The sequence below is a fragment of the Hemicordylus capensis genome, chromosome 5, assembly GCF_027244095.1.
Source record: "Hemicordylus capensis ecotype Gifberg chromosome 5, rHemCap1.1.pri, whole genome shotgun sequence".
NCBI lineage: Eukaryota > Metazoa > Chordata > Lepidosauria > Squamata > Cordylidae > Hemicordylus > Hemicordylus capensis.
Window position 1 is genome coordinate 198,911,381 of NC_069661.1, and position 72,089 is coordinate 198,983,469.

Consider the following 72,089-nt stretch of genomic DNA (forward strand, 5'->3'; position numbering starts at 1 on the left):
CACCATGGGCGACCCATGAATGAGCCTGAGGGGGGTGGGGTGGCGGGTGGCATCTTTAAGTGTAAATGGAGCCTCTATTGGGCTCTATGCTGCCCAGCAGCCCCCGCAGCAGGGAATCGTCTCCACCACTCACCTGGCTGCTGGAGGGGGATTGGCTCCGTGGGATCCAGGTGAGCGGCAGAGGTGATTCCCCGCTGTGGGGGCTGCTGGGCGGCATAGAGCACCGGCTCTGTTTACACTTAAAGAAGCCACCCCCCCACCCCCCAAGGCACGTTCATGGGCTGCGCCTGACCAACACCTCTGGTTTTCTCCATGTTCAGCACATGTCTGTATAGGCAAAATGCTGAAGCAGGAAAAGTTTATCAGAACCTCGACTGGTTACGGTTCTAAGACAATGTGAGGAGGGTAGACTCCCTGCATTCAGCTCTTGTCTCTGCAGACTAGTGCTCAGTAAAAGGGAAATGAGGGGTATGACCATGGCCACAGAATGCATCAATATGGGGGACATTGCTAGTTGACAGACTCTCATTCCCTCTTCCATATGTGGGCCTGTAGGCCCACCATGGCTACTCACTTGAAACAACTGTTTTCAGGGAGGGTGGAGAGAGCAGTCATAGTCTTCAGCCTGAGGAGATCCTCTGTCTGCATCTTTTAGTTTTTTACAGGCAGAAATCAGGAAAGTGAGGGTGCTTAGAGTCTTTCTTTCTCATTTATGCGTGTGCAGGACACCAATGGGTTAAGGTCGATTGGCAAGTAGAAATGTGTTTCTATGAATGTTTTGCTATTACTGGATATGTTGTGTTAAAAGAAGGGAAAATTACACCACAAGGTCATCATCCACATCGGCCCAGGAGATTGTCTGAGTGTGAGTTTCTGTGAAGTTGCCACGTTTATCACAAAGAAAAATATCATATCAAGCAGCTGCATAGTAGCTAATTTTAAAGCTTTTGATAGCATGAAGTAATGTTGTTTGGCTACTTTCTGTCTTTCTTACACTGTTTAACTTTCCAACATTGTTCAATAAAACTAGGAATCATAGTTTATTGAATTGGTAGGTGATGAAATAAGTGCATGAGCCAACAGTGTTGGCTTTCGCTTTCAAATTCTTAACTGCAGTTTAAGTGATTCGGCAGATACGGATTTGGTTTTTATCTGGGAAGTCAGGATTCAAATTCTGAGCTTAGCCATGGACCTGATTAATGGGTGGTCTTAGATATAGCTGTGAGCTGCTATGGCAAGCCCAGCCTCACCCACTAGCCTCCTTTCCACTGAGAGAGGGAATAAAAGACCCTCAACTGATTCTTCCGTCTTCCTATAAGCTCTCTTGACCTCCTCCTTGCCAGAGAGTACACAACTGCCAACCAGCTGTCATCTTCAGAACATTCTCCTCTACCATATAAGGTGTGGTAAACTTCACATACAAAGGAAGGCCAGTTGCTCTCTCATGAGACTACTGAGCTTGGAGAAAAACAGGGCAACCATAGCCATCAGCTTGACACTCTATATCACAGCCATCTTGAAAGCAAATGCAGTGGTAGCCCCTCATGGACTTGAGTCAAACACCACCATGGGTGGTGACCTCCAGCGGAAAGGCTTTGTTTCATTCCAATATGGCTTTCCAATATGGCTTTGACCAAGGGGAACATTGGGTGAGTGAGTTGCCCCCCTCCCCCTGACATACACACAGGTTGCAGCAATCCTAGACAAAACATTTATTATTTTTACATTTACATTTCTATCCCGCTCTTCTTCCGAGGAGCTTGGAGAGGTATACATGGTTATTTTTATCTTCACAACAACTGTGTGAGGTAGGTTAGGCCATAAGATACATGACTGGCCCAGAGTCACCCAGTGAGTTTCATGGTTGATTGCGGATTCAAATTTGGGTATTCCTGGTCCTAGTCCAACACTCAAACTATTACGCTATGCTGGCTCAATATTACATCTCTAAACTGAACATTAATAGCTATCTTTTGGTATAGCAAGATCTTTCTAAAGGCATAATGAGAGAAAGATTGTAAAAATTGTGCATTTACCTTGCCTGAATTATTTTCTGCTGGGGAGCTAAGAGAAGCTCAGGGGAAAATGTATGGCAATTCAACAGTGCCGGGGGCATGAGGAAACACTCCATGTCCCCAGTGCCACTGCTCTGATCAAAACTGCAGCCCTTTCCCTCAATGGTTGCTTAATATGAAAAAAAAAAGTGTGGAGATCTGATTGTGAATCTGATTGTGGTAGTGTGAAGATCTGGTGGTGAATCTGATTGTTGTAGTGTGAAGATCTGATGGTGAATTTGATTGTGGTAGTGTGAAGATCTGATGGCGAATCTGATTGTGTTATGGCTTGGTTCCATCTTGGCTGTAGTTCACTGCTAAGCTTATTGATTCTCAAAAGAGGGAGGGGGAAAAGGCTCGGCAAAACTCTGCATCCCAGAGAGGATGAGAAAACATTTGTGCACCATGCTCTGGATTTTCCCTCAGGTCAAGAGCCAATTCTTCATACAATAACACTGGACTCTAAGCAGAGAGCAGCAGAGAGGAAGGCTTGTGCTGGGCATAGTTTTTCTCTCTTGCCCATTTTGAAGGTCCAGCTTCTCTCCTAGTTCAGTCTAGTACTTTTTTATAAGGAGCAGGTAATTCTCAAGCCTTTTCAAAATTCCTATAATTTCTTTTCATGGTAGATTTATTACAAAATATAGAGTGATCATAGCTTCCCCTTTCCTCCATGAGAATGATTGAACTGTATTTCATAAATCTTTAAGCCTGCCTGAAGGGAAACTTTCTCTTTACAGGATAAGTCAGAGAGTCTGACAAGAACTGGAACGCCGCTCTTTCTGCTGCCCAAGCTATCAGTGCACCAAGATCAGACACAGAAATACTCAGCTCAATAACTGTTCTTTCCGAATATCAGGCCAGCCTCAGGAAAACCCACCAGGAAGGTTGCAGTGCTATGCAAACCCCCCCCCCCCCCAAAAAAAACACCCCTCCACCTGATTCTCCCTGCTGCTCTACACCAATTCAGCAGTTGTTGTTCCCATGTACCATGCCAGGAAAGCTTCTCAACAGGCATCCTGAGCAAAGAATCACATATATAAATTAATGGTACTTCATGGTGATGCACTTATTTGTGAACTCATGGAAAAGGGGGGCAAATGTCTCCACCAAACCCCATGTTCTTCACTCCCCAATTCACAAATAAATTAGGAGAAGAGTGTAGTTGAGTAAAATGCTCAGAATCATGGTGTTAGTCATCATGACCAGCTTTTACTAGATTGCATCCTATAACCTTTTTGGTTCCTGGACTTATAGAGCATTTGATTAGATTGTTGTCTTGCTGACTCATAAGACTAAGCCAGCAGACAAGACCTTTGCCTTTATTTTCAATTGTATTTAAATATGAAAAAGCAGTACTTAACATTTGTTCTATTAGATATTCTGCGCAGCTGGTAGATGCATTTCAAAACCCTGCTTGCACTTCACTGTGTAAACTCGACATCACATATTTCCTTAAATGGAAAGTTTTTAAAAGGCAAAGTGAGATGTGTGTCACTGTTTGATTTAGCTCTGAAATATACCGAATCTTGAAGTACATTGCTTGTGATTTGCCACTTTAGATGAACACCAGAAACGTTATTTATGCTGCAAGATGTTTGGATTTTGTCAAACGAGTATATACTAATATAATCTAAATATTAATGAAATGAAGATATTTAACAGAACTTGACAGCTTGAGGAATGTGGGGTGGGCAGTTACAAGGCGAGGGAGATGAAAGAAAGCCCAGGCACTTACCCCTGTCAGTGATATAGCCAACAGAATAACCAATTTTGTGTGGAACTAACTCTGGAAAAGCAAAAAGGTCTCCTTGCATTTTGACCTTGTACATTTTGCATTTTGACCTTGTACATTTTTGCATCTTTGCAATGTCTCCATTGTTTCACTTTCATCATTGTTAAACACGAATTCCTTCTTTCTGGAACTCTGGAGAGATGGGGGAATTAATTGCTTCCAATGGATTTTAGATATGCATAGCAGGCTGCCGAACTGCATTATTCATAAGCGGTATTATGGGGAGGGGGATGACAGCCAAGTTCTTCCTTCCTCAAAACCAGCACCTGCTTGAAAAGCAACATGGATGGCACTGCATAGCAGCTATGACTAGATTTGCAATCGCTACATCACCAAACCCGCTTTCTGCATTTTCTCTTAGTATTTTATTAATTGCAACAGGTCAATCACCTGAAAATGTAGATGATATTTTGTTGTTGTTGCTATGCAGATTTTTTTCCAATGCTCCATCAACAAACTCAATTAGGCAGTGATTTGTCAAGTGATCCTTTCTGATTTTTCCTTCTCAAAAATTTCCACTCCAGTTTATGGCTGCATACATAGAGCTTGGCTAAGACGACCATACACCTTGAGAAATATAGGGTTTTAAGCAGGCAGATAGTTCTTAACACCCAAAAAGCATTTTAAAAGTTCAACATATGAATCAAACTGAAAACAGGTGTTATAATATGAAAGTATAAATGTTCTTCCCAATAAAGAAAATCTCAGTACAGAAATAGCATTTTAGTTTGGAAGAGGTAGAAATATTTTACACTGGCAGTTATTTTATTTATTTATTTATTTATTTATTTATTTATTCGATTTCTATACCGCCCTTCCAAAAATGGCTCAGGGTGGTTTACACAGAGTAATAATAAATAATTAAGATGGATTCCTGTCCCCAAAGGGCTCACAATCTAAAAAGAAACATAAGATAGACACCAGCAACAGTCACTGGAGGTACTGTGCTGGGGGTGGATAAGGCCAGTTACTCACTCCCTGCTAAATAAAGAGAATCACCACGTTAAAAGGTGCCTCTTTGCCAAGTTAGCAGGGCAAGGGGCATGACACAAAACAGAAAAAAATACATATTAGGTCCACTCATAAATTATTGATATATAAAACAAAATTGGTAAAAGGGAAAACTTGTAATAACCAGGAGAGCATCCCGCTCAATCTGGAGCTCCTTATGCTCCTCTGTACATATATGGTGCTCCTGTATTCACAGGCTCCACTATTAACTTTTATAGGGATGTGAAAATCAATTCATGGTTGAATCGATTCAAAGGAATCAGAAAAAGGGGAGGATTTTTAGGATTTTTATGTGTTTTGGATTCTCTGTTTGTAATTACTTCTTTATAGAAGTCACTGTGTGGTTTCTCAGTTTGTGATAACGTCTTCATAGGGAAGCTATGAAGATATTCTTTGCCTGATTCCTTTGGGGGTTGGGTGGAGCCAACTACCCATGTGGGTGCCAACTACCACCCAACCCACAAAGGAATACCACCCAACCCACCATTTTGGTGTTCCTAGAGACTACTCATGGGGAATTATGGGCCGCTTCGAATCATCATTATAACTGATGGCAGAATTAATAATAATTTTTTTTTAAGCACCCCAGGAATCTAACACTAACATTGCCAAACACAGGAAAAACTAAACTAAAATAAAAATCCTTACAAATCACCTGATTGCCCTACTGCCTTGCAAGTTAGGTGGTAGGAGGCACCCATTTTGCCCTGCCACCCAACCCACTTTGGTATCCCTTAGCCTTGAACAATTAGGCTGAATCTATTCAAATTTGAATTGAATTGAATCACATTCAAATTGTATCAAACCAGATTTGATGCCAGCAGATTCGAGCTCGAATTGAATCTGGCTGATTTGATTCAAACTTGAATCAAATCACAAAATTTGATTCATGCACATCCCTAAACTTTAATGGAAGAAATTGACATGCATATTTTTAAAAGGCCTTTGTAGATGGGGTATAGGTTGGGGTGGGGAACTTGGGGTTGTACCTTCTGTCCTTGTTCCTGAACTGTGTGTGTTCAGCTGAGGTCCACTGCATAGCTTAAGCAGAGCTGACCAAACATTAACTTGGAAGACATTTAGTGAAATTAAAAAGCTGCCAAAGAATCTTTAGTATGAAACAGGGCATTTCTGGAAAATTTGAAAGCTCTGAAGGATTTTGAGAGAGAATAAGGTGATTTGAGGTGAGACATTCTGGTCAAGTTTTCAATAATTATGAGAGGGTTGGTTGTGGTGACATGGGTTGCTTTAAAAGTATATGTTTTGTATTTGCAGGCAGCAGCATTATTTATGACACAGTATCATTCTAATGTATATTAAGGGATGCCAAAGGGCAGATAATGACGGATTCAGAGAAGATGAAACAGAGATGGAAGGAGTATACTGAAAATCTGTACAGCAGGGATGTCAACATCCAAGATACTCTAGAAGATATTCCCTACTTACAAGAACCTCTAGTATGGGAAGATGAAGTTAGATCAGCATTCCAGTCATTACCAAGTCAAAAAGCTAAAGGAATTGATGGAATAGTTACAGAAATATGGCAGGCAACAGAAGAAGAATAAGTCAAGGCTCTAACCAAACTATGCCAGAAAATTTGGAGAATGACACAGTGGCCCACATATTGGAAGAGGTCAGTCTACATACCCATACCACAGAAAGGAGACTTAACAGATTGTGCAAACCAATTTCCCATGCTAGCAAAATAATGCTCAGGATCATCCAACACAGATTAGAGCCCTACACGGAAAGGGAAATGCCGAGTGTTCAAGCTGGTTTCAGACAATGCTGAGGAACAAGAGACATCATTGCTGATGCATGCTGGATAATTGAGAAAGCCAAAGGATACCAGAAAGAAATCAATATGTGCTTTACTGACTACAGAAAAGCCTTTGATTGTGTTGACCATGTCAAGTTGTAGAATATCCTTAGGAAAATGGGTTTCCCAGAACATCTCATTGTTCTCATGAGAAACCTATACACAGTAGCGGTGTGCAATTTGGATTTCCAGTGATTCGGTTTGGGACCCGAACCGAATCACCCCTGTTCTGTTCTGTGCCCGAATATGGGCCACCCGAATCACCCTTGATTCGGTTCGGATTTGGATTTAATCCGAATCTGAATCGATTCAGGGGGGAAAAGGGGCCCAGGGGCAAAATATTGGGATGGGTGGTAGTGTCCAATGGGTGGAAGCTACCACCCCAATTTCAGGGGAATTGGGCAAAGGGCTGATTTTGGGGGAATTTCTGAAATTTTAGTGACTTTGGGGCAGTTTGGGGGCATAGCATGGGACCTGGGCAAAAAGAGTGGGGTGGAGTGATAGTGCCTAATGGGTGCAGGCTACCACCCCAATTTCAGGGGGATTGGACAAAGGGCTGATTTTTGGGGAATTTCTGAAGTTTTTGTGTCTTTGGGGCAGATTGGTGCAGATTGGGGCAGAAAGTGGGGCCTGGGGCAGAAGAGTGAGGTGGGATGGTAGTGCCTAATGGGTGGAGGCTACCACCCCAATTTAAGGGGGATTGGACAAAGGGCTGATATTTTGGGATTTTTTGAAGTTTTTGTGTCTTTGGGGCAGTTTGGGGGCAGAAAGTGGATATGCCCCAAAAGAGTGGGGTGGGGTGGTAGTGCCTAATGGGTGGAGGCTACCACCCCAATTTCAGGGGGATTGGGCAGAGGGCTGATTTTTTGGGAATTTTTGAAGTTTTGGTGTCTTTGGGGCAGATTGGGGGCAGAAAGTGGATCTGCCCCAAAAGAGTGGGGTGGGCTGGTAGATAGTGCCTAATGGGTGGAGGCTACCACCCATCCCCAATCTCAGAGTGATTGGGAAGAGGGCTGAAATTTGGTGAATTTCTGAGGTTTTTCTTCATAAGGTGCAGTGTGCTAGATTGATTCATTCATCATATTCATAGTAAATGAGAGTGTGAAAAAGTGAAAGTGGGGTCATGAGAGTTGTTTAATTGAAAAAGATCTCATTTCACCAAAAATTGATGAAATTCACCAAAATTCAGCCCTCTGCCCAATCACTCTGAAATGGGGGACGGGTGGTAGCCTCCACCCATTAGGCACTATCTACCAGCCCACCCCACTCTTTTGGGGAAGATCCACTTTCTGCCCCCAATATGCCCCAAAGACACCAAATTTCAAAAATTCCCAAAAAATCAGCCCTCTGCCCAATCCCCCTGAAATTGGGGTGGTAGCCTCCACCCATTAGGCACTACCACCCCACCCCACTCTTTTGGGGCAGATCCACTTTCTGCCCCCAAACTGCCCCAAAGTCACTAAAACTTCAAAAATTCCCCAAAAATCAGCCCTTTGTCCAATCCCCCTGAAATTGGGTTGGTAGCCTCCACCCTTTGGGCACTACCACCCCACCCCACTCTTCTGCCCCAGGCCCCACTTTCTGCCCTAATCTGCCCCAAAGACATGAAAACTTCAGAAATTCCCCAAAAATCAGCCCTTTGCCCAATCCAACAGTCCAACAGTCAAGAAATACACTGCAGACTAGCACTTGGTAGGGTTGCAATGAAGGCCTCAGAAAGGATATTTAGATGCCATGACATGTCTACACCTACAAAGATTAGAATCGTTCGGACAATGGTTTTCCCCATGACACTCTATGGATGCAAAAGCTGGACTTTGAAGAAGCAAGATAGAAAAAGCATTGATGCTTTTGAGCTTTGGTGCTGGAGAAGACTTTTGAGGATACCATGGACAGCCAGAAAAACAAACAAATGGAGCCTAGGATAAATCAATCCAGAATTTTCACTCAAGGCACAAATGACCAGGCTCATACTATCATACTTGGGACACATTATGCGAAGACCCAGCTCCTTTGAGAAGTCCATAATGCTGGGGAAAGCTGAAGGAAGGAATGATCAGCAGCAAGGTGGATGGACTCAATTATGACAGCAATAAATGCACCACTGAGAGACCTTAAAGGCCAGGTTGAAGACAGATCATCCTGGAGACAATCTATGTGGTCGCTAAGAGTCAACACTGACTTGACGGCACTTACTCAATTAATCAAAAATCATTCTGATGGGGATTTGGGGGGTGGCAGAAGCTGCCACTGGGTTTTTTCAAAGTCTGCCCATGTAATCTACCATGATATCCACGATCACCAGTAGTATAAAGAGTGACTAACCAAGGCCCAGGTTGTACCCATATGCAGGTGCGGCCGATGAGGGCAGCGCCGGGTGGGGGGGGGCAGAAGCACCTCTAAGGAGTAATAAGCAGGTGCTTACCAGAGTGTTAGCAGAACCTGCAAGCTGCCACACTCAGCCCACAATCCCACCCTAGCCTCTGCACATGCATGAAGCCTCCATGCATGTGCAGAGACCATTCTCCAGAGGTCTTCACCATGGATGAGTGGGATAGCTTTGCTTTACAAAATTTTTATCACAGAGACTTTCCGTGAGTGAAATTAAAGAGGAAATTGAACATGATTTTTTAATTGTATAACTAAGTAAACATATCCATTCGCAATGCATAAACAGAACTATGTGTAGCTGTGTTGTTTTAAATATAGTTTAGAGGTTACAAGTGAAACCAAAATAATAAAATTAAGGCTTGCTTCAAGCAAAGTGGAAAATAAATATTGTAAGAAAATACATTTTTTTTACCAAATAAGTTGATGCTTTCCTATATAAACAAACATAGTAGCCTGCACATAATTTACGTTAGTGGGATTAATGACTGAATTTGATTTCCATGATTTACTCAACAAGTGTATTGTGGTTTATTAGCTATAAATTTCACTGGCAATGAACCTGGTGTCCAAACACTGAATAATAATTGATCTAATAATTTTTATTGCACTATTCCTTCCCCCATTTGCCTATACCCACTCCTTCATCTCAAGCCTGCTGGTATTTCTAACTATTGAAGAAGTCACTTATTTCATGAACAGAGATATATAATCTTTTTCTCCAGTAGTAAAAGTGCAGTATTTGACAGTATAAGGGATTCAACACACCCATTGTCAATTAACAAAAACCCCCCACAAAAACCCAACTCTCTGTTTATGTCTTTAATTTAGAGTAGCTCTCTCTGATTTCTTGGAGAACAAATAAGAGCAGACAGGCTCTTGCCTAAATTAATACATGGATGAATTGCTTCTAAGTCTGATTCCTTTGAAGTTCAAATCACTTGCATGTACATATTTTCCTTTATTCTTCAGTTTCTAATCACCCAAGTACTTTTTTCCCCTTTTTGCTCAAGAAGCACATGCAATTTCAAATGATAAATAACTGAACAGTAATATTGAACCACCTAGAGTCTTTGGAGTCAAGCGGTATATGTATTAAATAAATAAAATGATAATAAATCAAATAAAATTAAGGTATGGGACATTTCCCATGCCCATAAGGGGAGGGGCCAGAGTTAAGTAGTTAAGTAGTTAAGTTTTAATAGTGTTTTAATAGTTTTAACTTTTTAAATTTTTATTGTTGAAATGTGTCAATCTTTTTATTGGTTGTTTTTGTTGTTTTGTAAACTGCCCAGAGACCTTGTGTTTGGGGAGGTATAAAAATATGTTAAATACATACATACATACATCCTTAGTTTATATGCTCAGGGGCCCAGTTTCAATCAAGTAGACAATACTGAGCTAGATGAACTAATGATCTGATTATAACACAGCTTCTCATGTGTTTGTATGTGTTCATAAAGACTGTGGACATTTGGTGGAAGCATATGTGGTGATCAGATTCCCAACCTTTATGTGTTCATCTGCAAGTCTGAACAAAGTATGTATGTGTGCAAATGGTATACTAAAATATTCTCTATCTGTTGTTAGAGATTTGGAGGGGAGATTTGCTTATCTACCACACCCACAGTGAAAGTGCACAAATAAGGAGAGACATGGAGTTAAAGTTCTAAGTAAAGTAGTTTATTTAGGGAATACATCAGAGAGATAGAAAAGTAGGGATGTGTGAACTGGTTTGCACTTGAACTGGCTCAGTTTGAGTGGGTCAGCCTCGAACAAGACCTGATTCAGTCCAAGATCAGACCTTACCTCTCGGGATGGTTCAGGCTCAGTTTGAGGGAGAGGGGGGCGCTGTTCAACTTTTAGTGTTTAAAAAATGACTTACTGCCTGGCGAGGACAGCAGTGGCTGCAGGGGGGGATGTCTCTGGCATCTCCCCCTCCCCCCTCCAGTTTCTTCCCAGATGGCCCATTTCAGGGCCTTTTTGGCCCTCTGTGACTGAGCAACGGCCGGGGGAGACCAGGGGAGGCCAGCAGGGGGAGGAGGAGATGCCAGAGAACCTCCCATGGCCTCTGCTGCACCCCACAAAGGCTGCCGCTGCCCTCGCGAAAGTAAGTCACTTTTTAAAACTAGAAATGAAACATCTCCCCCACCCTCAAACTGAACCAGGGCCCTTTTTGAAGGGTGCCCAAACTGAACTGGTTCAGTTCAGATCCGACTTGGATTCAAACTGAACGGGGCAAACCAATTCTGTGCACATACCTATAGAAAAGGCCTACATGCATAGCTGCTTGCTACAACAGGAAGGGGAGAAGGAAGGAGACGGAAATCTGTCTCTGATGTGAGAGACAAAGGGGAATCAATTCGGGTGATTCGGAGCTGATTCGTCAACGCAGCTGGCCAGGCTGGCTGCTTTCCATTAATCAGTTTGAGAAGTCTGTAATTCAATTCAATCTTGAATCAAATCACAGATTTTGATTCGTACACACCCCTAGTATATATCCAGAAAAGTTGAAACAGTAGTGCATAGAAAAGGCTAACACAAATAATGTGAAATCACATATATTCATTTTAAGAGAACCTTTCTGGATATATACCTGCAGAACATAAACACCAGGAGGTCTAAATGATGAGATTAAGCAGTTTTCATAGAAGCATTACATGAGGTTGGTCATTGTTTTGTCTGTATATAGTAGTGGAGATTATAAACATATGCATTTATGTATTTTCAGAATTAATCTTTTTTGGTGATTATAGTAACTTTAAGATTCACAGCACAGCCCGGGCACCTTATAAAAGGGAGGAGAGCAGGTCCATTCCTGCTCTTCCGCCACATGCCGCAGCTTCCTGCTTTGACAGCATGCCCCCCAACTGCTCTCCCACCTGCCTTCTTGTGACAGCAGCATGCACGTGACCACCTCACATGCATGGAGGCCATGTGAATGCTGCCATCATGTGAGGGTAGCTGGTTCAGTTCAGATCCGACTTGGATTCAAACTGAACCGGGCAAACCAATTCTGCGCACATACCTATAGAAAAGGCCTACATGCATAGCTGCTTGCTACAACAGGAAGGGGAGAAGGAAGGAGATGGAAATCTGTCTCTGATGTGAGAGACAAAGGGGAATCAATTCAGGTGATTCGGAGCTGATTCGTCAACGCAGCTGGCCAGGCGCCGCCAGTGCATGAGGGCAACTGGGGTGTGTGCCACCACAGCAGGAACAGGCATGGCTTCCAAAAGGCCTGAGCCTTTTGGAAGGGCGGTATAAAAGTTTTAATAATAATAATAATAATAATAATAATAATAATAATAATATCATCTGGTCCTGATAAAAAGTGCTCCTGGCCACTGCCTCAAGCTGAGAAGCCAGAGAGAGTTTTGGATCCAGGAACACCTCCAAGCTACATAGCTGATGTTTCAGAGGGTGTAACCCCATCCAGAACAGGCAGATCTAAACAATTTCTCAGGTCCTGACTACCCACAGGCAGTCCCTCCATCTTATTTGGATTCAACTTCAGTTTGTTATCCCTCATCCAGCCCATTACCACCTCCAAGCAGGCATTTAGGGAAGTTATGCCATTTCTTAATGACACTGATATGGAGAAATAGATCGGGATGTCATCAGCACTTTGATAACACCTTGTACCAAATCTCCTGATGATCTCTCCTAGTGGTTTCATGTAGATGTTAAAAAGCATTGGAGACAGTATGGAGCCTTGTAGAACTCCATACTTTAGTCCTCACTTTTCAGAGCAGTAGTCTCCAAGTGACACCACCTGAAATCTACCAGAAAGATAGGGACAGGACCAGTGTAAAACAGTTCCACCCAATCCCACCTCCCTCAGGTTATCCAGAAGGATACTGTGGTCAGTGGTATCAAAAACCTCCAAGAGCTCCAAAAGGTTCAGCAGAGTCACATGCTCTCTGTCAACAGCCAATTGGAGAACATCCATCAGGTTGACCAAGGCAGTCTCAACCCCATAGCCTGCTCAAAAGCCAGTTTGAAATGAGTCTAGATAATCTGTTTCATCCGAAACTTCCTGGAGCTGAGAGGCCGCCACCCACTCAATCACCTTGCCCAACCATGGAAGGTTGGAAACAGGTCTGTAATTAGTGAACTCTGAAGGATCCAATCCAGCTTTCTTCAAATAAGTTCTAATAATAGCCTCAAGGCAAGGAGGCTCCTGCCCTCCCTCAGAGAAGCATTTATAATATGTATTTACCAGACCCTCTCTAATAATATAATTACCAGATCAAAGAAGCCAAGTTAGGCAAGGGTCAATAAAACAGGTTGTTGGACGTAAAGTCTGAAACAGTTTGTCTACATCCTCAGGAGTCACAATCTGAAAGTGATCCAAGCTAATTGTATAAGATGTGCACAAAACTGGTTTGCCCGATTCAGTTCAAATCCAAACCAGATTGGAACCATACCAGGCATGTTTGTTTTGGCACCCTCGAATGGGGCACCCAATTCACTTCAAATTTGAACTGATTCGAGTCCAGTTCGGGGGTGATGTGTGCCAATAAATTTGTTTTTTAAAAAAGGTTGACTTACTGCTGATGAGTGCTTCTGTGGCCTCAGGGGGTGCTGCTGTGGCTGCAGGGAGATCTCCAGAGGCTCCTCCTCCCCCCTCCTGCCTCCCCCATTTCCCCATGGGCTGTATCAGGCTGTTTCTGGGAATTTTGGGGATGTTTGGGGGATGTTTCGAACCTGTTTGCATGTGTGACAGTCATTGTTGGGCTGCCATGCATGTACGTGGGCCATTTGCATGACCTGGGTCATGACCCAGTCATGCAAATGGTCCAGACGCATGTGCCTCGGCCCCAAAATGGCCACCACACATGCAAATAGGGCTGAAGTGGCCCTGAAACAGGCTGAGACTCTCCTTGTAGAGATGCGAGGGAGGCCAGAGCGGGGAGGAGGAACCTCTAGAGACCCATCTGAAGCTGCAGCAGCACTTCCCCAAGGCCACAGAAGCCCTCAGTGGTGTAAGTCAACCTTTTTAAATTTATTGACACCTGCAACCACTGAAGCGGGCCAGAACTGGCATGGGGAGTTCGGCTCAACCTTGAGCCAATGCAAGCCTGGTTCAATTGAGGATAAGCACTCAAAGTGAAGTGGTTCAATCTCAAACTGGCTCAAGAATGAGCCAGTTTGCACATCCCTATAAGAGTAGTTGCTGGGCGCCTCCACAGTAGTTTCTGCAGTAACTATGGAATCCAGTTCAGTCCAAATACAAGAAATTCTACTACAAAAGGTCATTGAAAATGTCACAGTGAGTGACCGATGGTTCCGAGTTCAAATTCAAGGGGAAGGGGCACATACTAGCCTCCTCATAATCCTAGATAACTCAGCTGGATATGAATTTGCGAAAGCAATGTGGGCAGAAAAGAAGTGCTTCTTTGCCCATACTGCCAGAGCATAAATCTTCAACTGTGCTCTGTGTTGTGATCTGCCGGATTGCCACCAAATCATCCTCCACTTGCGATCTAGTAGTCTGCCTCACCGAATCAGCTCCTGCAGTTCTTCCAAATACTATGGGGCTAATTTTGAAGGAGGTCGGAGAGGACACATAGGAATGATTGGCTTTTACTGCTAAACAATGATCTAAAGCCAAGCTTCCATTTAAAATCTATTGTCATTGCAATATAAATTGCAGGAAAGAAGCAGCCAACTTCTTTTCTGCATAGGCTCCAGATTAAGCAATAAACTTCACATTTATGTCCAGATCCATTCTCCACATTAACTCAATCCTCCCCCTCCTCCAGACAGAAAAGCAGCAAGATAAGAATTCTTGGGTGATAAAGTGGTTTTAGCTAAGACTATTATCCTACTATCTGTAACTAAATTCTCCTGTAGGGAACAGCCATTGACTTTCCATGAATAGTGCCCTTTAGCCAAGGACATTCAAGACTCATTTGTACAATAAGCCTTTAAAGTGTTTCACCTTCTTATGTGAAAAATGGGGTATTATTTTTTTCCTCATGGAGGAGATGAGATAAGACAAAGAGAGGTTAAAGTATGAACCTCTTCAAGAAGTATGTGGGAAGATTACAACAGTGTTTCTTCTCTTTAATTTTACTGAGCTTTAATCACAAGATCACCCTTGCCTCTCACACACAGGACATTGATTTTCTGGGTATATCTTTAGGGCAAAATTGGATGGAGGGGCAACTACCAGTTTGTTAAACATGTGCTTGGCCTGCTTGGCAATAAGGCAGAAGTGGGAATCTAATTTTCGTTCCAAAAAGGTGCTTGTATGGCTCTTAATCATACCATGCTCCACTCCTTTCAAGCAGTTTACCTCAAAGCCAAATCTAATACTGGGTGTGAACCAGCAGAGAGAAAGTTTAAAGCAGTCATGTACTGTGAGGTAAAGTGAGAGAATAGGGTAATGTCCTTCACTCTAAGGCCAGGGGGTCAGTGACAGCCCACATCAAACCTAAGTGTGGTTCCCTGATTAATTGTTTGAGTCGGTGTGAAGTTTCAGTCCAAGTTGAATACTCTGAACAATTCCCCTGGCACCGTGCAACTGTTCCCGCCTGTGCAGTGCTGTGCCCCACCCAGCACCAGGGGGCTCTTTTAAGGGAAACAGGGCCCTTCTGAGCCCCTGCACCATCTTGGAAGGTATGCACAGAGTGATGAGAAGTGCAACCCTTCCCAGTGCTTTCCTCTTAGACCTCTTAAGAAGGGGGCTCCATCTCTCTAAAGGGCCTTCCCAACACTGAGGAAAGTGCATTACTGTGTGGAGATCAGCACAGTGGGAAATGATTCACGCACAGGTATTTTGTTTGTTTGTTGTCAAAGTGGCCTCTGTTTGAAAAATAGTAAAGATCACTGAAATAGGGGGTCCTTCCTCCCACCCCCAGAATGCTCTTTTAGTATAAAATGTAGTGTGCACACACATACAGAGAGAGAGAGAGAGAGAGAGAGAGAGAGAGAGAGAGAGAGTGCTTTATAGGTGAATGTGTTTAACAAACATCTAGTTTGTTCCTACAAGAAGGAGACTTCATGGCTTGTGGTCACAGAGCAGATCACTTGAAATCAACAACTGGTGCTAGTGCAAAGTGCTCCTTCAAACTGCGAGAAATGGATATGTCACCTCACTTGTTTGAGGTCATGTGTTTCATAATAGCAGCCATGAGGGGTGAGCCACATAAATCACTCTGCCAGGGAGAAATGTCAGCACATGCTTGTTGACTGGGCCCACTCCTTTTTATAAGGAGTGGGCCTCCTTATAATCTACATGAATATTTTATAGGTCTGACCCCTGCTGGGCTGGCAGAACTATTAGAATGGTCCACCCAAGAAAGCTGTTGGATCCAGTATGATTTCAAAGGGCCTTGGAGGGTTTTGGAGCTGGCTCCGCAAGTCATTCTGTCGGTGCCATGGTGGATACCTGGAACAGTGAACTTACCAGGGCAATAGACATGACAGCTACTAAGCATCCTCTCCAATCCACTTCAGAATTATCTCCATGGTATGTAAAAGGGTCATGGGAGCTGAAGTGGCAAAGCAGATGACTGGAGCACAAATGCAGGAGTATTCATATTGAATTTGATAAAACATAGCATAGAGCCCATTTGAAGGCCTATGCTGTGGCAATATGTGCAGCAAGGAAGCAATTTTATTTCTGTGTGTATTGTGTCTGCAAGTTCTTGTCCAACAGAGCTATTCTGGATTGTTAGGGATTTAACTCAAGCCCCTACTGTTTTAAATCTGTTTCTAGAAACAGTCTCACTGTGATGCATTCAAAGAGTTCTTTGCAGAAACTCTCTCTCACATTCGGGCTGATCTGGACTCCAGTATTTCTGCAGGGCCTGTTAGGGAAGTGTCCAGCAATCCCTCTTGCAAGATTAGATTGGATCTGTTTTAGTTGTGATTCCATTGTGGACAAGCTGCATGGAACAGTATGGCCTACCACATCTTCTTTGGATCCTTGCCTAACATAGCTGATTTCATCTTGCAGGGAGGTTGTTGGAGCTGGTCTAGTTGATATCATTAATACCTCACTGAGGGAGGGCAGGATGCCATCTTGTTTGAAGGAGGTAATGGGGCCTCTTCTTAAGAAGCCCACTCTGGATTCCCTGGTGATGGATAATTATAGGCCAGTATCCAACTTCGCATGATTGGGTAAGATGATTGAGAAGGTTGTAGCTAGCCAGCTCCAAGTGATCTTGGAGGAAACTTATTATCTTGACCCATTTCAAATTGGCTTTAGGGTGGGTTATGGGATTGAGACACTCTTGGTCAGCAATAGACGACCTTCGCCAGGGAATTGACAGAGGGAGTGTGACTCTGCCTGTTCTTTTGGATCTGTCAGTGGCTTTTGATACAATTGACCATGGTATCCTTCTGGATTGCCTGAGCGATTTGGGGATAGTTGGCACTTTTACAGTGATTCCACTCCTATGTCTCAGGTATTCAAATAGTGGCATTTCAAAATGGGAGCTGTTATATGGAGTCCCTCAGAGCTCCATTCTGTCATCAAACCTTTTAAATATCTACATGAAACCGCTGGGTGAGGTCATCATGGGATTTGGTCCTGGGTGTTATCAATATGCTGATGACACCCAAATCTATTTTTCCTTGTTATCAATATCAGAAAATGGCATCAGCCCCTTAAATGTCTGCCTACAGGCTGTAATGGTTGAGGGATAATAAACTGAAGCTTTATCCAAGCAAGACATTGTTGGGTGTCGTAATCTGCAGGATGGGAACCTCATGTTCTAGATGAGGCTACACTCCCGCAGATAGAACAGGTTCATAGCTTGGGAGTGCTCTGGGACCACGGGTTGAGGCTGTGGCCAGGAGGGCTTTTTACCAGCTGTGATTGATTTGACAGCTCCACCTGTTCCTTTAGGTGAACGACCTGAAAACAGTGGTACACCAGCTGGCAACCTCCAGGTAGCAATGTGCTTTGTGTAGGGCTGCCTTTGTACATAGTTCAGAAACTCCAGTTAGTTCAAAATGCAGCAGTCAGATTGGTCTATGGGGTATCCCAAAGAGAACATTATGCCTGTTCACTGTGCCACTGGCTGCCAATACACTTCCGGGCAAAGTACAAAGTGCTAATTATTACCTTTAAAGCCCTGAATGGCTTAGGTCTGTGTTACCTGAAAGAGTACCATTCTCTTCAAGTTTACCAGCACTCGTTAAGATAATCAGGAGGGTTCCATCTTTGGATGCCACCAGTTTATCTGCCCTTCTCAATTTATAGGGCCTTCTCAGTTGTCGCCCCTAGGTTATGGAACATGATCCCTGTGGATATAAGAGGATTATCTTCCTTTAAGGCCTTCAGGAGAGCCATAAAGACCCAACCTTTTAGCTTGGCTTCTAATAATGTCTAGTTTTAATTTTCATTTCAATCTGGTTTAAATGTTTTTGTTTTTTATATAATGTTAATTGTTTTATGATGTGTTTTTTATTTTAATGTAAACTTCCCTGAAACACTTTAGGAAAAGTGTATGAATGGAATGGAATGGAATGGAATGACTAAATAAATAAATAAAGCATAGGCTAGACCTTGGCTATGTCTAGTTTTTGAGTGGTTTCAACTGACTGCAGAAATACAATTTCATTTGACTACAGCGCATAGTATGTAATATACTGGAGATGGCATGGGAAGATTATTTTCTATACTGAGTGGTCCTCACTGAATCCTCAAGTATGTTGGTTCCAAGTCTAGTACTGTGGGTGCTATTGTTTTCATGTTTGCTGAGGAGTCAAAACTTTCTTAGTGCTCAACAAATTCTTCAAGGTTTACACACACACACACACACACACACACACACTCACACACACACGGAAATGCCCTCCCCTCCAAAAAAAAATTTCATGATGGACAGCCCTCTGTCAATGGAAAGGATCCATTAGGGCTGCTGTACAACTTCAAAGACAGTCCCCATGGTGTAGTGATGGGGCTGCTACAGATGCAGAATGCATTAAAAACCCTTCCAGGCAGCAGCACAGTACACCTTCCAATGGAAACAATGGAAGGTGTGCTGTGATTTTGCCTGTAAGAGTTTTTTAGGCATTCCCAGGGGCAGAGCCACCATTGAGTGAATGGGTTCCAAGAACCCGGGCCGCTGCCAATCAGGGGCTGTGCCTGGTGCCCCAGCCATGCCCCCTGCATCTGACATCAGACACAGGGGGCATAGCTTTACTTGCTACGGATAACTCCTGGCCGGGCTGCGAATGCAGCATTGGCCAGGTATCACCCGTTTGCAAACTAGTCCAGTGCTGTGTTCGCAGCATGGCACACTCCATATGTGATCCATATGCAGTGATCCATATTCAGATTAATATAAGCCACAATTTCATGCTTTTCAGAGTATTGGACTCTCTTTTTAGAGTATCAAAATAATACAAGAAACAAGTGACCTCACAACACTAAAATCTAAGGATGTTCTCAGGGAAACCCCCTGGGAAATTGTACTTCACTTATAGAAACTCAACTTGCTTCCCTCGAAAATTATCAGATTTTCTCCTTGTAACTGACCCAGAAATTCAATGAATTTCACTTGCTTCGAAATTCCAGTGCCAGCTCTAGTCAAATCTCAAGACTTGAGCCAACCCTTTTCTCTTGGCATCAACATCTCCAGTTCCCCCACTTATGCATTCAGTTTTACATATTGATGGATTGTATGCATATACATTCCTATTTGTATAGGTTGCCTACTCCCCACCCCTCCCCACCCCAAAAATACTGTCAGGATTAAGTTAGAGACTTGCAGCAGAGAATATTCAGAGGCAAGTTTTTATCATTGTTCCATTTGAAAGGAACAATTATCAGCCCTCCTTAGTTTATATTTTCTCCTCCAAACTTTCAGAATTATGAATCCAGAATGCAGAAATATCTGCACTTTTATAAGACCACTGAAGTGTTGTGATATCCTCTTTTGAGCTGTGGATTTTTCTTTAGTGGGTTAACATGGCTACCTACAATTTCTGTGTCTTAGGAACTGTGACCATAATAGGCAGCCATTAGCCCTGAGCTTTGCGCAAGGCAGGAGCAGTTTATCAACAGCTACTCATCTGAGGGCTATAGGCCACCTCCAGCCTTAGAGGCAGGATGCCTCTGGATACCAGTTGCAGGGGAATAACAGCAGGAGAGAGGGCATGCCCTCAGCTCTTGCCTTTGGGCTTCCCAGTGGCATCTGGTGGACTACTGTGTGAAACAGGATGCTGGGCTAGATGGGCCTTGTGCCTGACCCAGCAGGCCTGTTCTTATGTTCTTATGAAGCAGGGTTCTTGCCTGCTGCTCATGCTTTGATCTATAAAATGCTTAATTAAAACTTTATAATCTGTTTTGCATGCATCCGAATGAATGCACCATTCTCTCTTCATATTGCAGACCTTCCCTGAGCCACCATCCTCTGCTATTTTTTAAACACATCCATAGTTTATAACCAGAGAAGCAAAATGTGGAGTAAACCTACTAATGAATAAACCTGGAGCTGAATTCAATTTCTATTACACAAAAGCATTACACAACACAAACACTCATCTATAAAAGAAAATGACTTTTTAAAAGGTATTAATACTGGCTCCGACTGGAATCCTACACACAATTATTTGAGAGTTAGCTCCCTTGAACTCAGTAGGACTGACTTTTACTCTTACAGACTTTTACTTTTACTCTCACCACCCCTCCACCGGCACCCTCACTGGCCACTATTGGGCAAGCAAGGAAGACAGAAAACACATGGCAGGTAGTCAGGACTTCCTTCTTCATGTTATCTAGCAGCTTGAGGTGACTGGCTTAGATATGCAATAACTTAATGAATATCAGATAGAAGAGAGATCCCTGTTGGAGATCATCTTTAAGAAAAAATACATCACAGGAGAGGAGGGGAAACCTCCTCAGGGGAGCCTGTGATATAAATAACCTTTGGTATAAGGTTAACAACTTGGAATTACCTTAAAGTTGATGGTAATAAGAAGCCGTGAAAGAAGCTTCTAGAACAAGAACCATTTAGGAAATATTTTGAAAAGGAAGCTGTTGTGTGTTTCACGCTGCCGGAATGGCATTTTCATTTGCTTTTCTACTGCGTATATTTTTTCTTGACATCTTGTATTATAATTAGTTTGTATGATGTTTTTGGTTTGCTGCTAGCAAACTCAGATCAGTAATGAGAACAACGGAATGTAATTTAAAAACTAACACACAAAAATATATAATAAAAGACAATTTCCAGTAGGAGCACACATTTGTGTGTGGGTTTTTTGTTTTGTTGTTTTTGCAGAAGAGCTTGTGTATGAGGAAAGAAAATTGATACTGCAAGAACTGAGCTGAACAAAGTGGGTAAGTTTCAAAACATTGTTGCTCTCTCAAAAAGCTGCTCTCTTTTTCAGTTTTCAGGGCAAGATCTTGAAATGAATATTTTGATTAATTTAAAATTCAAATCTGCTCCAATAATTCAGTTTGGATACAAATCAATTCAACCCTGTTTGGGTGCCTTTTCAACCAATCAGGGGGCCTGAATGGTTTTTAAAAGGTGCCAAATGGGTCTAAAATCTGAATTAAATTTTGGAAATTTGATTCAAATTCAAATTGAATTGCCCTTTTAAGGGGTGGTTTCATTTGAATTCGAATCACTCGAACCACCCAGATTTGAGTTGAATCAATTCAAATTAGAATTAATTCGCACATCCCTACTTTAATGGTTGTGAAAGTGTCTTCAGCAATGCAGCATGGCAAAACAGAGTGTTGACTTGGATGCATGTAGCGGCGTGCCTCTGAGGTGCAGATATTTATCTGCATTGTGTTTCCATCAATAGGATGCCTACCTGAATGAACATTTCTATGTAATACCCAACCAAATGCACATGATGGTATGACTACAGTTGAATCATAACTTCTTATTGTCATCACCTTGCAGACCAATCTGATTGACTCATATTCACTACATGATCACATTCACTACATGATGCCCAATTGCCTGGATTTGCATAGTGAGGAGAAAAGCGGATCCCTATAAGATTTAAATAGTGGTGCTGAAGCAGCAGCAGTAGCTTGAGGCTGTAAAAAGGCAGGAGGGTGGAAGATTGGATTTATTTGTGTTGAATTTTAACACACATTGAAAGGTTTGCCCACTGACTCCCTAAAGCTCAGGCCGTGCTTGATTCAGCACTATCAACTCCCCATCTTTCACAAACTTACTATTGCAAGGAGGGCTGGTGCAGTGGGGTGGGAGGGAGCAGTGAAGGTCTTGCCATTCCTTGAGGATATCTGCTATAGTTAGAAAGCTGAGAAAAGTTGTTCCAAATGGTCCCTGTCAAGACCATAAATCTAGAATACATTGGAAACAATGTTTCCTAAGCTTCTCAGTGGCAATGATGTCCCCATGGCACATCCAATCCTTGAACATGGTTTCCACTGTTGCCAGCCCGCCTGATAGCCATCCATCACCAAGGTAAATTTAGGAAAGGGGGGCAGGACAACAGGGGGAGATTGCAATCATTGAGGTCTCAGATTATAGGTAAGGGCAACAGGGCCCTACAGAAAGTCAATTCCACGCTTAAATAAGTTAATTAATAGGCCTGTGCAAAGTCGGATTGGTAAAATTAGACATGGTCCAATTTTACTGAAATCAGAAAGCAATATTTGTGTGTGTGTGATTGCAGCTCGAGGGTGGGGGAACCCATCTTCTGTCGATCTGCTCTCCTGCCTGTGCATATTTATTTTTTAACACTTCTTTTAAAAAGCATTTTAGCCCATTTTGCACTCTCAAATCACTCAGCCCATTTTGCCCTCACAGCAGCCACCAGCCGATTTCCAGGTTTCTCATGTGATTCTTTTCTGCTTGGATTCTCTGTAGTCACATCACTTCCCCCACAACTCTGGTGTTACATTTTTTTCTGGATTCACAATGAATATCTGAGGTTGGTTTGAATTTCACCCCCAATTGTTCCAAATCCAATCCTGATCCCGATCCCAACCCTAACCCTGACTTCTGAGGGGTCCAAAGGACCCTGAACTGACATTTGTGGTGTTGGAAAAGGTTGGGTCAAACCTGACTCTGACTTCTATGTCTGTGCACAGGCCTATTAATTAGGGTCCAAATACACATCCTCATTGTTTGAATTGCATCCAAAAGAATGCAGAATGCTTTCACAACATTGAATTAGATTTATTTTGGGTCTCAGCAATCAGATCTTGGATAGCTTCATTCGTTAAGATGGTAAATGATTGTTTTTAATTAAGCACGTTATAAATGGTCCATATCAGATAACAGACTCTGTAATTCCACTATTTCCCTCTCTTTTGCATCATTTCCTCTCTGTACAAAGGCACAGCCAGCCGATTCAAAGCTTTTACAGTTGTTGTGGGTTGGTGCTGCTGGATCCAGCTGTGCCTTTCCTCTAAATGGACGCACTTCACTGGCTCAGATCTCATCTAGCCAACCTCTACTAAAAGACAGTCCCATTACAACTAATGGACACTGTCTTTTCAGAACAGTCTCTGTGCAGATTAAATTCTCCATGCTGGTCTCTGTCTGCCATAGGCTCAGATATACCAAACAAGAACCCATCACAATATAATCATCTGAAAATCTATAATCTAATCTAAAAGTATGCATAGGCCTGCAAAAACTGTAAAACCTATAGGTAATAATAGAAATAATTCAAACCTGTGAGCTCCATAAGATCTGTAACAATAAAGAGAAAACATTTAACAAAGAACCTTTGCTAAAACATCAATGTAAACATTATGTATAAAAATAATAAATACTCATAGTGAATATGCATGCCAATCAAAAACACAAGTCTAAAAATTTCCTATGTAGTATACACTCAGAGCAGACCACTGCTGGAATCTTCAAGGAAATGCAGAAAGTGTTGCAATTTACAATCCCGTCACTTATAAGGTTTTCTTCTAGGTTTCTGAATGACCTGTTTTAATAGATGGAAAATCCAGTCTTTAAATCCAATCCAATCCAAGCTTTAAATGAGGTGGAAATGCAAGCTCTGTGTCCTGTAGAGAGTCAAAATCAGCCACAGACCATACAAGGAAAAAATTCTTCTAGTCCTATTCTAATGTTGACACATTTTGGCTTTGACAAGGCCTTTTTCAGTGGCATTGCTTCAATAGATGAATCCAAGTGATTTACAAAATAGTTACTATACAGTCATATTGAGCCACATATTTTATTCCTGGTTTGTATAGTTTCCAAGGTCTCTATACAAGAAATAGTAAATGGTTATACCAGGGTTTCTTAACCTTGGGCCCACAGATGTTGTTGGACTACAACTCCCATAACCCCCAAGCAAAAGCCATTGCAGCTGAGGATTCTGGGAGTCCAACATCTGGGGGCCCAAGGTTAAGAATCCCTGGTCTATACAAACAAGTATACACAGAATATCCCACTAGTATATAAAAAAGTACTCCTGATATACATATAAGTAAAGTGTGCTGTCAAGTCGATTTTGACTCCTGGCAGCCACAGAGCCCTGTGGTTTTCTTTTGGTAGAATACAGGAGGAATCTGCCATTGCCTCCTCCCGTGCAGTATGAGATGATGCCTTTCAGCATCTTCCTATATTGCTGCTGCCCAATATAGTAGCAGCAGGGATTTGAACCAGCAACTTTCTGCTTGTTAGTCAAGCATTTCCCTGCTGCGCCACTTAAGGTGACGATATACATATACTACCAATATAATCCCCCAACTTATATACAGCATAGGTGTTCACAGGCTCTAAAATTAAATACAACCTCATTCAGATGTACCCACTAAATCTTTATCTCCAGGTTCACATAGTGTAATATGCATAGTACTGGAGGAAACATATCCGCACATCTGTCTATGCACACTGTAATTAAACTCTTGGAAAACAAAATATGTCAACATGCTAGATATTCTATGCTTATATAAATGTAACATTCACCCTTGTAGCAAATCTCTCCCAGTATAAATTGCATGCACTTACTACTGCTTCTGATATCTTACTCAAATGGCTGTTAGTTCATATTGTCTGTTCTCAGTAGGACAGTCCCACCCTAGTAGGAAAGGGTTTAAATACTTGAGAGTCAGCCGTAGCCTCTCTTGTCACTCAGAGGTCTTTATCCAATAAAACACCTTCTTTAGGGCCTAATTCTGGCTCCAGAAACAGCTGATCTTCCCCCACTCCAACAGGCTGAGATCTCCACGACTTTTAGGCACAGCAGTGGTGGCAACGCGTGTGGATGCCGCCGGGAGAGGGGCAGGAGGCACCTTTACATGTAAATTAGTAGGTCCTTACCTCCCGTAGTGCAACAACTGAAAGTTCTTCCTAGCAGCAGCGTGCCACCCAGCACCAGATGCAGTGGAGGATTGGCTCTGCCACTCAGATGGCCTCCACACATGCGTGGAGGTCATTTACTTGCCAGACAAAGCCTCCTCAGAATCAAAACAGATCTCTCCCTCTGCCCTCACTCCATGTGCTCTTCTTCGCTCCTATTCCTAGCATTCTCTCATCTCCCTGATAACCGACACTCCCAGCCACATGCCACTGACACTATAGTTCAGTTCCCCCTCCCACTTGACCACTCATCATGTATGGTTCACTACACAACCAAACTAGGTGAAGCTGAATTATATTAAAATAGCAAAGCATTTTTGGTTTAAGATGAGAATTAGAGGTGCTTACCACTTTCACCCAGTCTCTAAAAAACATGGGAACTATAAATTAAGGTTTTTCTCTTAAGTTCCATGCCATGTAAGGTGTAAAGACTACATTTTGAAAATATATTCAGATTACTTGTCTTTGTATCCAGCACTAAGAACACCCATGGGTGTAACTTTCATTGCCGTAAGGTCACGGCACACAGTGGTCTCCATACTCAAACAGGGCAGAAGCACTTTTCAGAAGAAAGGAAGCCTGCGCGGCATGCTGGTGGTGGTGGTGGGAGCCAGGGAGAAGCCCGCCTGCCGCCACCGCTTTCCTGGCGGTGAAGATGTGAAGTAGCAGTGGTGCTGCAGAGGTGCTGTGGAGGCGCAGCGGTAGTGAGGCCCCCCACCCCAGAGGTAATTAAAGGGGGGCTCACAGATGAAGGTGGTATGGTTTTGGCACTGGGGACCCCCTGCCTAACTTTGTCTCCTGGCCTCCAGGAACCTCGTTACACCACATAGGCCCTTGCAAGACAAAGAGCTTATTTTGCTTAACATCTGGCCTGAAGAAGAGTTCTAAACAATGCAAAAGCTTACTGAGCACAAGGCTTGTTCACATAAAGATTTGGGCGTGGGTTGAGGGGTAGGAGAGCTTCTACCCCACCTACACACACAAAATCAGAATCTCCATTTGGGTCCACAAGCCCTGGAAACAGATGAGCAAGACAGATGCAGAATCAATGGTTGAAATCAGCAGCTGCAACTCCTACCCCTCCATGGAACTGCAACTCCTCCATATACTCCTCTGTCTTCTACCACATAAGAGCAGCCCTGCTGGATCAGGCCCAAGGCATATCTAGTCCAAGATCCTGTTACACAGTGTCCCACCTTGGGCCCCTGGGATAGGCCTTCAGCTTCTAGGAAGTCTACAGGCAAGAGTGAGGGCAGGCCCTCTCTCCTACTGTCACTCCCCTGCAAAAAGTATTAAGAGGCATTGTGCCTCTGAGGTTGGAGGTGGCCTATAGTCTTCAAACTAGTAGCCATTGATAGATCTGTCCTCCATGCATTTACCTAAACCCCTCTTAAAGCCCATCCAGGCTGTTGGCTGTCACCACATCTTGTGGCAGAGAATTCCATAGGTTGTATGAAAAAGTATTTCCTTTTGTTTGTACTTTTTATGGTTTAATGGTTCATGGTTTCACCTGATTCTAGTGTATGAGAGAGGGAGAAAAATTTCTATCAACTTTCTCTACACTATGCATGGTTTATAATCCTCTAGCATGCCTCACCTCAGTTTCATTTTTCTAAACTAAAAAGCCCAAGGTGTTGTGACCTTGCCTCGTGTAATGCCAGCAGTCAGGAAAAGCCTCATGGTATCAGCTTCTGCTCTCTGCCACGAAGTAGCAGAAGAAAGAGGCAGCCTTGCTGAAGCGGCTGCATCTTCAGGAACATGGAGTTTGGTTTGCAGAGTGGCACATTCATGGATGGCAGCTGCTGTAGCCACAACTATCTATGGTTCCCATGTGGTGCAAGGGACTGCTCCATGCAGTGGCTGGATAGAAGAGTTGTTTAAGTTCTCTCAACCAGAGAACCAAGGTAGGAGATTTCTCCTCTCCTCCACCCTCAGGTAAGAGCAGGGTAGAGAAGCTAGGTTGCCCAGCTTGGAAAAACCTGGGCTGGAGGGATTTGCATGAGTTCTCACAATCATAAAGCAGGGTAACCCAGCTCCTTCCTAGATTTTAATGGTCATGTTAGCCACCCTACTTTGTGATTTTTGTAGAAGTCCTAGTAAAAGTGTTGCCTTGTTTTGCTTCTTTTTCTAATGAACCAATACAGCTGTGTGTGATGTTTTGTCTAAAACGTTTCACAGAGCCCTTTCTTATGCCTACGTGAGAGGGCTACCATGCAGGTGGCATGGAAGGCTGCTAAAACTTACCTTCGCCAGAGACTATTCCTCCCTCCTTGCTGGGTGCGCTAATCATACACTGGATCACACGTGGTGCTTGCTGGGTGTGCTGATGGTTGCTGGCTTCCTCAGGCAGCACAGAGGTTTGGGGCCAGGATGTATCACCCGGGTCCCCAGAAATCCCATGATGCACTGCACAAGTTTGCAGTGCATTGTGGGGATCCCCCCCGGTGCCGGCCGGGAGCCTGCTCCTGTTCAGTGCTGCTCAGCACTGACACATGAGCACTTAGCCCAAGATTAGGGCACCCTTGCATGCTTAACTCTGGCTAAGTGGCAGGATCCCGAAGTGGGTTTGCCACCACATTGCCAGTGGGAGCCCCTCATCTCCCAGCATTTCCACACACAGCCAAGAGCAGGCTTGGCTGCCTTAGCCCACTCTTTGCTGTGTGTGAACAGCCTCACTGTCTGTAAACATCAATGCTTTCTCCTATTAATTTCAGTGATGGAAACATAAACTGAATTATTTCACCAGCATATTTACTCATATCAGTTTGACTCATCCTTGAAAGCTGCTATTGCTTACAGAAACTCTGCCTTTACAAGTGAATTCAGATCTTTTGGCAAGAGAAGCAATATTATTTCTCTGTAAACAACGAGAAATGTCTGAGCAATGCTGAGCATTTGCTTTAATTAAAACCCACTGGAGCTCATTACTGCCATTGCCATCAAACTGAAACTGCCAAAGAAGTCACCTTAAGTCCCCAAATGTTGTTAATTTTTACATGACCTCTGTTGCAACTATTTCCACACACAGAACGGTTCTATCAGAGAAATTGCCATTTAAGCTTGCAATAGCTGCTCAATTTCAGCTGAACCAAATGTAAACATATAAAGATGTTTTAAAAGTAAATAAAAGAAGAGGCTGTTTAAAAACAAATGTCTAACACTAGTAATATATCTGAAGTAGATATGCCAATGGGCTTAGGCCCAGATACAAGCTTCAGAGTCTCATAATGCTAATCTCGAAAATCACTGCAAAGGCCCCGAATTCTCCTGTTCAGAATAAAATCCGAGCTAGAGAAGAATTCCCACTTTACCCATCCAGCTTCCAAACACTGCTTTCATCCCCCGAAAACACCTTCAGATCTCCTTTCTGCCCTCATCCCAAAGCTGGCAGTAGTGTCCGGTGAGGTCGCTGGTGGAGGGGTGGCGAGAGGCAACTTTAAGAGTAAAAGAATTGGTGCTTACCTCCACTTTCACCACACCTGAACACTGCTCGGAGAAGCAGCAAGCTGCCCAGCACCCCCTGTGGCAGGGGATCACCTCTGCCACTCACCTGGCTTCCACGGAGCTGATCCCCTGCCCGCGGCCAGGTGAGTGGAGGAGACAATCCCCCACTGCAGGGGGTGCTGGGCGGCACTCTGCTTCAAAGGTGTGCAATTTGGGTTTTTGGTGATTCAGTTTGGGACCCAAACTGAATCACCCCTGTTCTGTTCTGTGCCCGAATCTGGGCTACCCGAATCACCCCTGATTCGGTACGGATTCGGATTAAATCCGAATCTGAATCGATTCAGGTAAGAAAAACGGGTCCCAGGGGCAAAATAGTAGGGTGGGGTGGTAGTGCCCAATGGTTGGAGGCTGCCACCCAAATTTCAGGGGAATTGGACAAAGGGCTGATTTTGGGGGAATTTTTGAAGTTTTAGTGTCTTTGGGGCAGTTTGGGGGCATAGCATGGGATCTGGGCAAAAAGAGTGGGGTGGGGTGGTAGTTCCTAATGGGTGGAGGCTACCACCCCAATTTCAGAGTGATTGGGCAGAGGGCTGATTTTTGGGGAATTGTTTAAGTTTACGAGTCTTTAAGGTTTTTCCCCATAGAGAAGCATTGAGGTGTCAGCAAATGTATAGCTTCACGCGGGGGGCAAAGGGGTGGCCTAGAGCAGTGTGGGGTTGGTGGTAGTGCCAGGTAGGGTCAAGGAAGCTACCTGAATTATTTAAAAGGATTTGGGCAGAGGGCTAATTTTGGGGGAATTGTTAAAGTTTACACGTCTTTAAGGTTTTTCCTCATAGGGTATACATGGAGCTTTCAGCAGCCCCATAACTGCACTTGGGGGGTGCTGGGGTGGCCCAGAGCGAGTGGTAGTGTAGTGCACATAGGGTGCCAACCACCCCCATGGGTTTCTAACCCATGGGGTACAGGGTTCTGTTGTTTTAGAGGTATTCTGAGTGTGGATTCTATGATAGCTAATGAGATTTTCAATGAAACACCATGAATCCACTCTAATTTGCTATCATAGAATCCACACTCAGAATACCTTGCACATCCCTACTCTGCTTCTCCAAGCAGCGTTCAGATGCGGCAAGAGTGGAGGTAAGCATCTATTCTTTTACTCTTAAAGGTGCCTCTCACCACCCCTCTACCGGCGCCCTCACCAGCCACTACTGTCAGGTGGAATACTAGAAATGCTCAGGCCAATTAACTCTCATTTAAACAAAAGGGGGGGACTGGAGGTAAGTGATAAGAGGGAGGGAACGTTAGCAAATGCAACATTTCCAATTTGGGGGGAAATACTTCAGTTCATTCTAGTGGTGTGCACGAACCAGTCTGGAGGCCATGCTAGAGGGCTCCGAACTGGTTCGGAACCTGTCCGGTCCGGCGGTCTGGCACCGGGGGTGGGTCTAGCTTTAAGGGCGGGGGGTAGTACTTACCCCTCCCACTGCTCTTCCCCCTCTGGCGCTGCAGGTAAAGGTGAAGTTTTGGGGGCTGCAGCGTTCTTCCCTGCCACCCCTGCCCACATTGTTGCCTAGAAGTTGCTTAAAATACCAGCACACATGCTCCGGTTGCGGCGTGCACGTGCCCATCGCTGCCATGCGCGCGGGTGCTGTGACTGGTGCATGCGTGATGGTATTTTAAGCAACTTCCAGGCAACAACGGGGGCAGGGGCAGCAGGGAAGAACACTGCCGCCCCCAAAACTTCACCTTTACCTGCAGCGCCGGAGAGGGAAGAGCGGCGGGAGGGTTAAGTACTACCCCCCGCCCTTAAAGCTAGACCCCCCCCCCCAGTGCCGGACTGCGCCTACATGGTTCTCTGCACACTACTAGTTCATTCTGGAGCCAATATGAACTGGGGAGGGGTGGGTTCAGGGAAAGAAAGAGTGGGCAGTAAAATGACACCAAAAAGCCAAGACAAAAAGGGAGGGGGATTCTCAAAAGTGCTGAATACATTTTTATTCAGTAGCTTTGAGAATTCCTCCAGCCTTTTTGTCGAGGAGTGGGTTCACCCATATCCAATCTGAAATGAGTGAGTCATAATTAAACCACACACACACACACACACACACACACACACACACACACACACACACCCCTTGCTCTTGTTGGTAGCTTCTTGAAAACTTCATATGTATGTATATGTGTATGTATGTATGTACGTGTGTAAAATATTTCTATACCACCCAAAACCTGCACCTCTGGGCAGTGTGCAATTGAGATATCTCACTAGCTCTTCCTCCTCCTCTGCCACCTTGGTGTCATGGCAGTTCCCTCACCATGACCAGCTCTTGCCACCCTCGCTACTGCTCCTACCACCCTTGGCACTCTTGCTGCCCTTGCTGTATCTTGCCATCAGCTCTCTGGGTCTCTCAGAAGCAAAAAAAAAAAAAAAAAAAAGGCTGCATTTGTGACTGAAGACTGGAATGGGGCCTTTCCTCTTCTGAATTTCTGGAGAGCCACTGAGAATGGACTTTCCACTACGGAGAGGCCCAGAGAGCTGCTAGGAAGCAGCTCTGAATCCCTGATTATAACTGAATGGCAGGATTTTAAAATCTACAAGTTACTTCATTTTGCTTTCTCTACTGACTCAAGCTCCAACCCAGGATCCACCATTTACACATCTGAGAAACCAGTGGGTTTAAGGGATTTGATTGACAATCTCCAAATAAGCATATTATAAGGGGAATCAGTCCAATGCTTTTTCCCCAACTAATGTCCACTCCATCTGAAAGTGTCCTTCATGTGTGTACGTTTACAGAAATGAGACTATTTCTGGAATGGAATCTTCATGGAATCTTCAGCATGGAATCTTCATTTCCTTTGCAAAGGAGAGTCATCCATGGCTCTAAGGAATAAGTTATTTCTTAACCAACAACTGTAGAAGATTGAGATCCCACCAAGGAACTAAGATGACTGTCTGTTACACCAGGAGGGGTAGAGTTTTTGATTTAATTAGGAGGTAAATTAATGTAATGTAGGGAAACTTGGCTGCAGCTTATATACTACCTTGGCAACAAGTTTGCCTCTCGCAAATTTATTATGGATTTACTTAAGAATTACTTCTTATTCTGTTTATTTTAGCTGGCTCAAACATTTCTGTATGATTGTTCTGCATGAATTGTGCAGATGTTTCTCTGACCAAGGGGGGGAAAGAAACATACCACAAGAGCCTCACTTAAAGAGGTGTGAAATCCCCAAATCTAACCAGAGAGTTTACCTCACTGAGGGATGTGAAAAGAAGTTCAAACAACTTCACCCAAAGTATCTCTCAGGGCAGAAAGGGAAGTTGATTTAAAATAGCATTTAGAAATATGTGGTTACTATATATTTATTCCGGACACTCAGTCTTATACCTGGAGTTTAACTGGACTCAGGTGGGATGATTCATCCTTGCCTTGCACCTTGCACAATCATTTCCAGCAGTGCAGACTGATTGTTAACATTTCCACTCTGAAATGGTAAGACTTTTGCACTCACTTTACCCTAGCCATGCATAGAATGAAGGACTACAAGAGATGAAAAGCAGCAGTGAATTCAATCAGTTGCATATGTAGATATTAGCTAACAAGTGTTAATGGGGTTCCCAACCTAACCAGGAAAGCCTTTTTCTTAGCAGAAGTTCAAGGGGGGTGCTGGCAATAACAGTTAATACACAGTTCCTGTCAAGGAGAAAACAGTTGATTAGCTGTGAGGACAGTGGTTCTGTTTCCTTCAAGCCCTGTCTCAAAGGCATATTTACATTTAACTTAGTAAGGCTGAGATTACTTCTTACAATGTTCAAAACAACTGCTTTTCATGTGCCACTGCACACACAGGCTTGCTTTCTGGCTCTGGAAAACTACCCAACAATATCAGCACACTCAGGTCATCTGATGCTTGTATTAGACTTTGTCAGACTCAAGGGCCTATCAGACTGAAAGCAAAATCAAAAGGTTTTTCCATTCAGGGGCTCCCCAGGTAAGCACAATAAGTTTATGTTTGTAAACAAAAAGGAAGAATTTTGTAAATTTAAGGGAGTGCACGAACCGAGTTTTGAGCACCGGTTCGGCATTGCGGGGAGGAGAGCGGAGAACTGGAGCTTCAAGAGAGGAGAGCTGGTGCTTACCTTCTCTCCACTGCCCCATGCAGCTTCCTGCTGGGCAAGGACTCCTCCCAAGTACCTGCACAGGGTGTCAGCACACACATGGCATCCACACATGCATGGGCCACATCTGTGTACTAAGCAACACCATGCCAACCAAGCTAGTGGTGCCCATGTGTGTACAGAAGCCATATGTGTAGTGATGCTGTGAGCGGCTACTTGGGACGAGCACTTCCCCAGCAGGAAGCTGTATGAGGTGGCGAAGCACAAGTAAGGAGAAGCTCTCCTGTTTCTTAAAGGACCTTCCTCCCGTTCTCCGCCCCACTCCCTGTGGTGCTGAATCAGTGCTCAAACTGTAGTTCCTGCACACCCTTAGTAAAAATCCCCAAAGTCACCCTACAAGCTTCCAGGATCTTACAGAATGTAAGAGAAAAGAAAATACTATGAGGAGATTCTCACGATTGGGCGAAATTGGGCTAAGGGAGCCTAGCTTGATTTCACCCACACCACGGCAACTCACGAGTAGACCCCCAACCGGGAGGCTAAAAAGCAGCCTCCCAGCTCAGGGGTCTCTCCAGCATGCCTCGCGCGCTCGCACAGAGCATGCTGGAACTTCTGGGGGCCATGTGGCCCCCTATCCCCGCAGCCCCCGCCAGCTTCGTGACAAAGCCGGCAGTCTTATGGGTGGCTGAACCGGCTGCCCAAGGCTCTGCGAGTGCTCATCTGTGGGGAGAGCAGGCTAAGCCCACTCTCCCTGCTTAACCCCATCTGGCAGTTCCCACTGATCATGGGAACCACCTCTATAACTCATGAGATCGTCTAGAAAGGAGGAAGTTCCATCTTTTCTGCTGCCAATGGAAGACATGCTGCTGTACAACCAAAGCAACCCAAAAATTCTGCATTTCTCCTTTCTATTTTTAAGGGCAGCTGTTCTGTGCACTTCATGGAAGGAAAAAGGAGAGTAAAGCCACCAGAAATTGGGCAGGCTGTGTGAGTCTGCAACTGAGCACAGTTGAGGCACAAAATGTTGAAGAAGGGGGAAGGAAAATAGAGAGGAAAAGAGGAGAAAAAGGCAAATGGTCCACTGAGAATGAAGGATACCTACCTATTGTAAACTGCCCAGAGACTGAAGTTTGGGGTGATATACAGATTTGAAAAATAAATCAATAAAGTGGTCCACCTGAGCCAAATCATCCCCAGAGAGCCAGGGCAGACATCAGCAATGCTCTCCCCCGTAGTGTTGTACCCTCAGCATTTCTCGAAGGACACCTCCTGCTGATATCAATTCTGCAGTTGCCTTTATCCCAACTGCTCTTGGTTTCAGGGGCTTTTATTTGAAACCATTTGAAATCTCTTCCTTGAAATCACTGCAACTGTATTTCCTCACTCTTGCTCATAACTGAACATATTTGTCCCCATATCATATCCTGATGACACTCTTATGATACTGCGGGATTGAAAAATGTCTCAGATGATCCTAAAGTGTGATCTGCAGCTCTCCAACCGAGTAGCAGCTACGGCTGGAGGCATCCCTGATGTCACCCCTTTTAAAAGAGCATGTACCAGCCCAAACGGGCTAGTGTTCTGATTTTACAAGGTTACTCCTATATTCCTGAGTTGTGCATAAGGTTAAGCACCTTGTTGACCAGTGGGTATGAAAAACAAATGATTATCTGGCTGTTCTCTGAACTCCTTTGCTTTAATTTAAAGTAAAGCAAAGGTAAAGTTGTGCCATTGAGTCAATTTCTACTCCAGGCAACCACAGAGCCATGTGGTTGTCTTTGGTAGAATACAGGAGGGGTTTACCATTGCCATCTCCCGTGCAGTATGAGGCAATGCCTTTCAGCATCTTCCTACATTGTGCTGCCCAATATAGTACCAGCGGAAATTCAAACCGGCAACCTTCTGCTTGTTAGTCAATCTTTTTATTGTTGTTCTTGTTTTGTAAACCGCCCAGAGAACTTGTGTTTGGGGTGGTATTAAAATATGTTAAATAAAATAGCTAAAAATAAATTTCCCCTCTGTGCCACTATTGTTTTCATATGAAGTAGTATTGCATTATTCAGGTATATTGAAACAACCTTTTTCTCCCTGTAATGCTTTTTCAATTGCTGCTTACCACAATGTTTTTTCTCCCACTGAGAATCCATATTGTAGATGTTCCCTTCAAATGTATTTGCATTTCTTGTTCCAGAATGAATGTTCTGCTATGTTTCCCATCTCTTGGTGCATCTTTGTATTATTTATCTGCTCATACTACTCTTTCTGTGCAATTTCCAATATATCATCATTTGCAAATTTAATACTGTTTACTCTCTCTTCTAAATCATTCATGTTGCTGAGCATGATTATCACAGAGACTTGTTTTTCTGTGATAACATCTTGCATTCCAACACACTTCTGTTTACTATAAATATTAGTTTGCAGTCCTTCCAACATTAAATTGATCTTCTGAGAATTGATGCAAATAATATTCTGTCATTTCCCTCAGTCTCTCATTTCATTGTCTTCTTAACTTTTAACTGTTTTCTCTCTGTGGCCGAATTCAGATGTAACAGGAAACCAGAGGTCCCTTCACCTCTGGTTTCCTTACCCACATGTCCAAATTCAGGAAACCGGAGTTGAAGAGGGAAAGGGACCTGTAGTTTCCCTCCCCAGACTCCAATCTAAACCTTTGGTTCAAAGTGGAGTTTAGGCTCCTTCAACTCCAGTTCTGTGGTGCTGCATTACATCCGAATGCTGGCACCACAGTTTCAGGCCCACGGAACCAGAGTTGATTGGAATTAAACCAAATCAGCTTCCAAATGAGGAAGTTCCTCCCTTATTCTGGCCTGATTAGCTATGCAAGCTGTCCTTCTGTCAAGAAGGAAGCCCTCACAGCCAGCTCCCCACCTCTCTACAGAGAGACTGCTCTCCAGTACGTCTGAATGTGGATGGGGAGAGCAGGGTGGGTGGGTTGTGAAACTGTGGTTCCATTGAGGGTTCCACATTATGTCTGAAGGTGGCCTGAGTGTCACATCAGGTGTGCTTTTCAAGTGGCATGGAATGTAGTAAGTAAACTATATGTGAGCATAGTGGCTATTATTGCACAAGGGGAGGTGGATGGCTTGAGAACCACCTATGCCCCTATATGTCTCTAAACACCTGTGATTGGACTGCACTGCAGGACAGCAGCACTAAGTGGTAGGGATTCATGGATGCAGTTGTATGATGTGATGTCGATTGGAAATAATGGGTATCATGTAATGCAGCTGAGTTCACAGAGCACTTACTACTAAGCACTGCAGTGCAATCCCGCCGCAGCTTTTTACACCTATGCAGGAGCAGTGTTCATGCCACACGTGTTCTTTTGCACAATATATCAGTATATCAGCCAGTATCAATCTGACTCAGCTATTGTAAAGTTGGCTTGCTCCAGTCAGTGAGTGAATAGGACATGGAGGGGCCTCTTCAACCTTTGGGATCTTCTGTGCAAGACAAGCACTATGTGCTTTGCTCTCTACTACGAATATTTGAAAATGAAGTAATAAAGATTTATGTTCATGAGCACATGTAGTCGCGGTGGCAACATAAATAGGGAAACCCCATTAGATTGCTGAGATGGTAATATATGGCAGGGCGGTGATACCCAGGGCCGGGTTTAAAAGGCAGCACCACTCAGGAATTCTTGAATGATTCTGCCCTATTTTTTTGTACAATGATGTTGGAGAAGTGGGGCTCACCTGCCTGAAAACAGAGGTTGTCAGGCTGCTGTTGAATGAACTTCTGCAATGCAATTCAGTTAGGAAAATTAACCGCAGGATCTGCAACCTCCAGTTTCACATTATGTATGAATGAGGCCATACTATCTCTGTTCTGCCAGACTATCCTTCCCAGGCTCTGTCCCTATCACAAAAAGTGAAAAACTTTAAAGGAAAAGTTCTCTGGCTCAGAATTGTACAGCCTTTCCATCAATTCCTGGTGCACTAACTACTGGTGACCATAAATCAGGATGTGAATGAGGCCATACTATCTCTCTTCTGCCAGACTATCCTTCCCAGGCTCCGTCCCTATCACAAAAAGTGAAAAACTTTAAAGGGAAAGTTCTCTGGCTCAGAATTGTACAGCCTTTCCATCAACTCCTAGTGAACTAACTATTGGTGACCATAAATCAGGATGTGATAGACCTCTGGAATGGAAGGAGCAAGTCCCTAGAGGGAATCCAACTCACTGTGTGCTGTCCCTGAGGTTCATAGCTCAGGGCTCTCTAGCTTGTGCCACTGACCCTTCTGATCAAGCTGGTACTATTTATTTATTTATTTATTTATTTATTTATTTATTAAATGTATATAACACCCAAAACTCAAGTCTCTGGGCAGTTCACAACAAAACAACAAAAACAGATGAAAAGATTAAAACTTCACAACAACTAAAATTTAAAATGTTAAAACTATTAAAAACCTAATTATAAGCCTGGGTGAACAAATGCATCTTGACTGCCCTTTTAAAAGTTGTAAGAGATGGGGAGGCTCTTATTTCAGCAGGAAGTGTGTTCCAAAGCCTTGGGGCAGCAACGGAGAAGGCCCATCCCTGAGTAGCCACCAGATGAGCTGGTGACAACTGCATACAAACCTCTCCAGATGATATCAATGGGCAGTGTGGTTCATAGCGAAGAAGGTATCTCTTGAATCTTTTGAATACCCGGGGCCCAAGATGTTTAGGGCTTTATAGGTTATAACCAAAACCTTGTACTTTGCCCAGAAACTTATTGGCAACCAGTGTAGCTCTTTTAAGATAGGAATGATATGGTTTCTCCGAGATTACCCAGAGACCAACCTGGCTGCTGCATTCTGAACTAACTGCAGTTTCCGGATTATGTACAAAGGCAGGCCTACATAGAGTGCATTGCAGTAGTCAAGTCTGGAGGTGACCAGCAGATGTACTACTGTTCTGAGATCATTTATCTCAAGAAATGGACACAGCTGCTGTATCAGCTGAAGCTGATAAAAGGCACCTCTGGCCACTGCCTCAACCTGGGACACCAGGGAGAGTTTTGTGTCCAGAAGCACCCCCAGACTGCATATCTGTTCCTTCTGGGGAAGTGTGACCTCATCCAGAACTGGCAGATCAAAATCATCTCCCGAGTTCTGACCACGCACAATAAGTACCTCCGTCTTATCTGGATTCAGTCTCAGCTTGTTACCTTTCATCCAGCCGATCACTGCCTCCAGACAGGCATTTAGGGAGGCTATGCCTTCTTCTGATGACGTTTACATGGAGAAATAGATTTGGGTGTCATCAGCATACTGATAACACCCTACACCAAATCTCCTGATGATCTCTCCCAGCAGTTTCATGTAGATGTTAAACAACATCGGAGACAATACGGAGCCCTGAGGGACACGATACCAAAGTCCAGTTTTTGAAGACCAGTCCCTGAGGGACACCATCTGGAATCTGCCCGAGAGGTAAGAGTGGAAACACTGCAAACCAGTGCCTCCAACCCCCAACCTCCTCAAATGCTCCAGAAGGATACTATGGTTGATAGTATTGACATCCACGAGAGGTCCAAAAGGACCAACAGAGTCACACTTCCTCTGTCAATTGCCAATTGGAGATCATCCATCAGGCCAACCAAGGCAGTCTCCACCCCATATCCCACCCAAAAGCCAGTCTGAAACAGGTCTAAATAATCTGTTTCATCCAAGACTGCCTGGAGCTGGGAAGCCACCACCCACTCAATTACCTCACCCAACCATGGAAGGTTGGAGACAGGCCTATAGTTGCTCAGCTGTGAGTAATCCAAGACAGGTTTCTGCAGAGGTGGTCTAATAATAATCTCCTTAAGGCAAGGAGGCATCCTGCCCTCCATCAGGGAAGCATTTATGATCTCTACCAGGCCTTCTACAACAAACCCCCTGCCAGATAGTATTAGCCATGTTGGCCAAGGGTCAAGAGAACAGGTTGTAGGCTGCATCGCTCCAAGCAGCTTGTCCACATCCTCACAAGTCACAAACCTAATCTGATCCAGCCTGACCACATAAGAGGAGTCACTGGACACCTCCGGTTCAGACACTGCAGTAATAGTGGTGTCTAAATCCAAGTCGGCCAGAATACGAGAGATTTTATCCACACACACAAAACATTAAACACTTCACAGTGGGTAATAGATGGTTCAAAATTCTGATTCAAGAAAGGAGGGGCACTACTAGCCCTTCCATAAACCTGAACAACTCCACTGGATGTGAACTTGCAGATGCAATACATGCTGAAAAGAATAACTTCTTTGCCACCCGTATTGCCAGAGCATAGAATTTTAAATGTGCTCTATGTTGTAATCTGTCAGATTTGAAGCGAATCTTCCTCCACTTGCACTCCAGTAATCTACCTTGCCATTTCAGCCCCTGTAGTGCTTCTGTATATCAAGGGGCCAATTTTGAACTGAGTCAGAGAGGACCCTTAGGAACAATCATGAATACGGTCTTGGTAATTTTGCTGTTCCAGTTATCCACCAGGGTACCATTGGATCACCAGCAGAGCCAACACTCAATCCTTCCAAAGCTTCTTGGAACCCTTTTGGATCCAATAACCTTCTTGGGTGGACCATTCTAATGGGCCCCTCATGCCTGCGAAGGTGGGGTGTGACTGAGTCCAACCTTCACCAGAAGGTGGTCCATCCATGAGGAATCCCCACCCATGGAACACCACCCTGATCAGAGTGAAAGACCAGATCAAGAGTGTGACCTGCAATGTGCATTGGTCCCAAGACCCTTTGGCATAGGCCCATAGTTGTCATGGCTGCTATGAACTTCTGAGCCACCCTTGACAAATTGGTACCAAAGTGAACATTGAAGTCCTCCAGCACCACAAGCCTGGGGGACTCCAACATTAAACCCGAGACCAAGTCCATCAGCTCTGTTAGGGACTCAATTGGGCAGCAGGGTGATCGGTACACCGACAGAAGTCCCAGTCCATCCCTGGTCCCCAAACATAGGTACACACATTTAAAATGGTCAGACACTTCCACAAGGATCCTGGTTAGGGAGAGGTTATTCTTATAGACCACAGCCACTCCACATCCCCACCCACATCCCCACACCTGCTCCTCAAAAGAGTACCCTGGAGGGAGAAGCTGGGACCACACTGGGCCACCAGCCTCCTCCAACCAAGTTTCTGTAATACATACCAGGTTTGCCCCTCCATCCAGAATCAAATCATAGCTTCAAACTTATTCTGGACAGACCTGGCATTACAGAGGAGCAAGGTGAGGGTCTGTGTGAGGCTGGAACTGCTCCCCAAGGTCAAAGAGCTGGCAGGACAGCCCTAAGGGGAAACAGCTAATAGATTTCTGGCTTCCCTTCCCCTGTAATGACTCACTGACCTGCCAGCTTTACTTCTTCTATTCCCCACCACCAGCGGAATAGCCACCCCACAGTCAGTGGACACACCCCTGTCCCTCCATCCCCAGACAAACCAAGACACATCTGAAACACCTAGGACCTAAAAAACAACAGAAGCCAAAAATACCACCTGGCCCTTGCCCTCCCCTGCCCCAAGTGCACCTTTCCCTCTGCATCAGAGTTCTGGACACTGCTTGAGACTGAGGTCATGTTAGTTGAGTTTGAAGAAGAGCTCATGTTACCACGAGTAATAATGCTCACAAATACTCCACTTCTTTAATTGATTTGTGGTTTGCCAGGAGAAGGAGAAGGAAAGCGTTTGTGCTGCATATTGCTTTCAGTTTCCAAGGGCTTTGACACTTTAATGGATATGTTGTGCAGTGCGTAAGTGATGCAATCCATTTCCTTCCCTTGGCAAGCTCTTGCAAATATAGAGGTGGGGAGGGACCTCAGTGTGCATCACATTGCAGATCATATTCTTTAAAGTGACAAAGTGCTTACAAGGTTCCACGTGAAAGCAGATTATACATAGCACAAGCCCTTTCCTTTCTCACTCAGTTTGCAAGGTGCTCCACCTGATTGATTAGGATCACCCACATGACCAGTCCTCAAAGCATTGTCTGCCCTCTGTTACATATGCCCTCACCATTATAGAGACCTGTGAAGTCTGAGGCCATCCTTGACTGTCCTTGGACAACTGAGTGTGTATTTGTCTATGTCTTTTCCCCATAGCCAGAAGTGGGTAATTAGTCTTTCTGTTGGTTGCCTTGGAACAGCTTTGCCATGGACTTGTAAGAGAATAAGGCTTGTATGGAGGCACTATAATAACTGTATCCTTAGGAGTGGGCTGGCTTCTGAATGAGAAAATTTGTGGGCAAGGATGCCACATGAGTTTGACTTGGCTGGATTCCAATCAATAAACAAGGCCCCTATTAAACTCCATGTCTTTGTGTTGGTGTCTTCATTCTTTTCCTGTGGCTTACAATGTATGTTCTTCTTGTACTCATGCGTTTTTCTCACATAGGCCTGTGACTTTTATCACTTGTACCTGAATTAGGACTGATTTTATTGCCAGAGGTTTTTTTGTTTGTTTGTTTGTTTTTAACTTTGTATCAGAAAAGGTAAAGACAAATGGGAAATAGCAAATGGGAATGGAAAATTTCCAAAAGTTTCCTAAAACTTGGATCTTGAGGGTTCTAGTGCCCTCTAGTGTATTGCTAATTTATTTTTTATTTTCCAGTTCATTTCTCTCAGTCATGTACATGTTAGACTAGCTGAATGTTTTATTCCTTCTCTGAATACATGCTGGTAATTATATGATGCACATGACACCAATTAGAACCAGACACTCACAACAATTCTTAAAGTTAATTTTGTAGAGGTCTGACCACAGTGACCCCAGCAGCCAATCTGTAGACATCGATATTCTGCCTTGTTATAGTGGCAGAAGACAAATGTGGACTTTTCCCCTGGAGAATTATTGCTGTGCAGGTTCCAAGGAATGTAATGCACAAAGAAAGTAAAGTGAACCTTTTTGGGGAGCAAGCTGGTGATGACATATGTGTGGTCCCTAAAGAAGAAGCTATCATCAAAATGTCCATAATTTTGATGTTTAATGAGTACTTTGCTATATGTTGCGAAATTATATGGTGTTGTGTGCTCTCTACAAAAGCTGAGTTAACCTGGTGTAATAGTTGACTAAGCATTTGGTTTCGCATTGGTTTTAAGCACTAGAAGCATCATCCAAAGATGGTTAACTTAGTCCCTCAAATATATGTTTCTCTTTTCCAAAGACTGCATTGAATTTATATAAGCTTCTTCTATGTTAAAGGTAAAATGTGCCATCGAGTCGATTTAGGCTCCTGGCAACCACAGAGCCATGTGGTTGTCTTTGGTAGAATACAGGAGGGGTTTACTGTTGCCATCTCCCATGCAGTATGCGGTGATGACTTTCAGCGTCTTCCTATATTGCTGCTGCCAGATATACAGTATGATATTTGATAAGGTGAAATGTCTATCAGCATGCAGAAGCTGCAGAGGCATGCAGAAGCTTGTTTTGATTTGTGCTACCATTTTGCATCTAATTACACATGCGCTTTATTTATTTGCTTGCTTGTTTGTTCCAATATGTATATACATGTATATACTTTTCTATTAAAATTTCCAAAGCAGTTTATTATTTTAAAAATCTGCATAAACAATTGAAAAAGCAATAAAATGTTATATAGAAACATCAACTTCAATGAAAGAAGTTGTCTAAAAATAATCTGAAATCAAAATTGACCAATTAAAACAGCTGGTGCCGATCAGTTACAAGTCTAGAAGATTTAAACTATCATCTAAATGATAAAAGTGCTGATGCCTGTCAAATATGGCTAGTGAGAGTATCCAAAAGCAGGGCATCATCCTGAAAAGGCCCTGTCCCTGGTTGCTACCAAACCAAACCAATTCCTGGATTTTGATGCACTACAGAAGCAGATTTTAGATTCCAGGAAGAGTATATGGGCAAGCTCACTACAGGGCCCATTGAAGTAGGCAGCTGTTACTGATGACAAGACGCTACAAAGCAAAATCTATGAAGTTCACATATATTTTCTTCTTTATTTAAAACATTGCTTTTAAATTAACCAAAGATTTTTTAAAAAAATAGAATTAAATACATAAATACAAACATCTTTATTCCGCATTCTTTTTTCATCATTAATATAGTAAAACTACAGTAGTATGAAGCTGGGGGAAAGTAGTTTACTTGCTCCAATCATTTACATAATTAAAAGGATGGTGTGTTTTTGCTCATTAATTTTCATTAATTAAATGAAAATTCATTTAATTTATTCTTCTTTCATTACCTATTCATACTATTTTATTTCACTACTCATCTTCATTTTCATGTCTTTCTGTTTCTTTTTCTATTTCATGTCTTTCTTTCTATGACTGCTCTTGCTATTTAAAATATATTTAATAGCAAGAAAGCATTCTCTTGCTATTAAATATAGGAACATAGGAACATAGGAAGCTGCCATATAATGAGTCAGACCATTGGTCTATCTAGCTCAGTATTGTCTTCACAGACTGGCAGCGGCTTCTCCAAGGTTTCAGGCAGGGATCTCTCTCAGCCCTACGGGTGCCCTCATACTAGGGAATTGGAACGTTCCCCTTCTCGTAATCAGGTTAGTAAACCTGTATGTCATTTATGCAATGCTCCTGCATAGGAATAGGGAGGGAAGACACGACCAAGAGGTTCACGCAGATGAGACAGTAAATCTCTTCTGGAAAAGTTTGTATGGTTATGTGCAAAAAGACAAGAATATCTCTTCTAAACAGCAATGGGACAAATTGTGGAAATGGACGTCGGACGTAACCCCACCGATTACCTGATGTGCCTTGAAATCCCCCACCCCGAGTTCCAGTACTACCTGCAGATACTTCATAACCTTGTGGGTTTCCAAATCCTTGTGTGTAAATCTTTGTAGGTATATCATGTACAAACAACCACTTTGTATATAATTGTGCTTTGGCAACGTACTGTATGCTTTGGTAGTTTGTTGGTTCAATAAAAAAATCTTGTCCTATTTAAAAAAATAATAATCTTGTCCTATCTTAGAGAAGCCAGGGAGGAAACTTGAAACCTTCTGTTCTTCCCAGAGCGGCTCCATCCCCTGAGAGGAATATCATATAGTGTTCACACTTCTAGTCTCCCATTCATATGCAACCAGGGTGGGCCCTGCTTAGCTAAGGGGACAGGTCATGCTTGCTACCACAAGACCAGCTCTCCTCTTTGTATATTTTAATATACACTACGTCTTCACTTTTCTAGTGTTGCTACCATGGCAGGAATGGTGGAAGCCACATTGTTTTCCAACAATGCCCCAGATGCATTGTGGGGGGAAACTGCAGTCTCCAAACGGAGTCACAATGTTTTTGTCATGGTCACCATTTTATTTTTCTCCAAAGCTCTGATCACAGCCATGGTCCTGAGAATTGTGGTGAAATAAAATGACAATTGCAAGGAGGTGGCAAAACAGGGGACTTTACTTCCCACTGGAAAAGCATCCCTGAGTAGGGATGTGCACAAAACCAAGTGTCCCAGCTCAGTTCAAATCTGGACTGGATTTGAACTGGACTGGGAAGACTTGGTTTTGGCCCCTCCAGACTGGTCCCTGTTTGGTTAGTGCTCCAACTGGTTCAGAACCAGCCTGAAGCCCTACTGGCAAAGGGGAATCTGGCAAGGATTCCCCTTTACCATTAAAGGGGTGGGGTTCCTCAAGGGGACTATGCTTTTTATGGCAGTAAAAATAATTATTCACAAGTCACATTGGCAGTGGATGCGGCACCTGTGGTGGCTGTGGTTGTGTGTGTGTGTGTGTGTGTGTGTGTGTGTGTGTGTGTGTGTAGGCTCCCCCAGCCCTGCCAGCCTCCCCCAGAGTCTCCTGGTCCAGTTCAGGCCTGTTTTGGGCCTTTGCATACACATGGAGGCCATTTTTTCACCTCCACGCATGCACATGGGGCATTTGCATCACAAAACCTGACGCATATGCAGAGGTAAAAAATTGCCTCTATGCTTTCACAGAGGTCCAGTTTGGGTCTGAACCAGGCCAGGAGACTCTGGGGGTAGCTGATGGGGGTCAGGGGAACTGGCATGACTTGTGAGTACTTATATCCCTAACGATGCCCCCTTAGGGAAGCACCCCCGCCCCTTACTGGTAAAGGGCAATCCTCAATGGATTCCCCTTTGCCAGTAGGGCTTTGAGCCAGTTCTGAACCAACCAGCGCAGTTCAGCTAGACCCTGAACCGAACAGATCTGGTTCAGTTTGAGGTTGAGCCTTCGAACTGAACCAGTTTGAGGTTGAGTCTTCACACCAAACTGGTTCAAAGGTGAGCTGGCTTGATTTTTCAGCCGGCCTCGCATATCCCTATCCCTGAGTGGGTAAGCATTGGAGCTCCAAAAATGAACCCCATTCATTATACATCATATTTGTTTCGGAACCAATGGAAATGAACTAAATGGGCCCAATTTGGTTGCTTTTCCATTGGTTCCACAAATGACTGCATATCCCTAGTAAGCAATAATTCCATGAAGGTGGACTTTTCTGAGGTTCAGAGAATGGTCTGAGTGCACAATGGCTGACATCCAGAGCAACCAAGTGTATTCACTCCAGGAAGATGCACCTGTGCTCTGGAGAGCTTTCATGGCTGCACAGTGTAAGGTGCACAACAAATTTTGGTAATTTGCTCTGGCTCTGAAAGTGTCCTATTTTGCCTGAAAATGTGTCCCTGTGGGTTGCGCAGCCCTCAGGAACATATTTTTTGGTGACATAGGGCACTTACAGAAATCATCAAAAATTGCTTCCTCCGCTGCACACACAGGCACAACATTTGTGAAGAAGTTCTCCAAAGCATCATTGTGTCTTTCTGGTGCATCCATGGTCCATTGCTCTGGATGTCAGCCAATGGTGTTAAATTGTCAAAATTAAGCAGGTTTCTGCCTGGATAGGAAACCGCTATCTTCCCCAAATACTATCCGAGTCTTTTAAATTCTTTAAAAAGTTTTTACAAGAAAAAAAGAAAACTGGTTTTATATGACAGTTTAATATTGTTTAAATGATAATACAAGCTTGAATCTTTTCCTATCTCTTAATAAGCAGGGAAATGGTAATTTAAGTGAGGACATTTACCTTTTAATGTTCTTGGTTATTTTACAAGCTTGGAAATTAATTTTGCATTACATTGAATAATACTGTGAAAACATTTCTTGGGAGTGCATTAAACATTTGCACTTTTGTCCTCTCTGTCTCTCTGTCTGTCTGTCTTTCTGACTATATATTGACCAATGAAAGAAACAACTCACCATATTGCAAGAGTTCAAGTTTTACTACAGAAGGTGTTTTAGGATTCAACCAGGGGCGTAGCAAGGTTGGAGTGGGCCCAGAGACAAGAGTTTAAAATGGGCCCCCCACCCCACTGAAGTTCAGCTCAAAAGTTCTGTAAATTGCTGAAGGGAATTCTTGAGGAGCCACCAAGTACAAAAAAGGTTTAAATAAAAGATAACTCATACTGAAAGGTCACCTGCAACTGCTTTCCATCAGTCTCTCTTTGGACTCATAATATTATTCACATGTCTAGTAAATAAATACCAGTCCAGTGCAGCATTTATAAGCGAAGTGAGGTATAATGTGTAGTGGTTCTAGAGTGCTTAGAGAGCCAGTGTAGTGTAGTGGTTAGAGTGCTGGACTAGGACAGGAGAGACCTGAGTTCAAATCCCCACTCAGCCAAGAGACTTGCTGGGTGATTCTGGGCCAGTCACTTCTCTCTCAGCCTAACCTACTTCACAGGGTTGTTGTGAGGAGAAACCTAAGTATGTAGTACACTGCTCTGGGCTCCTTGGAGGGATATAAAAAACGATTAAAAATAATCATCATCATCCCAAAATGCGGGGAGCATCACTTTTCAGGGGAGGCTTGTTTACACAGCCTGTTTTGCAAAGCAAGGAGAAAATGCTGGCTTTCCCAGTTCTCGTTTTCCAGAAAAACGACCGGCCACATTTGTTGTGTTGTCTTGTGGGGGGTGCGGTTGGCTGGCTGGCTGGCTGCTTGGTTTTTTGGTGGAGAGTCCTTTGTGCGTGCACTCTTCCCCCCTCCCCAAGGCTTTCCCTTTCCCTGCCAGCCCGCTTGAGCAGAGCAGCCTTCAGCTGAGTGGCCGGTCGATCCAGTTCTAGAAGCGCGCTGCTGCCTCTCCTTGCCTGCCTGCCACAAAAGAGAGAAGATAGTCCTTGCCTCGAGGTAGCAGCTTCGGGAAGAGTTCCCGGCTCCTTGAGCAGCTCTCCCTACTAGCAGCTGCCTGCCTCCTTGCCCCTTGCAGCCCCGCTTCTCTTGCTCTGGCCACCCTCTTCTCCTACCAGCCCACTCTTCTCCTCCTGCTGGTCTCTCCCTTTCCCTGCCAGCTCCTCCATGACGCCCCTGGCGTGTGTGCCCTGCTCGTCTGCTCCTTGCCTTCCATGCACGCCACGCTCGCGCACGTTGCTGCCCCTCTCCTCGGCTGCCAGCGCTGCTGGCAGTGGAGTTCCCACAGCCCATCTCCGCGCACTGTGAGGGGAAGCCGAGAGAGGAAAGCCGCCCTGCCTCCGCCTCGCTCCCCCAGGCAAGAAGCCTCGGAAAAGGAGGATGCAGCCAACTCAAAGGCGTGTCTAGGTGTTGCTGCTGGCGGAGGCGAAGCAGGGGGAGCACTGAGGAGAGCTGCGGGGTTTCAACGGAGGAGGAGCCTACAAGGGGAAAGGGTGGAGAGGGAGGGAGGGACAGCAAGGAAATATGGCACGCACGCTCGCACACATGGAGGAAAAGAAAAAAGAAAATAATTCAAACTGAAGGCGCTTCAATGCGGCAGGCGCTGGGTGGGGGGAGGCACGTGACATGTCTCTGGAGGGCCCCCCAGAGGCCAGGGCCCCTAGACAGCTGCCTCCCTTTGCCCGATCATTGTTACGCCCCTGGATTCAACACAATTGCCCCCATTCAGATTATCTGGTGCATGGCTAGATTCTTGTGCATAGGAAATGCACTACACAAGCTGGAGCAGTGCTGACCCTAGGTGATGTATCATGTTTGGCATGTGCGTGGGCATGTGTGTGTACATGTGCATGTGCACACACACACACACACACACACCAGCCAAGATGTGTGGAGCCCTGGCTTTCATGCAGGCTGCTCATTTGCAAGATTGAATAACGAACCCACAGAGACAATCAACGAATGACTAGCCCATACTGGTCTGAGGATACAGTGGGAGAGAGTCTCCAGTTTATTCTGGCGGGGGGGGGGGGGACGGGACTCTAACACTTTGAGATAATGCTTCAGAGAACCCAAAGATGCTGCTGTTAATTTCTAAATCCAGTCTTAGACAGCTTCTTTTTGGAAATGAAGCTAAGGCAGGCAATTCATATTCAAGAGACAGAGTGCAGCTTCTGATACCAGCTCTTTATTGGGGACTGAGGTACAATGAGCAAAGAAGACTGTGTATTTTGGGATGCAGTATGCCCAGGCCCTTTGGGGAGCAGGGTAAAGTATTACATCTTACATTTTTACACTATTGTGCAGTACTTCAAGGGTGCAATACAAGATGGAGATAAAAATAATAATTGGCAATGCCATATTCTGGCACTGTTTATGCTTCCACCATGAACTGGTGCCCTAGGCAACTGCCTAGGTCTGCTTAGTGAATGAACTGGCCCTGAGCTGGGGATGGGGCCACAGCTGAGTGGTAGAGCATCTGATTTGCATGCAGAAGGTCCCATGTTCAATCCCTAACATCTCCAGATAGGGTTGGGAGAGACGCCTGCCCAGAACCTTGGAGAGTCACTGCCAGTCAGAATGTGCAGTACGGAGCTGGGTGGATCAATGTTTTGTCATGGTATAAGGCAGCTTCCTTGAGAAAGGGTATGGGGGTGGCATGTCTCTCAGCCACCATGGGCACCATTCCATGTTTTCCATTTCTCTCCTTGCCCCACTGGGGTGCACCTCTGATTTCACCTCTTCCATCTCGAACATGAGCTAGGAACGTCCCTGCTGTCACTTTCACTTGTTGACATAGACCTAGAGTTCTTGCATGCCACTGCTACTATGCCAGCAGCATTGCCTCAGAATTGCCTCAGATATGGGGATATCCTGTTGTTGTTCTTCACTTCAGGCAGCATAATATCTACCTCCATGCCTTCTTTTTTAGGGGTGTGCATTTTGGAATTTTCTTGTTTCGATTCGTATCCGAATAGAAACATCCCCGTTTTCTTTTGTACCCAAATTTTCTGAGTTTTGTTTTGTAGCCGAATTTTCCGAATCCGAATCTATTTGGATTTTTTAAAAGGGTCCCAGGGCAAAAAGAGTGGGTGGTGGTGGTAGTGTCCAATGGGTGGAAGCTAGCAGCCAGATTTCAAAGGAATTAGGCAAAGGGCTGATTTTTGTGTGAATTTTTTAAGTTTACACATCTTTAAGAATTTTCCCATAGGGAATAATGGAAATTCCAGCAAATGTATCACTTCAAATAAAGGGGAAAGGGATGACCCAGAACAGAGTGTGGTGGGTGGTAGTGCCCAATTGGGGCAAGGAAACTTCCAGAATTATTTCAAAGAAATTGGGCAAAGGGCTGATCTTTTGTGATTTGATGAAGTTTACGTGTCTAAGATTTCTCCCATAGGGAATAATGGAGGTTTAGGTTTCAGCAGCCCCATAATTCCACTTGGGGGGCACTGGGGTTGCCCAGAGTGAGGGGTTGTGTAGTGCACATAGGGTGCCAACCACCCCCATAATCACAAGCCTGTGGGGTACTGGGTTTTGTTGTTTCTGAGGTGTTCATTGTAGATTCTCTGTTAGCATATGAGATTTTCAGTGAAAAACAAGAATTCACTCTCATATGCTACCAGAGAATCTACACTCAGAACACCACAGAATCAACAGAACCCAGTACCCCATGGGTTAGCAATCCTTCCCCTGGCCAATGTGGGGTCAGTAAAGAGTGGCAAGAAGCAAAAGAGCCAGTGGGGAACAAGGAGGGAATTGTCAGCAGGTCAGCCCATGCTTTAGGTCACCGATCAGAAGGCTGGAAGGGTGGGAAATTCAAAGAGATGTCAAACACAAAATGGAGACTGACTCAGAGATCACCACAAAATGGAGGTCCAAAACAACAAAACGTTTTGTAGCTGAAACAGGGATGTTTTGTTTTGTATACAAAACTTTTGGATCTGGAAAATGGGTGTTTTGTTTTGTCTACAAAACACCCGAAACAGGCTGTTTTGGGTACAAAATGTTTTGTATCCGAAACGTTTCGCAAATCCCTATTCTTTTTAAACACTTTGATGCATTTCTAGCACAAACGTTTACCTCTCATTTGAGGAAGACTTTTACAAACACCCAAACTTCTTCTCCTAGCCCATGCTTCAATAAGTTTGCTGGTGCCTCCACAGAAAACCCACATTACGTTTCTGGGAAATGTGCATACTTTTCTTTTCTGTGCTTAGTTTTACGAAGCATTGGCTTGAAGGCAAGAAAGCAATTTGTTGTGGCATTTTGGCCCTCCCTGTTCCAAACTTATGCAGAAATAAAGGCAATGAAGTATTTCTTGTGGTCATTTGGCATTAACATTCTAGTACCGGCTATAAAAGGCATTTTTGCTTCCAAAGAGTATCTAAATAGCTCAGGAACTCAACAATTCTCAGTATGAGTTGGATTTTAAAAGGGGATAAAGATGCAATATCCAATTTTGTTAACTCTACTACAAAGTAGTTGGCTATGTATGACTATAACTATATCATATTCAGAACAATTTATTGAACTGATTCAATTTAATGCTCCTAGCTTGGGGGGGAAAGTAGTATGGAACATATGAATAACTATTATACATGCCCATTTCCCAAAAAGAATATTCTCCGACGCATAATTTATGTAGGGCACTGGGGGTTTCCTGACAAAATCTCTCAATGTAAAAAAACTGAGCAGAATCTAAGAGAGAAGTAAAATGAGTAATACGAATTCATCAGCTTTCCAAATGTTCTGCTCTACTATTGAGGAAAAGAAGAAAGCTTTCAAGAGAACAATGGCATAACATTATCCCATTACTATCCCATCACCTCCTCTCCAAAGGAAATGGACAAAGCTTAAATCAAATAAATGATCCTACCTAAAACAAAGCTCCCATCATTTTTCCTAAAATCATATTCAACCCTTTTTTCAATATAGCTGTATTAATGTATGAAATATTGAACCCGTATATGTACTTTAAAACCAGGGTTGTTCCCCCCCCCCCCCATTTTCAGTTCTTCTGTCCTCATTGTACATTAAGGACCTTCATCCTGATCCAGTTATTACTATGGGATACAATAGCACTGATATGAACACGGAATTCCTACCTCCATGAGCAATGCCCCATACATATAAATGTGCTCAGATATCATTGCATATATGACTGGCTGCCTCCACTGAAATGACTGAGAATCACAAAGGTGTACCATGCATGTTAAAGTGCATGTACCGTTAAAAGCTCTAAAAATAAATAAATTATGTGCGTCAGTATCTGAGCTCAAGCCCAATGCCTCAGAGTGCTGCAGGAGAGGAGCTTAGCTAACCACCCTTGTCCTCCCCTGCCTTGCTAGCTAGCTCCCTCTCCAGAGAAGACCAGCTCCAAAATGTGGGCAGCCCTTGTCATTGTCTGCCTCTCTAAATAGCCCAGTACAGTTGGGGTAGGCTTCAAGGGCTCTCTTAAGCCTCCTTGCCTCCCTTCCTGTTTTCTCCTCCCCCAGGTCTTGCATGGCTTCCTGGGGCTCCTCTGGGGACCCATCATGTTGGGCAGCTCTGTGATTGATGGAGGCTTGCAGCTTTCTCCCCCAGTCCGCAAAAGGTGAGAGGAGGAGGAGGAGGAGGAGGGATATCTCATGCTGTGGGAGCACTGCCACCCGCATTGGGTGAGTGAAGGGCCGCGGGTGGCATGGTGCCCCAATAATATGTTTCTGGTAGGTATGGTTTCCTTACCCTTAATACCCCTGGTTTTGTTATTCACAGCATGACTTACATTTGTAGAACCAATTATACGAGTAAGCTTTAGTTGCTTTTTGGTCTCCAGAAACAAAAAAGATGATTATATTGCAAATGGTGCAGCATAGCCCTGCAGCATTCTCTTCTGACCTGCAATTGTTTGAGATTGAATAATAGAAGAAGGAATCTAATCAATCCTCCAATGCAATATATAATATGCATAATATATTTTCTAACACTATATGTCTGTAGCCACCTAATGGTGAAGTGGGGAAATGACTTAAATAGCAAGTCAGAAGTTGCCAGTTCGAATCCCTGCTGGTACCTATGTTGGGCAGCAGTGATATAGGAAGATGCTGAAAGGCATCATCTCACACTGCGCAGGAGATGGCAATAGTAGACCCCTCCTGTATTCTACCAAGGAAAACCACAGTGCTCTGTGGTTGCCAAGATTCGACATCGACTCAACAGCACACTTTACTTTATCAACTGCTTTAGCTAATGTAAAAAATTATTTTGTGGTGTGAAAAGTTACGCCTATTATTATTACAAATATTTATATAATGCTTTTCAACAATAGAACTTCACAAAGTAGTTTAGAAGGAAAAAAAATAAGATGATTCCCTGTCTCCAAAAAGCTCACAATCTGAAAGAAATACCAGCCACTGGAGATACACTGTGCTGGTGTTGAACAGGGAAAGTTACTCTCCCCTTGCTAAATATAAAAAAGGTGCCTCATTTTGAAGGATGCCTCTTTGCTCAGTTAGCAGGGGTACTATTCATTCAGCCATAATGCTACACAAATGATTAAATTGTAATAATAATAATAATAATAATAATAATAATAATAATAATAATAATAATAATAATATTTTTTTGCACAAAATAGCACTAATTGCATAGTGTGATAATTGCACTAGTTGCATAGTGTAATCCAAGAAAAGTGCTTGTAAAATATATTGACTTTTCAATTCATCAATTTCTTTTTGTGATCTTCACTTCTCCCATGGCATAAGATAGATCCCATGATACAGTAACCTTACTGAAACTAAGCAGGACTTGACAGTGACTGGATTGGAGACTGTCTGCAAACATCTGATGGCTGCCTTGAGTTCCACTGTAATAAAGACATGTCTAGATCAATTAAAAAAAAATTGTTATCACCCATTAGCTCCAGACCAGCCCAACACATGAGTTCCCAAGGCCAATTATGTGAGATACAAGTTGTTCTAATAAGAACAAATCAGCCTACTTCCCCTTCATTGTCTCTACAACTGGACTAAATCTGGTTCAAATAGATATCGACAAGTTAGATGTCTTGCACCTCAAATGTTCATGCATCTGTCATCTTGGATCAGGGTGAATAACATCATTATAAACTACGTCATTGAGGTGTCCCTGTGTGTCACTCACAACAACTGTGCCAAATTTGGTTCAAATCAGTTAGACTGTCCACAAGTTAGTGCAAAAGTTTGTGTCCACCATCTTGAATTGGGTTGTATGACATGATCAAAATCTATACTGTTGAGGTGTCCCTATGTGTCCCTACAGTCGTAGCAAATTTGATTCAAATCAGTTAAGTGGTTCACATTAGCCCACTTGTGCCTCCAAAGTTTACACATCCGCCATCTTGAATCAGTGTGGATGGCATCATGACAAACTATGGCATTGTGTGTCACTCGCTGCAACTGTACCCAATTTGGTTCAAATGGGTTAGACAGCCCACAAATTACCCGGCATGCACCTCAGATGTTCACGTGACCACCATCTTGGATTGTGGTGGATGACATCATCACAAACTACACCATTGAGGTGTCCCTATGTGTCCCTACGACTGTACCAAATTTGGTTCAAATTGGTTAAGCAGTTTACAAGTTAGCCTACTTGCGCCTCAAAGGTTTATGTGTGCACCATCTTGAATTGGGGTGGATGACATAATCACAAACTATGCCATTTAGGTGTCCCTATGTGTCCCTACAACTGTACCCAATTTGGTGCATATTGGTCCAGGCGTTGTGAAGTTGATGGTGGGACGCATGGACACACACAGAGAGAATGCCAGGTGATCTCATAAGCCTACTGGAAAGTAGGCTAATAAAATGGTAAACATAGACCAAGATTATTTAGTAGATGGGTAAATGTGTTCCAAGCCCAAAGCATACCATAAAGTAGGGAACAGGAAGATCTGGAGAAATCAGCCTAATAATCCATTTGGTAATTTTTAAGCCCTGAGGAAAGGCTCATAATGGCTCATTAGAACTTATTAGGCTTATCTTTTCTCTGTCATAACACTGTGCTCAAACATGATGACAATTCCAATGCCAGAATACTTTGGAAGAGTAGCTAAGTTCCCATTTTGGAAGAGCTTTAATTCAGCAGCCTGCCCAATCGGGAAGCACCATGATTATGTCTCTGTTCAGACATTAAATTGTATGTGTGTGTACAAGTATCTCTACACATGTACAGTGTAGTCCTCAGGGACATGGGGGGGGGGGGCACAGAGAGCTTCCTAGGGAGGAGGAGGTTGTCAAAAATTGCCCCTTCCCTGGTGCACCAGTGTAGTGCACCTGGAAGTGCTGTTAGCCTGCTCCTCTCTCGCTGCACCAGTGCTTCCTTGCTCTGGATGTTGTTGCCAAAACAGGTTATCCTGGGGCTGCAAAGAGCAACGCTCTATAAGATTTGGAACTGTGGGGCCATAGCTTCTATTTTTTGAATATCTGAGCTCACAGGGTCGTGAACTCTGCACATGACCACATTTGGCAAACTATGCTATTTGGTTGCATAGCACAAGCAAAGCATGGGGCAATGTAGCCCTAGGCCACCATAACAAAGGAATGAAGGGAATTATCCCCCAAACCTCTCTTTTTCTGACCTTCAAAAAGAAGGAAAAGCTGGCAAAGTAGACCTCATATTAAAAACATATTCTCATAAGGGTAGCTTACTCCCTCCTGCCAGAGATAATTCTACTCTGCAGTAACTCAGATAAGCTTGGCACATCCCCCACTGTCAACAACCTAATGAGCAGGCAAGGACTAAGAAGTGAAGTCCTTAAAACTTAAGAAAAGCCTATCTCTCCACCTGGAGAGACATACTGGTTCACAGATAGGCTTTTTAAGGCCATCCAGTCAGACCTTCCCCTACACAACACCCAAAGCATTTCCAGCTTTTTGTTCAGTAGGACCAAGTTGAACAACTCATACAACCATTAACTTCATTGTTCTACTTGAGCAGCAACCAGGGGTGCACCTACATGATTTTGGTGCCTGGATGAGCCCTTCCATGGGGAGGGGGCTCCTGCTGTGGCTAACCTACGTGCCGGGTTTGTTTGTTTAAACAAAGCTGCCACACGGCCAAGGAGTGGCTGCAGGGGGGGTGAGCCAAGAAGTCGACCTCCTCCCCCCCAGCGGTGGCAGCGGCAATGGGGGGAGCTACCGCTGGGCTTGCTTGGATGTCACAGGCTTGTGATGATATTTTTCTGAATTGCACAGGTGTGCCAGGACCTTAAGCTAAAATTCCCCTTAGCAGGGGTGTAACAAGGATAGGGCAGGCCGGGCACATGCCCTGGGTGCCATTGCATGGGGCCGCAAAGTGCCTGCCATGCCCCGCCCCCACCTGAGGTCCAGACAGGTGCCCCCCCAGCAAGCACTTGCCACTTATTTCAGGCAGTGTTTGCTGCCTGAAAGCGTCTATTCAGGGAGAGAAAGGGAGAGAAGTACTTTGTGTACTTCAGATGAGCAATATAATAAATGCTAGTATCCATTGCTAGTAAATGAGTAGAGGCCTGGGGTAAGGCCATCATAATTAGTGAGTGCAAAACCACAACCCACTTACTTGTCTTTATTGCTTCCCTGGCTGTGCACTGCTAATGCCACATTATGGGGCTATTCTTACGATCACAAAAATCGGGCTAAGAAAATCCTAGCCCGATTTTTGTGATCGTAAGAACCACCGGGCTCGCAGCCGAACCGGGTGGTTCTGGAGCGACTAACCCGCTCCTGTAGGCCACCCTTTAGCCCGGGTTTGCGGAGAGAGCGCTCCACAAACCCGGGCTAACTGCTCGTGAGTAGCCATGGTGCGGCTCTGCACCATGCCGACTCATGAGTAGACCCCCCAGCTGGGAGGCTTAAAAGCAGCCTCCCGGCTCGGGGGTCTCCCCAGTATGCCCTGCGCACTCGCGCAGGGCATACTGGGGTTTCCAGGGGCCATGCAGCCCCCGAGCTCCCCAGCCCCCGCCGGCTCCGTCTCAGAGCGGGCCATCGTGTGGGCAGCCAATTCGGCCGCCCAGGGCTCCCTGCTCGCTCGTGAGCAGGGAGAGTGGGCTTAGCCCACTCTTCCCACTCACAGGAAGGAACCGGGTCTCCCTGATTGAGAGACCCGGTCCTATATCTCTATGTAAATCACTTTGGGAACTTTTGTTGAAAAGCAGTATATAAATAGTAGTAGTACTAGTAGTTGCCCATCCAAATGCAATCCAATGTGGGCCCTGCTTAACAAAGGGTCACTACCACAAGTAGTGCTCACTACTACTACCATGCTCTCTACCACAAGACCAGCTCTCCTCTCCAGAATGACCTCTTCCCATATGAACCTGACAACACCAGCCTCTTTTTCACACAGGGCTTTCAGCTTGCATCTCCTCCAGAATGCGGGGTGCATTCACATCTTAGCTAGATTTACCTCGAAGTCCCTGCAAGCTCTTGAGGAGCATTCCACAAACGATTCAGGTTTTTCATTGTGTGTTAGAGTGTAGCCCAATCTATATCCAGGTTAAAAAAAAATCCACTTTTTGCACTGGGTTTTTTGGGCGACTTCAAACTTGTAGTAAAGTCTGCTGTGTGAAAAAACCCCTGGCACCATTACTGCTCTCCTTTCATGGACAGTGAAAACTTTTTTGTTCCAGCAAGCACTTTTTAAAATAACTACTTTTTAAATAGGGTGCTTAAGCCGCTGATATTTTTAACTTGTTTTTTAGCCTACTTTCCAGTAGACTTATGAGATCACCTGATAGGGATAACTCAATGATTTAGTTTGTAATGATGACATCCACCCCAATTCAAGATGATGGACACATGAACATTTGAGGTGCAAGAGATCTAACTTGTGGACCTCGATTTGCACCAAATTTAGTCCATATGTAGAGACAGTGAAAGGAAAGCAAAATATGAGCTTGACTTGTCTTTTTGAGCTGATATTATGGTAAAGTTATCTGAAAGATGGGTGTCGGATGTTTGGACAGGGGCGCAATTTCAGTGCTTACCCTAGGCGCTATTTCCCTAGATACGCCTCTGCCTCTTAGTGATATTCCTGTTAAGACTGCTGGTTAAGATTGTATTATTTTATCTACTTTTCATTTATTATTTTATTATTTTATTTTATTCTTTTATCTGCAACATTATTTTATCTGCAACTTTTCATTTTCTGTACCCCTCTCCCCCTCAAAAAATTATTTAAACTGCATAAACGCTTCCCCATCATTTCCAAACCAAAGCTTTATTCAAGGATAATACTGAAATAGACTGCTCTGCGCCCTGCCCCCCAATTAAGCTGCTTCCCCACAGTAACCCAGAAGTATAATTGGAGTGTCCAAGCCAAACACTCTATTTATTTTACACAAATATAGGAGAAAACAGAGGAGGACTCCACTCATTCTTGAGCTGATGTGTTTTTGCTTGCTAAACCCAAGACTTTGGAATGTGCTCCCTGCTGAAATAAGAGCCTCCCCATCGCTGACAGCTTTTTAAAAAGTCTTTGAAGATGCATGTATTCACCCAAGTTTTTAAGTAGAATAATGGTTTTAAATTGTTTTATTTTAATTGTTTGTGTAATTTAATTTGTTTTATGTTGTAAACCACCCAGAGACATAAATTTGGGATGATGCACAAATATAATAAAGTCCAACTCCACCTTTTATAAAGCCAAATGTCTTCTGAAATTTTGCTGCTTATCAGAAGGTAAGAAGCAAGGAGGACACTTCACTGGAAGCTCTATTTGCTTTTGATTGTCCAAATACAAAACTCTGAAGGTGTTGCAAAAGTATTGCAGAACACCTGGAGCATTCTCTTCTAATCTACTATTGTTCATGATTGAATAAAGGAATAGGTAATCTCATTGATCTCCCAAAGCAAAAAAGAGCTTCTTGACACTAGTGTCCATAGGTTGCTGTGTTAGAGGGAGAATGTATTGTGGTGTTTCTAATTATTAAGTTCTGGTCATAGTCCATCATAAAGATTGACTTGACTTGAATTGAATTGAATTGAATTGACACTAATGCCCCACCTGCTACAGTTCTGATGGCAGGGAAATAGACTCAGTTGCTAATCTAAGTACATGGGAATATATCTAGGAGTGCTGTGTAGAAGGCATCTAGAAGCCAAACACTGCTTAGAGCTTTGAAGGTCAAGAGCAGCACTAAGAATTTAGCAGGGAAATGAAGAAGTCATCAATGAAAATGGAAGAAAATGGGTATTATGTGCACTATATGTCATACTTAAGTAATGTCTGACTACTACATTTTGAATCCATTGTCATGTCCAAACACTTTTTGTGTGTTCCATGAAATATCCTGCTATGCATGGGTTTGTTGTGCAACATGTAATGGATTAGTCAATCTGAATATTTATACATATGTGTCTATCTCTCCATACAAGGGTGGACCTCAGTGTTATTTTTGGCCCTGCACACTACAGATAAAGGATATGTGGATTCTTATCTCTCAATACATACATGGATGTATATCCTAGCATGCTATAAAAGGTTACTACATAACATCTTATTGTACACTTCTGGACTACTTGTACTTCTACACTTGTACACTTATTGTACACTTCTGGACTACTTGTACTACACTTGTACTTCTGGACTACTACTATGGAAATTTATGTACCATTTCCCAACAAAATTCTCAAATTATTTTACATAGAAAAATGGATAATAAATAAGATGGTCCCCAGTTCTCAAAGTGTTCACCATCTAAAAAGAAATATAAGGTAGACATCAGCAACAGCCACCGGTGTGACTCTGTGCTGGGGATTGATTGGGACAGTTGCTCTCCCCCTGCTAAATAGAAGAGAATTTTTAAAAGCACCTCTTTGTTCAGTTAGCAGGACCCAGAATCTTACATTCCTATCGAAATATTAAAATTCCATATTTGACAGGTGACATTCTACTATCACTTCCCTTTTATAGTAATTGCAGGTTGAACCTTGGAATGCTTTTGTCATGCTAAAAATCACAAATAGACAAGGATTTTGAAAAGTTTTGAACAGCCTCTTTTCACTCTGTAAACTTCTGGACTTCCTAGTTGGTGGAGATGTATATTCCAGTGCTGAATCACATATAAGCCACTCACAACATGTCAGGAGAGAGAAGTATAAAAGAAAGATTCCTTAAAAAGAAGGTTTGGGACTTGTTGCAAATTGCATACAGACTGAAATGTCTGATGGGAAGATCAAAATATTAAATTAAAAACAAAGAGCAAATATTATTGCTGTCTAACATGCACTATCATTTCTGTTTTCCACAGACTTTTGGAAATAATGTGGTTCCTCTTAATGACAGCTGGGCAGAATTTTGTGGTTCCAATTCCCCAAGTCCAGATTCCAGTCACTCTTAATTCCCCCCATTAACTCCAGGCACTCAAAGAATTTCCTGGCAAGGGAAACAATAGTGGTTGATGGAGGGAGTGGAAGGAGCAAACCCTCTAACATAGCAGCAGAACCTCTCTTTGAAGACAATGTGCATTAATCTAAGCAAACAAATGTGGTGGGAAAACCTCTTCTTTTGCTCCTCTTTTTATTTTTATATACTATGGGCTGGTTCTTACATTCATAATCTAAGCAGGAGGAGACTCCTGTCAAGATTTGGGAGCTGTGTGTACTCCTAAAAAGTGATCATGTGGGTAGTGAAAATGTCAGTGGAGGACCAGGAAGTGATTGTCTACTGCAAGCGATCCTGATCAGGTGGTATGGGTAGCTGACATCATTGATGTGGGATTTGATGTAGGGTGGATGAGTTCTGCTCTGCTGATCATGCCACCTAACCAGGATTGCTTGCTGCAGACAATCATTCCTGTTACTCCACCCAACATTTTAACTGCCCACTTTCCAGGAATTCATACAGCTCCCCCAAAATGTCTGGAGTCCCCTCCTCCTTCATTTATGATTGTGAGAAGCAGCTCAGTCTGATGACAACTGCAGATGTACATGTGCACACACACATACACACATTCAGACATAGCACTGAACTGCAGTTTGACAGCCTGGTTTGAACAAAGCAGTTTCCCATATTGGGATGGAGTTGGGAAGTGTGGTTTGTTCCAAACTGCAAATAGACACTTTAAATCTTACAAGGGAGGGAGGGAGAAGGGAGGAAAGCAGGTGAATCTGGGGTTTATCACAGCTTTTGCACAGAGTGCTAAACCATCATATACAATTAGATTTGAACCACATCAAAGACAGCATGATAGAAAGGTGAGCTCTAGACAAAAATATATATATTAAAAAGGAATAAGAATTCAGCTTGAATAATGCAATTCTAGCTCTTGTGATCTGAACATTCTGATACGATTCTGAGATCCACCATAATGAGGGGAAGGGAAGAGGATCCATGTATTTCTGAGACACTCACCAAAACTGAGGGTTGAAAATCGAATTTGGGCAAGCACCTCAGACGTACACGGGCTCTCTAGTTATCTATATTTCAGTGACATCTACAATGGGATACCAGCCCACAGTCAAAGGGCCCAGGAAAGGGCCCTTTAGATCTGCTTCTTGTAAATCTTGTAATTGTACAAAATTGTAAGAAATCTCACTTTGCAGAGATGCACTAGAGATTTTAGAGATTTTAGACCCTGGGACTAGAACTGGGAAGGAACCTTCAACACTGTACACAGCTGCCCTATGTGGTGAGCCACCAGGCTGCAGTTAGGAGTACCTTTCTAGGCAATTCTGTAATGTTATCAAATGAGAGGACACTCCTTATAATATTGAATATTCCATAAAGTAAGGGGATACCAAACAGTGACAGGCTAATGTGGTTATTAGAAAGTGACTCTACAATTTTTTTGATTGGGTTGGATCACTGATGACACTCTTTTTTGAGAGTGTCAACAGAAATGTGAATAAAGGTGATCCAGTTGACATAGCATGCTTGGCCTTGCAAAAAGCTTTTGACAAAATTTCCCACCAAAAGCTCTTGTGTAAACTTAGCAGTCATGGGGTAAGGGGACCGGTTCATGTATAGACTGGTAACTGGTTGAAGGAAACAGAGGGTGGGTATAAATGGACAATTTGCAGATGAAACTAAACTATTTAGGGCAGTGAAATCCAAAACAGATTGTGAAGAGCTCCAAATGGATTTCTCCAAACTGGGTGAGTGGGCAACAAAATGGCAAATGCAGTTCAATGTTGGCAAGTGTAAAGTGATGCATATTGGGGCACCCCCCCCCCCCACCAACTTCACATATACACTGATAGGGGCTGAGATATGGGTGACTGGCCAAGAGAGAGATTTTCTGGTTGTGGTGGACAATTCATTGAAAGTGTTGATGCAATGTGCAACAGCTGTTTAAAAAAAAGGCAAATTCCAAGCTAGGGATAATTAGGATGGGGAGTGAAAATAAAAATGCTAATATTATAATACCCTTATACAAATCAGTGGTGCAGCTACATTTGGAGTACTGCGTACAGTTCTGGTCACCATATCTTAAGAAGGATATTGTAGAACTGGGAAAGGTGCAGAAGAGGGCAACCAAGATTATCAGAGGCCTGAAGCACATCCTTTATGAGGCAAGGCTATAGCATCTGGGACAAGCTCTTTGGAACAGAGGCAACTACAGGGAGACGTGATAGAAGTGTATACAAATTATGCATGGAGTAGAGAGAATGGACAGAGAGAAACACTAGAACCAGGGGTCATCCCATTAAACTGAAGGCCGGGAAATTTAGGATCAACAAAGGGAGGTACTTTTTTGCACAGTGCATAATCTATGGAATTCTATGCCAAGGGATGTGGTGATGGCCACTAGCCTGGATGGCTTTAAAAGGGGCTTAGACAAATTCATGGAAGACAGGTCTATCAATGGCTTATCGGCTGGTGGCTATAGGCCATCTTCAGCCTCAGAAGCACGATGCCTCTGAATACCAGTTACAGTGGAACAACAATAAGAGAGAGGTGCTCTCACCTTTTGCCTGTGGGCTTCTCTGAGGCATCTGGTGGGCCACTATGTGAAACAAGATTCTGGACCAGATAGGTCTTGGGCCTGATCCAGCAGGGCTTTTCTTAAGTCTCACTAGCTCTACTATTAAGGGTTAATATTAGTGTAGAAAAACAGATTCAGCTTTGACAGATTATCTGAATTTGAAATTTGAATCTGAATTTTATTTTAGTATAAATAATCCCTGAAATTGAATACCTGGTTAACAAGATTTCTAATGTTTCCAAACAGGAAAATACTGAGTGTGGGTACTTTGAATATTAGATTGTACAAAAAAACATTGAAATGTGGTAGAATCACAACATTTTAGTATTTCTGACTAAAGCATTTTGGAAAGGGTAATTTTTCTAATGTTCTCCAGTTTCTTCATTATACGCCCTTATTCTAAATGTTAAAGCTGGCTTTGCCTACACATACAGGAAAATGAGATGATAGAACCGTGAGGAGATAGAATGACTATACAATGTCAGACTTTTTGAATCCTCTTCCATATTTAAAAATTCCTTGCAAGTAAAATAACAAACTAATACCTTAGGAAGAAAGAGTCTAGTCTAGCACACACCCTGCTGTGTTGGTTTTCTACTTACTCAGGGCTTTTTATGCAGGAGACTTTCAAACACGTTCCTCACTTGCAGTTTAAACTTACGTGGTACTATACATTCTGCCACCACACGATGCTACGACCTCTTCCCCACCTCATTCTGCTGAATGTGTAGACCCAAACTTCTGGCTTGGTACATATGCTATCTTCTGTGCTGTAATGGCTGTTCCTATGTCACACCTTATAATGGTTGAAGAATAACAGTCACTTAAAGAAGGTTAGCAAGAAGGCAAGCAAGATGGTTGCTTCCATGCCAGTGCAGCCTTGCCCTTGAGGCCAAGCAATGCTGGCATGTGAGAAACCAGGTCAACAAATCCACCCATACAATTGTCATCCTTCAGATGCTACTGACAAGAGAGGAAATAGCCATAGTATAGCAGCTCCTGTGCTGATGAAGGTAACTCTGCTCTGGGCCTTGGATCAGTTCACTCAACCAAAGCTGGAGTTCTTTTTTTGCAATCCATGCAAGCCTTTTCATTTGCCAAGACCAAATGCTCACTTGATCAACTGATCCCTTTTAAAATAAGACTTACTCTTGTGTAATGCCAGTTGTGCCAATTTTCCATTGGTGTACTGTGTGTGCAGTATGTCAGCCGCTATCCCTGAGAACACAATTTAACACTCCACCCTGCACTAACACACTCTAAAACCCTGGCGCCCACTCCCCATCTTTACAGCTTTTGTCTGAAGAGGAAAGGCAAGATCTTCCCTGTGATGTTGAATGCTGGGTCACCAATGTTCCATATGGAAGGGAGAATCTCTCCAGGAGTCCAGCAATAAAGTTATGGGGGGGGAAGCATGGAGGAGTAGAGGGCTCAAACTGTCAGTGTGGGGGCAAGGCTTTCAAGCATGCTCTTGGGGATGTTGTACACAAGCACGGTGTCCCCACTTTATGTAATGCCTCACCAGGACTCAAATCTACTTTTCATCCAGGCTGACCTAAAAGTCTGTATGGATTGAAAAATAAATCTAATTTCTAGTGGTCTGAACTAGCTCTAAGTACCACCAAAAAGATAAATATATCTCACATTTTTCTTCATATCCCAGAGCATAAATTCTGGGAGATTCTACTATGGCTGTACATTTCTCTTTCTTAAACTTGTAGTCAACCCCTTTCTCGGTTTGACATACTATTACTAATAAGGTTTTTTTTCCCCACTGAGTGAAGAGAGGAATCAGTCTTTTCAGTGCCTCAGGATATATATTTTTATAAGCACAAAGCCATCTTATCTCTCTTTTTCACAGCATACAGGGGAAATTAGATATGGCAAATGTATCTGACTTGGTAAGGTCAACTAAAAATATGGTTAGGATACGGCAAAATTCATTGAGAAGATAATATTCTTTGCCTTCAGGCAGACCACTCACCTATAGATTATTGCTTTCCTGAGAGAAGACTGAAACCTTAGAACTTACTGGTTCACCTTCACATTCCTGGATATATATTTTTCCAAATGCTAACTTTTCTGTCTGTATAGCTAATAGAAAAACAATATGATCCTGATTAATACTAATAAAAACAAATTGGGGCATGAGGAAATATGTACGTAATTAGAATTGCTAACAAACTAGGGGACAGAAACTCAACTTATCCAGCTTTTTGCTTGTGGGTTTTCTATATTTGTAGACTTTTGGGGGCTAGTTGCCAGAAAAGCAATAGGCAAGACCAATTTCCCTCCAGGAGTTCTTTTTTACACCTTAGAAGAACAGACAACATTTGCATTCATCATGGCATGAACAAGGAATGCAAGGGAAAGGAGTGGATAGCTTTGGGGTTGAGCCCCACCTCAACCTATGCACATGCAATTGACCTTTTGAGCAGATACTACATATCTAAAAACTAAACACATGATTTGGGACCTTGCAAAAAACAAGATTCCTAGTTTCATAGGTTAACATATGAATATTCAGTTTCTTTGCATGTAGAATCTGTTCTACTGAATTTATGTATATTGGAGATGGAGCCATTGTCAAGTTTTGACCAAGTACCCTGGCCATGGCCAAGACAAACCAGGTTCACGTACAGGATCAGAAAGGCAATGATCAAAATGGATGGTGGTCAGAGGCAAGGTGATCATATTACTTCTTAAGGATAAGTTGCTCCAACTAAAAAACCAAGCCTGAAATGATGGCTATATAGCCCCAAAGGTCCTTATTGGTTCATCAGATCATCTGGGCAGACTACTGACTTCGGCCATTATGAGGATAGTGCCGTAACACAGCAGAGATCAGGCTGGGGCAGGTGGCCCTTCCATGAGGTGAGGCAGTTACCTCCAGAAGAAGATTATTGGGGCACCAGCAATGTGGCAAGGTTCCCTTCACCCCCTGCTTTTAAAGTGGGGGGAGAGAAGGGACGCACACAAGGACATCTGCCTCAGTTAGTAGGGGTAATTGCTAACTGAGTAAAGTTAGTTAGCTAATTGCTAACTAACTTCTCACCATCACTAAGGAACCACCATAATGAAGGAAGCAAACTGTGCGTGCTGGGCCCACCTATGCTTGCTCCTGCATCACATGGCTCTGCAACCTGCCACTGAAGCAGAACCTTCCCTCTGGTTTCCCCATTGAATGGATGGCCAGTGGGAAGGAGAAGGACGTAAAGGAAGAAAAGTTGCTCATGAGAGGAAAGTGTTCTGAATGAATGAAATGTTTCAGGTGCCCCCAGAACTTTGGACACCACAACAAATTCAAGAAGTTGTTTGGTCCCCAAATAGTCTCTTTTCCTCCTAATGCAAAAGAAGTCATTTGCTCCCCCAAATAGCTGCATGTCTTCTATAAAAATGTCTAGTTGGTATCCATACCAATGAATCAGGTCAATCTCTCTTTCATCCCAGGTCTTACAGGGAGTAAGGAATCTTGCTGCTAGACCCCTGGTGGTTACAACTGGTAGGTGTAACCCATTTGTCTTGGCCAGTTAGCAATACAACAGGTAAAACTCTAGAAATGACATATAATTTGTTAGCCTGTTATGACTTTTTGTTTCACCTAAACCCCCAATTTGACTTCCTGAGGGATAAAAGTACATCTTACAATTGGGGCTGACCACTGCTTCACCCCTGACCTTCCCAATATCCTGAAAAAGATCATGTCTCTTTGTCAGTTTAACAGGTATGGACCTACACATGTATTTTACAATCGAGCCCTATATCTTGTGCTTTGTGTTGGAGTTCGCTAGCTATGGTCCCTGGAACCCATATTGCAACTTCTATCAGGGAGGTTCAAGAGAGATGTTTCATTCCTGACTCAACCATTGCCTCATACTTTGGATCCTCTGTAGCACACGACATATGACCTATTTGCCTGTTATACAAGTTCAGGAAATCTTATGAGATAGAAAAAGCATTTTCCTTGTTCACACAGCTATGTTCTTTAAGTTTTATTAATAAAGTTAACTTTTTGGTCAATCACAACTGATCTGATAGTTCCAATTTGGAGGATTCTAACCTATCTTCTTTCACCCCAAATTATTGCTTTTATCCTCTTAGGGCCAAACTAGAATGGCAAAAGAGTTACATTGGTTTCCTATTTCCCCAGCCCCCAAAAGCAGAAATAGCAGGAGGTTTTCCCATTCATGGATAAAAAAGTTTTTATTGTATGTTTTTAACTTTTGTAAACCGCCTTGGGGCTATCTTTTAACAAAAGGCGGTATAAAAATGCAAAAATAAATAAATAAATAAATAAAATAAAAGCAGCTTCAAGGAGTAATTTGAATCAGTATTGTAGCATGGAGGGGAAAGTATTCCCCTCTCCCACTGCCTTAATCCAAACTGATCCATCCCATGGTTGGTTTTGTGACAAAACAAGAAAAGATATCTCAAGTTCAAAACATTGATCTCCCCGATCTAGTTTGACCTTTAACCAAGCAATTGTAAAAGGTAGGAAAAGAGGTGGAAGCTGACAGAGTGGAAATTCAATATTTCCATTCAGTTGTTGTTTTAGATTGTGGGTCCATTTGGGATCAGGAGCCATTTTCTTATACTTTTTGTTATGTAAACCACTCTGAGACCTTTATTGTTGAAAAGTGCTCTATATGTGCAATAAGTAAGTATTTGGGAGGAGAGAGATCTCTAACAATTTTACTGCTACATCTCAGTAAGTAACAATATAGTAAGGTAGGAGTGGTAATGATTCGTTGGTCAATTTTAAGGTAGTATAAAGCAAACAGTTAGGGGTGTAGCTAGGGGAGAGGGGGCCAGTGTTCATCATTCTCTCTGGCGGCCCCCCAGAGTGAGGGAGATAATGAAGAAAATAGGGAGGGGTGGATCTGGAGGGCCCTCAGGAGCTGGGGGCCCGTGTTCTTTGAACCCTTTCGCTCAATTATAGCTACGCCCTTGACACCAATCTCATTTGGCAGGCTTAATGAGCCTCTGGGGTGCCAGGATAAGGACTACAAAGGATTACACATGCATACACACTCTCTCCATGTTCCTTGTACATGCCACATTGCATGAAAAGGGGTAATATGTCCTTGGGCAATGGCATTTGAGGATGACAAGCACCTGTTTATGAAATGTTTAAATATTCCTATGCTGAATGTCTTTACAACTGTTAGGCTTGTGTAATTTGTCTAATCAGGCATTTTGTACATTTAAATTTACACATGCTTAAAGGAGGCAAGCTGCAATTCCAGCTGCTAGAATGCAAATGAGAAGTAAATCCCCTGAATCAAGTAGGATTATTCCACATGTACACTGACTTTCCCAAGACCAGAATTTATTCAGGAATTTCTAATTGAAAGTTGTTACTCTACAACGATGCAAGTGTATTACATTGGTGATTCGGCCCAATTAAGATTCCCAAAGCTACTCAAATTGCCTCACATTTAAAACTGCTCTCCAACCAAATGCTGTTTATGATTCACCACAGATCATCAATCCCGAATAAAACACTTTCATTAAAATGTAATAAGAAAAACCAGGACCAAAGCAGCACATGAAGGCCTGTTCATGTACTAAAGCAATTAACCAACAATGTAACTGAGCATAGCAAGCTTTAGTGAACAAATGACGAAACAAAGATTGGAAATGGAAATTAGAAATTCCAGTCAATAGGCCTTTCCAGGTGAAAATGATTGTTCTTAATGCTAACACTAGTCCCAAACATATGCCAGCATGTGCTATGTGTTGGAAATTCTCTGTGGTGAGAGAATCCCTTTTCAATATAGCAGAGTGCACAGAGGCACAAACACAGCGGATTTAGTTATGCATGCATGTGTGCTAAGAGTAAAGTAACTTGGAGCCAATTGCTTGTTTCAAATCAATATAAAAGGCATTTATTAAGGAACTCCATTCTAGATAAGAAAGTGAGGATTTAGGATCTCTAATCTATCTATCTAAATGGATGCAGATGGATTCACCATCTTCTCTGCACATATTGTGCAGGGCAAGAGACTTGCCATGTTGCAAGGTCAACAGCCAGGTAGGAAGAGAGAGAAGGAGGAAGGAAGTTGAATCCCCTAAGATTAGCAATCTACATTTCAAAGGGATAGCATCAGAGCAGCAGGAAGTGATGACCAAATGTCTTTGACCTTCTAGCCCTCTGACTTACTAGTCTGTCCTCCACTGTCTGAGGCAAAGAGACAGCGCAAAGTCCTTTCCTTCCAACACCCCCTCTCGTTGTCTCGTGACTCAGTTCACAATATTCATTTTCTCTCTCAGCTTTTCAAAGCAGGGTCTTGGTAGTGGCTTAGTGAGTAAGTCTGCGAGCATTTCATTTGTCGGGCAGTAGAGCAACTTGATTAGTCCATCTTTCTGCAGACTTCTCACTACATGGTACTTCACATCAATATGTCTGGTACTCCTCTTTACATCTTCTTGTTTGGAGAGTTGAATGCAGCTTTGGTTGTCTTCATACACTGGTATGGGCTGTGGTACATCTGTACCTAGGTCCTTCAGTAGTTGACACAGCCATTGTATCTCGTGACAGCCCTGTGCAGCTGATACATATTCCGCTTCAGTGGTTGATGATGCTACTATGTCTTGTTTTCTGCTTGACCAGCTTATCGCTCCATCTCCATAGAAAATTATGTGACCACTGGTGGATTTCCTGTCTGTTATATCTCCACCCCAGTCTGCATCTACGTATGCTTCTAGTTTTGGTTCACTATTAGCTGGCAGCTTGAGCTTAAAGTGTGCAGTACCCTTTAGGTACCTAACAAGTCTTTTCATTGCATTCCAGTCCTTGACTGTTGGTGATGCAGTCTTTCTACAAAGTAAACCAACTGCTGTACTAATATCTGGCCTAGTGAGTGTACTAATGTATAAAAGCTTACCCAATGCTTCACGATATCTATGGTTGTCAGATAGTGGCTCAGTTTGATCTTCTTGCTTTATGTAGTTCACTTCCATTGGAGTTGGTGTAGGATTTGCATTTTCCAGTCTGAGCAAGTTTATCAAGTCTTTAATTTTCTGTTCTTGGTTGATCAGGAAACTTCCATCTTTCTCTCTTTGTACTTGAATGCCCAAGTAGTGTGCAATGTTGCCAAGTTGCTTGACTTCCACTTCTTTGTTCAGATGATCCATTATTTCCTTGCTGTCATCTGGATTTTCATAGGCAAAAATCAAATCATCAACATACGCCAAAATGTAAGTCCATTTCCCATCTCTGCATCTCGTGTACAGGCAGGGATCAGCTTCACTTCTTTTGAAGTTTGCTTGAAGCAGCATATCATTCAGTTTTATATTCCATGCTCTGGCAGCTTGTTTTAAACCATAAATGCTCTTTTGCAGTTTGCATACATAGTCCTCTTTGCCTTCCTGTAAGAAACCTGGTGGTTGTTGCATGTAAATGTCCTCTTCCAGTTCACCATGCAAGAATGCAGTTTTCACGTCTAGGTGCTCAACATGCATTCCTTTGCTAGCAGCAATACTTAACAGAGTCCTTACTGTGGTATGTTTAACCACTGGTGCAAAGGTTTCATCATAATCTTCTCCATATTTTTGTGAATATCCTTTTGCTACTAATCTGGCTTTGTAGCGCTGAATCTCACCATCAGCATCATGTTTGAGTTTGAAAACCCATTTGCAGCCAATAACTTTTCTTCCTTGTGGTAACTTAGTAAGAGTCCAGGTTTTGTTTTTCTGTAGAGCCTCAAGCTCTTCAATTGCAGCCTGTTTCCACTTCTGGGCTTCTGGTTGTGGTAGCTGGGATATTTCCTCCCATGATGAAGGTTCTGGTTGTTCCGCTGTTCTTGCGAGGTAGGACAGCCTCGGAGCTGGAACACCTCTGTTTGAGCGCGTTGATCGCCTCACCTCACCCTCTGTGGTCTCTTCTATCACCTCAGGTGCGTCTGGTGGATCGCTGGGGGTCTCTGTGTCAAGTGTGGTTGGATCTGGATCTGCTGTCTCCTCCTCCTCCTCAGTTCCTCTGAGATCAGGAAGCATAATCCAGTCATCAGGGTGCTTGGTCTGGTTGCTTGCTTCAGTGTAGGCCCCCTCTGAAGGTGTAGCTCTTTCATCCTCTTCAAAACACACTGCTCTGCTTATGGTTATCCTGTTGGTGTCAGGATCCAGAATTCTGTAGGCTTTGGATTGTGCTGCGTAGCCTACAAAAATCCCTTTTGTGGCCCTAGGCCCTAACTTAGTCCTTTTTTCCTTTGGGATGTATGAGTAAGCCGTGCTTCCAAAGACACGCAGGTGCGTCAGGGACGGCTTATGACCATGCCAAAGTTCATAAGGTGTTGTTTCAATAGGTTTTGTGTTCATTCTGTTGTGTATGTATGTAGCAGTCATGATGCCTTCTCCCCAGAATTTCTGTGGGAGGTGTGCGTCAGCAAGCATGCATCTTACCATGTCCAGTAGAGTTCTGTTCATTCTTTCTGCGATTCCATTTTGGGGCGGGCAGTAAGGCACCGTAGTTTGATGCACAAATTCCATGTTCTCTCAAGAACTGCTGTGTAGCATTGGACATGTATTCTCCTCCATTGTCTGTGCGCAGGATCTTTGGCTTCGAGCCAAATTTGTTGCTTGCCATCGCCACATATTGTTTTAATTTCTCCAGCATCTCTGATTTTTCCTTCAGTAAATAAACACACGTGTATCGTGAGAAATCATCTGTTATAGTTAGAAAATATTTATGATTACCTATGGTTGCTGGTAGTGGTCCAGATATGTCACTGTGGATCAGATCCAAGGGTCCTTTCGTCTTCCTTTCACTCTGCTTTGGGAATGGCTTGTTTACTGCTTTGAACTCGAGACAAGAAACACAGTTAGTTACAGTGTCACATGGTACAAAATCAATGCCATTAGCTAATCCCTGTTCCTTCATGTTTTGAATTGATTCAAAACTTCTGTGTCCTAATCTTCTGTGCCATAATTGTAAGCAGTTTCCATGCTGACACAACTTGGCTAGGTTCATTACATTAGGCTGGTATGCCTCAGGTCTGGACTGGGCTGGTCTTTCTCTGTCTGTAAATTGCTCTTCCACATGATAAAGACCTTGAAATTCCGAGCCCACAAGGCAAACTTTTCCATTCTGGGTAACAACACATTGTCCATTTTTAATATACAATTCACAGCCTTGTTGCTCTAGCTTGGATATTGAAATCAAGGAGCTTGAGAATTCAGGGATATACAAAACATCTCTCAGAAAAAATGGTTTAACAGATCCATCCAGCAATTTGCAATATACAATTCCTTCGCCCTTTTTCTTTGCTTTAATTGTAGTATTATTGCCCAAATAAACAGTCTCTTCAGGAATATCAAACAGTTCAGTATAGAAACTTAGATTTTTAGAAATATGGACAGATGACCCAGAATCTAAAATCAGCTTTTCATTATTTTTCATTAAATTAACACTATAGTTCTTGTTGAAATGTCTGTCTGTATACTTGGAATCTCTATTTTCATTCTCCTTTGTTTGACTGATATTCCCAGACCTCCTGGTCTGATTCTTGGGACAATGCGCCACCCGGTGGCCAAATTCGTTACATAGGAAACACCTGAAGGCTTTGTTTCCAGCTGACCTCATTTCAGCACTGGCGGTCATGTGACCTCTCTCTCTGGGCTGAGTTTCTCTGGTGTAATCGGCTCTCTTTGTATGCAAATGTGAGGTGCCCATGCAGTTCCCTCTTGTAGCATTTCCTCCAGCATTCCCTCCCCATCTCGGGTTACGTCTGGAATGATCAATTGTTGCTTTAAGAGCAAAGTTGCTAGCCAGTTCACTTTCATAGCGTGAGTTTAAAAGGTTTCTTCGGTTAGCCTCCGAAGACAATGTTTCTACAGCCTTTTCAAAGTTTAGATTGGTGTGGGTTTCCAATTGCCCAATTATAGTGCTATAGGAAGCAGGCAAGCTCAAGAACAGAGTCTCCAGCTTTTGACTCTCTGTAAATTCCTCTCCTGCTTGTCTAAATTGAAAAAAGAAATCTTCCAAAGTCCCAATAAAAGTAGAGAAACAGTCCCCATCTTTATATTGGAGATCTTGCAATTTTCGGCGTAAATTAAACGTGTATGCCCATCCTTTCCTCATATGCATAGA